Source organism: Scophthalmus maximus, chromosome 1 (assembly GCF_022379125.1).
Source record: "Scophthalmus maximus strain ysfricsl-2021 chromosome 1, ASM2237912v1, whole genome shotgun sequence".
NCBI lineage: Eukaryota > Metazoa > Chordata > Actinopteri > Pleuronectiformes > Scophthalmidae > Scophthalmus > Scophthalmus maximus.
The window spans coordinates 17,376,975-17,437,922 of NC_061515.1; the positions used below are offsets into that span (position 1 = coordinate 17,376,975).

At 42.2% G+C, this 60,948-nt stretch overlaps 2 protein-coding genes and 1 long non-coding RNA gene across 4 annotated transcripts in view; 1 reads left to right on the plus strand and 2 right to left on the minus strand.

The window, feature by feature from the left end:
* The window catches only part of fam110d (family with sequence similarity 110 member D), a 17,345-nt gene extending 609 nt beyond the window's left edge, over positions 1-16,736 (plus strand). For both annotated transcript variants that reach the window (XM_035635058.2, XM_035635067.2), the window contains exon 2: positions 12,702-16,736. In XM_035635058.2, coding sequence (XP_035490951.2) covers positions 13,427-14,785 — 1,359 coding nt within the window. In that variant the 5' untranslated portion in view covers positions 12,702-13,426 and the 3' untranslated portion in view covers positions 14,786-16,736. The remainder of the gene's footprint in view (positions 1-12,701) is intronic.
* Positions 16,737-33,650: 16,914 nt separating this feature from the next.
* Positions 33,651-37,155, minus strand: LOC118307088 (uncharacterized protein C1orf232). Its single transcript, XM_035629874.2, has 4 exons — positions 36,829-37,155; positions 35,550-35,627; positions 35,299-35,405; positions 33,651-34,893 (listed from the first exon to the last, which is right to left on the minus strand). The coding sequence occupies exons 1-4, from the start codon at positions 36,907-36,909 to the stop codon at positions 34,521-34,523; spliced, it is 639 nt and encodes a 212-aa protein (XP_035485767.1). The 5' UTR covers positions 36,910-37,155; the 3' UTR covers positions 33,651-34,520.
* A 14,288-nt stretch (positions 37,156-51,443) lies between these two features.
* On the minus strand, positions 51,444-60,716 carry LOC118314264. The gene is made up of 3 exons (XR_004794626.2): positions 60,605-60,716; positions 54,076-54,187; positions 51,444-52,615 (listed from the first exon to the last, which is right to left on the minus strand). It is a non-coding gene; the product is annotated as an uncharacterized LOC118314264 (long non-coding RNA).
* Positions 60,717-60,948: the final 232 nt, after the last annotated feature.

The following is a 60,948-nucleotide window of genomic DNA, read 5'->3' on the forward strand; positions in this document are numbered from 1 at the left end:
ATCTTTTGTGGTCTGTTTATGGTCGGTGCCGCTATAAGGCGAAAGCTCCTGGGCAGCATGTCTGTGATGGATGTCATGCCGTTTTCAACATACCAGGCTGTTGGATCCCAAAACGGTTTCTTTTTTGGGGGGGGGGGGGAGTGCAGCAACTCATCGCCGGCTGTGTAAACCTAAATGTCAGCCTCGAAGTGGACTCAGTAAAACGCTGCATGGTATATGGAGAGAGTGCATGAGCGAGGGAGAGAGAGGACCGACCTCTGTGCTCTGGTTGAAGCTTACACTGTCGACCTGGGGATTGCATTGTCCATCCCTTCTCAGCTCTGGCCCACACTGAATGTTTACATCTGGATGAAATCAGGGGAAGGGCACAAATGAGGCTCTGGCCTCTAAACATCTCATGGGGGGGGCAGAACTGTTACATAATCTTACATTAAACCAAGTCGTTTCCGATACCAATCAGTTAGTTTGCGAACCGACACACGTCTGGTTTTGGAATCACACTCATGAAAACGAATATTCTCCTTGTGATTGACTTAAAGAGTGTGTTACCTGAGAACCCTGAAAAGAACAAAAGTCAGTTGGGGAGGGTCATTATGCAATCCGCCCACTTCCAAGGAGGCGCTCACATGCCCTCAGGGTCAACTCCACCTTGACCCACCCCCTCCCCCCCTCCACTAACTCTACACTGCTATATTTTAAGGCCGAGCTGGTGTGATCAGTGTGGGGTCACGAGCATAAACAACTCTGCAGCAAGACTAAACAGACCACACAGGTCTTCTAAACATGTTCACCCTCAGATTCATAGGTGAGCATGTGTTGGTTTGGCTGGTGTGCAGCAGGTTTAATTCATGCTTTTTCGATGCAGACCATGAGCTGACGGTGATGCTGCTCTACCCTGAACTTTCCAGGGGGAGAGATGATCTCACAGGCCACTGTATAAGCAAGGAGGTTAAAAGGATTTTTAGTAAAATGTCAGTTTAATCGCTGTAGTAGAGCTCGGTGTGATTCAGTTTCCCTTGCAAGCTGAGTTCACCCATTGTCTCAGCACTTTAGGGACTTAGGCGTTAATTCACAAGATAAACTATTGCAATATGAAGTAATTGTTTTCTCGCATAGTTTTGGGTGTAATCATCCTCGAGGCATTTATTAAAATGAATGGAGGATACGCACGACGTGTTATGAATTGCTAGAGGGTAGATACGGGCCCATCTCCTCCCTGCCGTTCCTCAATTCAGTTTTTGGGGTTTTCTTTCGAGCTGAATCCCTCAGATACGACCTGGCTTGCATCCTCGTCTATTAGCTCAAATGAGTCATACATCATAAAAACACCAAGAGCCAACATCAATTTTTCATATTGCACATGTTCAAACACAGGACACAAACGTCTCTCTCCAACCGAAAACCCACCTGCAAAATTACAGTGCGAAGCAGTCGTAAACAGCCCCCCCCCCCTCTGATTCATGCAAATTTTCCAGCTGTAATACGGCTACACCGGTGTTTGATGCTGATCCCGGCAGAGCAGACGTCAGAAGACCTCCTCCTGTTGCAGAGCAGGGCCCGGGGGGGACGCGGAGCTGCTCGCCGCGGTCGCTGTCTGAGGTGTTGACAGGAGGCCTGACATCATTAACAGGACTAAACGAAATGTAATTTAAGTCTTTGCCTTCCTGCATGGCTAATAGTACCAGCAGGGATATTGTTGATGATGATGGTGATGGAGTATCACTGTACGCTAAAAGCAGTTTGCGGACAGTGGCCCGCAGAATCACGTCGACTTCACAGCTTCTTGCACAGTTTGGTTTGATGTACTAGACGTGCTCATACATATTTGTGCACTTGCCACATTGTGGCCATCTAAACAGAATCCAATGTGCATGATGGAGCACAAGGATAAAATAGTGCACCAGGATTTCTCTTTGTCATTTATTTTCAAGTTTTCTCCACTTTTTTTTGTCTTCTCTTTACACAGTTTTTCTTTTGAGGCTCCAAAATACATATAATCTGATTGGTTCTAACCACATCACTGCCGGCTGTGGCGACCCAGCGGAAGCCACAGGATATTTAATGGTTTGTGTTCACAATGGGCCGCTCATGTGTTTCTTATCGCTCAAAGTTCAGCAGGACCACAGTCACATTCAAGGTGTGGTTTTGCTTTCCTGCGAGGCGCGGTCTTAAAAACAAAACGTTACAAGCGGGACGTCAAACATTAGTTCTGTTTAATCCCGTTTTGTTGCATGTGAAGACCCTCAAGTTATGGCAGGAAGCTCGAGTTTCTAATTAGAGGGGAAAATATACCTTGCTAATGACATCATCTTCCCCCTGGCACTGTGTTAAAGGGGCGTGTGTGTGTGTGTGTGTGTGTCTGTGTCTGTGTCTGTGTGTGTGTGTGTCTGTGTGTGTGTGTTGCTGAACAGCAGCTGGTTTTAGACATTTGACGTTCACAACAGTTTGAGACTTCAAAGAATCTCAGACGAACCGTTGGTCTTATAATTTAGCTTTATTGCTCCTTATTGCCTCGTTTGGGCCATCGTGCCCACCGACTCTGGGAACTTCCTCACTGACGGTTTTCAGGAAGAGTGGTTTTGAAAAAGAGGAAGAACTTGTCAAAAAGTCGCATCGTCTCAGTTACATCGAGCACCAAAACAACATATTCACACAGGCACCCTGTGATGAAGTAATAGCCACTCTTGTAAAGGACTGCTGACTGAAACCAGACGTAAAAACTAACATTTATACACCAAGCCAGTATTTCTTCTGTTTTGTAAACACCACAGTGTGCGATCATATTCACTGGAGTGATAATTTGATGAGCAAACACATATTTTTCAAAATGGATCAGCCTGCGTATACAGTAGCTTCCTTGAGTGAAACCTTTACTTATCTTTCCTTTGAGAATTTACATTGCTGCTCTCTCGACGATCCAAAATCTTCACCAAATGTTCTTATGTTACTTTGGAACGACGACTGATATTATCATCAATACGATCAGTTTGTCATTCTCTGACTCTCTCCGAGTCCGATTCTGATTTTACATCACTGTCATCTCCGTAGGCTCATAACTCAATCCGTAATTCATCGTGGGCCATGAAATCATGAAACATGATCTGACAGATCTCCATCTCCTGACAGTTCCCTGTGTGTGTGTGTGTGTGTGTGTGTGTGTGTGTGTGTGTGTGTGTGTGTGTGTGTGTGTGTGTGTGTGTGTGTGTGTGTGTGTGTGTGTGTGTGTGTGTGTGTGTGTGGCAGCTGTGAGAGCAGCCCTTCTCCCCGTCGCTCTCACATCCCCGTAATTGTTCACAGTCCGACCGGGCGCCTCTGTAGCGTTGCCACATTTCATCATACTCAACCACGCCACGCTGTGTCCGCTCTACCGAGAGGAAGGCGACACGGGCCTGGACATTCCCTTCGACGCAGGAGGAGACCATCAGTGCAGCTCCACAGAGTCTCCGGGCTGCTACAGATGTTTTCTGATTCTGACAGCGGCCAGAGAGGAAAGGATGAGGGACAAACGAAGGGGTCTCTTTCTGTGGGGGGGGGGGGGGGCGGTCGAGCCGTAATGAGATGAGACAGCTGGCAGGTTCAGTGGCGGTTAACAACTTAGCTCAGATGGCATTGAGAAAAACAGAAGATCTCAGTCGAGGGTCTTTGTGTGAGAGATTTTTTTGGGGGGTTTGAGATTTTCTTTTTATGTAGTTTGTTTTTGCGAGAAGTCAGGATATATTTGAGGATATCTTTTGGGAGGTTCTGTGTTGGGTCTTGAGTTGTGGCCTCCCACATTGAACATTCAGGAATAATCTGACATTTTTTGGGTAATCTTAAATTATTGTATTTCAGTTGTTTTGTTTTTTTGGTCCTGCATTAACAAGAACAGAACCTGGTCAAAGGTGACAAAGCCCATTTGGTAAAAAGGTGACGACGTCACATGGATGGACATCAGACTCTGATTAGCTGATTAGGTGAGTTTGTTTCTGATAAATCTGAAGACATTTTAGTTAATTTCCCCCCAAATTTGAACTTTGGGAATTATTTAAGCATGCATATTTATTATGGTAGAGAAATGATGAAGATCTGCCTACAAACTTTCGAGGGATTTGCTACTTGGCCTGTTGCTGAAAGCTACCATAAACAGAATTTTCCAATTGCGGCAATATTTCTTAAAACGTTCCATGAGTAGAGTGTGTGGAGCATTTTATTTAATCAGGGAACTGCGCTCTATGAACTCTGTGGAGCTCACAGCCGTGCTCAGCTTTGCCGAGGGCAAATGAATGTTGGCGCGTTCATGGTGGTGGAGAGTGTGCGTGGCGACACGGGGGTCGGATGCAGTTTGGTGCCACACGCACAGGTGACCCAGTGTTTGGGGACACGGCACAGCTGGAGCGGCTTTAAGCCCCAGCCGACTCCAAACAGCCCAGTGACAAGGCCTTACGAGTTAGTGCGAACCGTTTACTGCTAGCGTCAGCAATGTGTGTTTAGAATAGTGTATTAATTGTCTCAGTGAGAGGGTGAAGGGCGCTAACGCTGATCTTACACTAGTTCTCTGCCTTTTTAGCCTTTGTGGGTGTTTTTTTCATTGTGTCTGCTCACATGTATCACCCAGCTCCCACTCTGATAGATATACAGCTTCTCCCTCATTTTATTCATTAATCTCAGTCTTTAAACTAGATCTGTAAGTCGTGGATTCCCCCTCTCTACTTCCTCAGTCCATCAGTGTCAAGTGCCTTTTTACTGCTGTGTTTTTAGGATATTGCCGTCTCCTTAAATGCAGGTATGCAAGTGTATGATTTAACACCACCGACTCTGTTTTGACATTTTTAGTGACTCGGTGCAAGTCTAACCGGCACCGCCATCCACTGAAGCGTCTTCTCTCACTTTGTCGGTGCAGATATGTGCCTGGCTGAGTTGAAAAATGCGCCGACTTGGTGAAATAAAACATCTGGCTCCTGGCCACACCAGCCGAGAGCTTAATGAGGGTTCACAGTGTGAGAGCAGGCCTTCCTGATTTAAGACTCTGGGAGACTGAGGGATGTGCCCAGATTCATGCCTTTGTGTCACACTGTATTAAAAGCCGATGAAAAAAAAAAGCAGCAGTGTTCATGATTTTCAAAAATATGCTGTCCAAAACTCGGGGTGTCTGCTTGATGTTGCCCAGATCTGGACACTTTCTGTACAAACTTAATGCTCTTTTTGCTGCATAATTTCACTACACTGTCTCCTCCCACACACACACACGTCCAAATGACACACTGCACACTATGACTTCAGTCTTGATTGATCTTGTTTTTTCTGTTGTCTTCTGGCACACAGTCCAAGCGACAGCACCTGAAGTACCAAATTTTAAATTCGAACAATCCCAAGTTTGAAACCTAAACAGAACTGTATGAAGTACATTTTATTTTCAGTTTCAGGAAATAGTAAAAAAATTAATTTAGATGTCCGTCAGAATTTCCCAGGGCTCAAGCTGATGCTTCCAAATGTCTTGTTTTTTCCGACCTGAAGCAAACAGCTTCAGCTGCACTGGAAGTCAGAACCTTCTGAATTTTTGAATTAATGATCTATCTATTATCAAAAAGTTGCTGGTAGATTTTCTGTTTATTAAGTGAGTCGTGTCAAAACATTATCTTTGCATCAGTTATATGTGCAGAAAGCCAGGAAGGTTCCACCAGAGGAGACACATTGGGGTCAGAACTGTGATGGCACATCCACTGAGGGAGCATCTTTCATTGGATTGGATGGGGTAGCCATTTTAGGCCACATTTTTTTATTTGTGTAATAGATTCATTCTGGGCAAGAGAGTGCAGTTGTTCTTCATAATGAAGTAACATGTTCACAGAATAAACATTAAGAAAACCAATGAAAAACAATGGCTGGACAAATTGAGTAAGAAAAGAAGCAGTCCTACTGGACACCCCCCCCCCCCCCCCCCCCCCCCCCCTTTGTCTCATTGGACCCTTGGCTGCATTGTCTGCTTTTGTCTTTCCTTATACATTTTCCTTGCAGTTCTAATATGAGGATCCAGGTATTTGTCATCTCCTTATAAGTGGATGACTTCACCCGCCAACAGTTCACTCATCGACAGTGAGGTATTGCAGACGGGCTCAACATTCCTGGACGAAGTGGCGGGTTCAGGTGTCGCTGTGTTACAGTTTGAAATGGAGCAGTGCACCTGGTGGAAATTTGATTATTTTTTTTAGACTTGAAGAGTTTTCGAGTTTATTGAAAGAGTTTGGGCTGTTTGAGTCGAGCCTTGCATAGGCAAAGGTTGTATGGCTTTTTTGCTTAAAAAACAAACAAAACTGTAGCTGAAAAAGTAAATAGTTTCTGATAAAACTTTATAGGTCAGAGCTGTTCAGTTATCCGTTTTAACAGACTTCTTCCTGAGCACTTAGTTGAGGAGAGAAAGGAACTTGCCTGGCCTGTTGATAGAAGCAAGAATAAATGTGAGCGTGTTATCACAGCAGACTTTATCTGCTAGCGCTGCCTGGGTGTTACGATGTTGATAAAGACCTGACCTACAGTAGAGGTGGACTAAATCACACGGTAAAGCAGCTGCTAAAATCTCATGACAGTAATTGTTTTGATTATAAAAAAAATTGTTACCAATGAAGTTGGTTGTTTCAAAATGAAAGAATATGACTATTTCTACATATCAACTGGCTTCAGTGTTTCTGCTTAGAACGTACGTCCGGCCTGTGTAGACGTCACTCATTTCACTCTTGACCTTCATCTTTTGCTAATATTGACATGCACTTGTACATACACCCACCAGTGTTACAGTACAGTTCGCATCTTATCACGGTCATCTCACAGTCTGCACAGACTTGGCCTGTTTTGGTCTGTGACTTGAGTCCTCAGCTGTCCCTGCAATGATTCGCTTTTGAATGACAAAAGAGCGCCAGCAGAGAGTAAGGAGCCCATCTTGTCCATTTTACAAGCAGCCGACGGCCTCACAATGGTGATAGGATTTACAATTCGCTATAGACTCAGCCTTTGAGGGGACAGTACGTGTCCCGAGGCTCCAGCCTTTACATTTTATTGTCATCGCGTTATTTGTCCTTTTCCCCTCCCTGACTAATGAGCCGGAGCAACCAGGTCAAGATTTATCTGTAGACCTGGAGGAGGACCCATTGTTGTCACCCATTAATAATGCAAAGAAAGACCAGTTCTTCTTTGTTCTTGGTATAGAAGACGACACCTCCTTGTCATCAGCCCAGCCCCCTCGACAGACCTCCTGAGGGCCGTGTCTGTGTTGGAACCGGACAGAGTCATGAATCGTGGCTCATTAGTGGCAGATGCTTTGCATTCACACTGTATAGAGTCAGAGTGTACAGATGCTTCGCAATGACATCTCTGAATGAGCTTTGGGTTAATGTTTGAGCATTCTGAAGTTTCCGTCCATTAGTGATGATTGTTAGTCGATGTCGTCCTTCACAGTGGAGCCAGATGTGAGCTCGTAGAAAGTGAGAAATGCAAAGAGGGAAAGACATGAAAGGTGGCCAGTTGTCGGCAGCAGATGCCTCTCATCTGCCCAAAGATTAATTTGACATGTAAGCGTGCTGAAGACGTTCCCAGCAGCTTCAAAGGTGGTCCTCGTGAATTTATTAACCTCTTATCTTGTGTAGGTTCCAGTGTGCGTCCTTCACACTGGAACCTACTTTAACCTTCTGATAGAGGCGAGCTGGATTTTTCTTTAGATATTCCCTGCAATCTGAAGATATTCTTCTGTGAGCTGTATTAAAGCAAACAAACAGTTCCTGGATTCTTTTTCTTCTGTGTGTGTGTGTTTAGCTTTTTTTCACTTCTGGAAAATAAGCATGACTGCCTTTTTTGTTTACTGTCAGATACGTGAACATGACATCATAATGGCAAAACTTGCACATGACCCGCTTGTTCTCACAGGGTCAAATGCAACTAGCCACTAATGACGCTGTTGATTAAAAGAGCAATTGAGATACACTGTCCCTTTCCCATGACAGGTCGGTGTCAGGGCCGTCTGAGCATCTTGATGTAGCATGACGCAAAACATCTGGTTGGTCTTTAGCTGTATGGGGGCGCCTTGTTAAGCCTCCCCTGCAGGCCGGGCTCTCTGCTCCACAGAGAGGACCCAAGGGAGGGAGGGAGAGAGGGCCGAGAGACAGGCAGAGGAGTTTTATTAAAAGAACAGAGATGGAAGTTCTGTAAGAGGGGTCAGACACTTTGCACAGTAATCTAATCTAATCCTAGAATTGTTTTTTCTTTGCATTTTGTTGATGTTTTTGTTGTTTTTGCGCAGTATGTCCCAGAGACTGACCCCCCACGTCTGACCAAGCTGTACTTCGGTAAAAAAGTAGGTTACTAACAGCATCAGTTGATTTTGATAAGTGAGGCATTTATTGGAAAAGTAACACTTATGTGTGCTGTTCCCAGCTAGACAAAACCTTTGGAAGATTGCTCTCAGATATATGTAAATATATATGTATATATAAATGTAAATAGAGCAAAAATGGAGAAAGATACAGATGGATAGAGAGAGGGTATATATGCAGGGTGCACACAGGAAGAGCGTGATAGAGTGGGGAGGGAAGAGGGAGGGTGAGGAGGCCCTGTGGCATATACAGGAGATGTAGAGCGATGAAGAGTGGGAAGGGGAGTACAAGGCAATGAGACATAAATTTAGGCCCCGTCCAAACCACAAGATATTTCGAAAACGACCCCCCCCCCCCTTTTCCTCAGCAGGGGGGCCTGAAACTTCTCCGTAATGATGGATTCATTGGAAAGACACATCTAGCTGTAGAAAAACTGTAGTACCTGTTCTCGGCCTATATGTGGCGCTGTTTTCTGCTACAGAACTCCACCAAAAAAGAAGCAAAAACAACAACAACAGTACGAAGACGAAGATTTAAAAGGATGTGGCGTATGACTCTGTCCGTTCTCCTTTTTAGCGCATGGTAGTGAGCGAGCAAAAGTATATATTGCCCTAGCGACCCAAGAAGAGTCAGCATCCGATGCAGCAACGTCACAAGCCTGTAGTCCGCCATTGTTGTTGTTGGAGATGCCGCGGGCGAGGGTCGAAGGGTGGGGTGGGACGATGACGTCATCGTATGCGTATATGGCATTCACACAAACTCAAATACACAAACGCAGGGGGGAGATTTATCTTCTCCACCCTGGGACCTGGATTCAAAAGAGTGCGTTTTCAGGCAGCGAAAACTCCGGGTGCGTCTGGACGGGAGGCCCATACGTGCAAGACTTCCGCGTATTTACAACAAATTTGCATTCGTGTAGACAGGGCCTTAGGTAGCGACCATGCATGCGTGGGTTCACTATAGAGAAGAGAAGGCAGAGAAGAGTTTAGAGGTTAATGACAACCTGCGGTGAGAGACGAGGGAGGCCAGGGAAAAAAACAAGAAAGACTCTTCAGCCATTTCGCACTTTTCACAAGCCTCACGATCACAGGAGAAGGTGCTGGGTACTAATTTGGCTCATTATGCACAATGGACCTAATGGTGGCTATTGTTCTCACGCGAGAATCCCTGTTGAGTCACTGGTTGTGTGTGTGTGTGTGTGTGTGTGTGTGTGTGTGTGTGTGTGTGTGTGTGTGTGTGTGTGTGTGTGTGTGTGTGTGTGTGTGTGACCTCTCTGAGATAGCACCCGGAGCAAGAGATAACCCCGGAGAGTGGCTGGTTTCCTTCAAGCATTAAGAACAGAATTTATTGAAATACATTAGGTGGTCACATATGTATAGTTCCTATTTGTTATGGATTTCAAGGTTATGACTGTGGGTGAGTGGGGTATTAATATTTGCTGCATCCATGTATCACCCCCCTCCCCTGTATTCTTCTTATGATTTTTTTCGCAGACTTTACCCTCACCCTCCTCACTGGGAAGCCAATATCAGGATTAATGCATTTTTTAGGCTCCCATGGCGATCATCTCCTTAAACGCTTCAATAGCATTAGCCTGCCACTTTTCCATGTTGAACCCAGATTGGGAACAGATTGTTCCGGAAGAAAGGTGTATGATAAATACCCTATAATCCCAGACTATGCACCGTAACCCCCCGTTCCAGATTCCTCCTCATTTTCTACCCATTTTTCTTGTTTTATTCCCACTCCGTGTCCTTTCTCTCCCCCCTACACACCTGTTGTGAGAGGTTTTCCCGAAACTTTACCCAAACGATGGTCGACTTGCCTAAACTCTGACAGTCCCGACATCTGGAAAAACTAACTAGCTGGCTGTTGCCCCCATTCCTTAGTTAATTTATGGTTGTATGATCTTTGACAGGCCTGGTCTTTGAGGGGTGTGGAGGCTAAATGAAAGGAGAGAGTGAAGTGAAATCAGGTCATCTTCCATTGTTTAGTATTTATGTCAAACCGAACCAACATTTTTTAGGAATTGATCAGTGTTGTAATTTCTGTATTGCTGTATTTTAAGTACTGTAATAATTAAATAATAATAATAATAATAATAATAATAATAATAAATATGCTGAAACATTAAACTTTAATATGTTATAAATGGTCATTTTTATAAATAAGTAAATTCATTTAGTTTGGTTTGGTTTAACTTTGTTTAGTTTGGTTTAACTTTGTCTTCACAATCACAACAAACCCCAAAAAAGGAGAAATATCTTAGTGGCAGAATATTTCTAGTTATAAGAAAATCCCACTTTAGACGTGAAAATATTTAAGGATTTGTTTCCTATGCTATAGTTTCATTTTGTTTAATTCGCCCTGTGACTGTCAGTTGGATAAAATTTGAATGTTTTCTTTGCTTTAAATGTGGCTGATGACCTTTATTGCATGTGATCCAGCCTTTTGTTTTTCTATCTTCTAAATCAAGAGCATGTCAATGTATAAGACGGAAGACGTGTACACAAGGGCGTAAGTCTTCTTGTGTTTTTTCTGGTTGTGATTTTTGGTTTGTCCCAACTGATGACACACGGATCCTTTTTCCTGTCAAATGAGGTTGTTCATTTTTTTTACCCAGTGTGGAGGAAAAGCCAAAATAGCATTAGACAACACTTGAAGCAGACCTGGGGGAACTATAAGCACAACAATATAACGCCCTCCTGCTGTGTAACAGAATAAGGAGCATTTGTCTCTCCAGACGGACCCTTTATACATTTCGAAAGGTGGGTGAATGAAAAACAGGCTCCACCTGTGCCTCTGGGTATTTATGACAGCTTTAAGTTTTAAAGATGTCCTCTTTTGTCTGCACATGGTAGACACTCAGCTTTTTTCTGCAAAGGAAAAAGGTGCAGAAAAGCAGAAAGGCTTGAAAATCTGAAGTCAAACTATCTTACATCTACAGCCTCTTATTGCCTCGTGCTGCACACACACACACACACACACACACACACACACACACACACACACACACACACACACACACACACACACACACACACACACACACACACACACACACACACACACACACACACACACACACACACACACACACACACACACACACACACACACACACGCGCACACGCACACACGCACACACGAGCAGATATACAGATATATCCATGACGACTTGCACATACATGCGCACACATACGTAGACACATGATAACTGTGCTGGGATGTTTTCAAGCTATAAATACTCCTCGGGTCAAGCCAATCCTGCTAAAAGCACATGTAGCCCCCCATCCCCTCCCAAATCTTCATATAGACTGAAAACTAACTATATATATGAAACTCCTCGCTTCATATATGAAGACAACAGTCACTGTCGCAGCCTTGTCTGGTCTAAAGGGTCATTTTAACATTTGTTGTTGCTTGTTAATTTGAAGAACAAGCTGTTTAAGTGTGACTATGAAAGAGTTATTACTGTAGATGAGTATTGGTTTACTCAAGCAGCACATGAAGCCGTTTAAATTACAAGAGCCTCAGTCTAGTTTTCAGGCGAGTCATGAGCTCAGATTTATGCCTGTCAAGATATTGCAGTTTCATTGCCGACAATACATGACCCAGGCTTTCTCTGCTTGCCAGGTTTTCTCAATAATCAGCCATACACGTCATATTTTATGCCAGTTTTTAAAAAGCTAACATGACACTGACAGACATGATATCTGTTCGTGTCCTGGAAGAAAAAAAAAAAGAATTCATTACAACTTCTTGTGCAGAAAAAGGATGAAGGCAGAAAATTCTTTCGTCCACCACTCACAGGATGCTGTAACATTGGCTAGACAACATTTAAAATGAATGGAAATGATTGCACGTGGACAGGCACAAAAATTCTTGCGTAGGAAGGTGCTTGTTTATTTGTACATATGATTACTGCGTTTGCATATATGCAGCAGCTCAGAATAATGTGTTCACTGTTGAAGGAGAATCACATTTTGTGGAAGTTTGTCTTAAAAACATTTAGCTGGTTCTGCAGAAACGTGCTAACATGTATTTGAACTCATTGAACTACATCTACACTCTTAACTTTTTGCTCCTAAGACTGTTGAGCAAAGTAAGTGTCAGCTATGTCTCTAAACGTATTATCCATATTGTATTTAATATACACATAAGGTTGAGGGTCATTACAAGTGCTTACATGTCAGCTTTACCTACTGCAGACATGCAACTCCCTCCAGCTTTAAATAAGCACAGTCTGAGCTGAGCTTCAGGGACCACGGCTCTTCCTGCCATCTGCTCTCTTCTGTTTGCCCAGGAGAAAAGCCCTTCCAACTAAAACCACGTTTTTCTGCCTCTCTGTCTTTCTCTCAGGCATCCAGCCAGGTGAGGTGAGGACAAGGACAAGATCGGCATCTCCCCTATTTGTCCATCAACAAAACCAAATGCCTCGGTGCCGGCCACCCACAGGCCACCTCAACCACGACGGGCGCCAAACAATAAAAGTCTTGGCCCAGTGTCCCTCAGACAGCCTGCACAAAGCAAATATTTGAGGCCATTATATCTAATTTCTCCGTGCAGCTGTCACTGAAAGGATCAACAGTGAAGGGTGTTGTTGGGAGATAAAAAGGAGAGAAGAAAAAGTGGGGGAGGAAAAAAGTAACCCTTTCAAAGTGCACCCTGCATGCTATTTCTGCTGGGCTGTGGGCAGAGAGCGTCTCATTTGGGAGTGCTTTTGGCTGACAAAAAAAGCACGTCCCTGTGCCCTGCCTTCCTATCCAAATGCCTGTGTAAATACTGGATAGAGATATCAATTTGTCTTGGCTCTGACAAGAGACTGTTTGCTATCTATAGAAAAAGGTTAAAACAAACTTGGACTCTGTGGTCTCCTGAATTGCTACTTGTCTATTACCCTTCAAGGAAGATTCAAGAGCTGCGAGGAGCGGGATGAGAGCCGCCCCAGTTTTCTACACTTAAAAACCTGTAAACAGCCTCACGAGTATTGAAATCTTCACAGGGCCAACAAGATCTAACTTGGGGAAACTGTGATTCTTTGAGCGGCTGCAGTTTTGATGTCTTTTCCAGCTTGGTGAGTCAACATGAAACCCCTAACACCGATTGGATCGCCGTCTCCTCTGAGGCTGCTCAACAAGGGTCCAGACTACCTGCGCAGGCAGATTGATGGCGGGGGCCATGGCCGCACAATCAGCGCAGTGGAGAGGCTGGAGGCGGACAAAGCCAAATATGTGAAAAGCCAGCAGGTGATTAACACCAAACAGGAGCCTGTTCTGGTGCCCTGTGCCACACCACCACCGCAACACCGGCGTGGTGTTGCCATCTCGGGTAGCCTGACCCCTAATCTTCCTCCATGTAGTTCGTCCAACACCCCCTTCACCACGCTGTCGGGCTCCTTCACTTCACGAGATCAATATGAAAATGATGACTCCAGAAAGGAGAACAGGCGGACTTCTGTTGACACCGAGACACGTAACAGGAGCAATGTGAACAATGCACTGCCTCCAAGCCCCAGGACACCTGGAATTAACGCCTTTGTAGCGCCGCACAGTGCTCCTGTACTCAGGAGAAACACAGGCAAACGCATGCTGAGGCCAGACTCCCTCGTCATCTACCGGCAAAAGAAAGAGTGCAAAAGCCCCAGTGGCGCAGCGTTGGGCGATAACAACATGGAAGTTAAGGGATACAGTTTTGTCCGCCGCCTCTTTCAGGGCTCCATGAGGGAGAAGAGCAGTGGAGGTGAAGGCAGAATTCAGAAGATGGTGATCAGTGAAGAGAAAGCACCATCACGGGATGGGGACTCCCGCATGTCTTGGACCAATGACAAAGAAACTGTTAATGGTGGACCAGGGAGCAGGAGGTCGAGTAAAACGGACCAAGAACGTAGCCCGGGCTCCATCCCTAGTCCTGGGTTAAGCTGCACACTTGAATGGACTAAGAGTGGATTTACAGATAGTACCAGTGAAGAAGTTAACAATGGCATCACCAATGGAAACTACTCAAGTAACCATGATGACGAGAATGACCCATGGAAGCGGGCATCCCCTCCACCAGCACCCAGAAGGCAGTTTGGGGAGTTGCGTCGCTCCAAGTCAGACCTGCGTCTGCGCTGCTCTGTAGCATTATCAGAGCAGGAGCATTTCTTTGATTTCTGCGGACTGGATGTGGACTTGATCAAGCGCCTGGGCCGTGAGAATTTCCTTTCTGGGGCCAGCTCCATAGACACACTCTCGTTGGCCCTCCGCAGTGTGGGTGGGGACGGCTGCGGTGGCTCAGAGCCCAGTGAGTTCTCCCGCCACTCAGGAGACGGCCTGTTTCAAGAGGAGGTGGCTGAGCAGCTTCCCACTGGGGTGTCAATCATCGAGAGGAACGCCCGTGTCATAAAGTGGCTTTATGGTTGTAAGAACGCTGCTAAAGAGGGACCCAAAGAGTCTACTGTTTAATATGAAGAAAAGGAACCATGTGCCATGGAGTGCTGAGAAACTGAAGTTGTTATTTCTTGTGAAACTCTCGGTTCTGCAGACTTCTGCCCTTTGTGCAGACATTTGCCACCGAAATTCACCAAAAGCCAAAAGTAAAGGCATTTCACTTGAACTTAAAAATCAACATTCAGAATGGGCTGTGATTAGCAGGCCACACACAAGGGAAAAGAAGGATCTGGTTCTATTTTTGAGCTGCAAGGAGAAATGCAAGTCAAGGCGACTGAGCTTTGCTGGGCGAAGCTGCCGGCAAAGTGTGATTTTTCTTTTACATTTCAAATGTGAATCAGGGACCATTGGTTTTGTTTCAGCTGCTCATATCTGTGTTAGCATTCCATGGCACATAGTTACCTTTGCTCCTTTTGTTCTTCCCGACTCCAAAGAGGCTGTTTCTTCAAATAAGAGGACTGCTTCTAGTTATCATGTGTCAAATTGATATGTTGTATTTATAGATCCTGTGGAAGTATTGTTTGGGTGAAGACTGACCTAACTGGCTAATGGAAGATTTTCTCCGGGCAAAATGTTTTTTTATATCTGTATGTGCGCGCAAGTGTGTGGGTATGTTTGTGGAGTGGACATTGCCGTCTTCTTCATTCAGTTATTGACACAACCATATTCAGAACTGATCTGAAATCAGCCTCCGTGACCCCTGACAAGGCACATAAATCTGTCATGACAAAGTGGACACAGTTTCGTGTCCTTGACTCCCTACTCTCTCCCTTAATGACTAATTTAAAATGGAAAACCAACCAAGCTGTGTTTTTTCTGAACTGGAAAACTGTTGTGTGAGTGTGAAATGAACCATGAGTACCTCATTCGGATCTGTCCCAGTTTAGTTTGTGTGTTGGCTTCTTTTTTTTTTTTTTTTTTTTTACTTAAACGCAGGCGTTGGAACAAACATGCAAGGCACCCCTGTGGGGTTGTTAATGCACTGAACTGGACAGGGGGCGAGAGGAAATGAAAGATACAGCTGTGAGTCTTTTCAGAGATTCATCACGTATAATGTTAAACACTGAGCTGGATTCAAAGGAGCACCTGCATCATGGGAGACGAGGAGCCATGCCTCACCAGTAGATCTCATAATTCTCATCTCATTATTTTTTAAAGAGGGTCAATTCACACACATTGTCCAATAATCACTTGTGACACAGTTATTGATTAACACAGCTAATGCTTCATGCCTGTTCTCTGCTCACTGCTGTGTAAGCTGCAGAGCTGCTGCAGAGTCAAATTAAACTTTGGAAAGCAAATATTTACACATTTAGAATTCAAATCTCACAAAAGAAGTTCCAAAAACTTAAAATAATATAATAAAAATAATATATTGACTCTCCAATAGTAAAGTTCAAGTCGTCAGACACTTTATGCTTGAGGACGTTACTTTCACCAACAGTTTACAGATGTTTAACCTCCACAGCTGGCCCAGTCAGCCTGTTTCCCATCAAAACAAGCAGGAGAGGCTGAAGCCGCCCTCCTCTCTCTGATAACTACAGATCCAACCTCACTTCATCCATCTTCCAGTGATGGTCACGTTATCTCCACAAAAGGTCATTTCCATTGCTTGGCCTGGAGGATGCCACTGAAATATGAACGTAGGGGTCTGCAGTGGTATGTGGAGGTTAACACAGAGTAATACTGAACACAAGGGCACGATATATTTGCGTATGTGATAAATTAAGAACAATGTTTTTTTCTGTATTCATCTTGACCATGGCACACCCCCCTGAAACTCCTTCAAACTGGACTTTTGCTTTATATCTCCCTGTTGAAAAGCGTTTGGTTGCATGTTTACAAAGTGGCTCCGTAACTTATGAATCTTTTTTTCATTTCGTATATTTTAAGAGAGATTTTGATTTTATTCCAAAGAGACGTGTGTATGATAAACACAAACAAATAAATATTTGTGTGAAGGTCATTTCTTTTATCGTCTTTCTTTTGTTTTTGGTTGATTTTGGAGCTATTACAGTAGTGTCTAAACCCGTGTGAATCTTTTATGGTACATTGTATTTTGATTAAAAATGGACCGAGGAGCCTGTCAAAAGGCATGAAGAAAAGGTAGTGGTTGTGATATGTTGTCTAATCTCAGTGTCGACTTAGTCAGCGGTGTCTCGTCCTTGACTCTTTGTTGCCTGTCTTGACCACATCGAGTCTCATTTTTCACATTATCTCAAGTGGCTGCCCGTTAATCCTTTTAGCATTCCCTGCATAGCATGCTCTTGAGTGAGTCGCACCAGGCTGTGTTTATAGACAACGAGGCCTGTGTGCGGCTTGATGCTATGTCTACACCGTCTAGGAGCAGACCCTCTGCTGTCTGCAGACACCTCCCGACACTCTTTGGCCTTTTTTTTTTCTCCTTCTCAGCCCTGAGTCAGCTTTTGTTTCCACATGCACCAGTTCACATTTGGGGAAAGTCTGAGCAAAAATTTTTTTTTCAGTGGTGACAAATGTTTGCCTATAGGCTTGAAGTCAGAGCATGAATCAGAAAATATCGCCAGGTGAAATTTATTTGCGGTTGGTCCATTGACAGATCATTGGTGCCTGAAAAAAGACAATATGAACATTTTCGGAACATCTTGCCAAAAGTTGGATGATAAAATCGATGCCACTCTAATGTTTGCACATCAAGTATAGAGCTCGAGCCAGTTGGCAATAAGCTAAAATGCAACAATGAAACTCTGGAAGCTTAAGGAAATAGACCAGAAATGTCCAGTGGCTCTGTCCAAAAGAAACAAATATACCTATCAGCAGGTTTTAACCTCATTAATCAAAAAATATTTGATTTAGTTTGTTTAAAAATAAACTTCTGCTGCAGGACATCAAAAACCCTTAAGCTTTTTAAATGAGCTATATTTCGACCTAAAAGGGCGTTGAATCAGGAGAAACCGAACTTGGTCGTAGATTCCTGAAGACTTTTCCCCTCTCATCCAGGATACTTCATCAGTTCTAACAGACTTCTTCACCCCTTCAACACTCTTCAACCAAATCCAGTTGCTCCTGATGCAACTTTAAGGAGAACGGTATCTCCACAGACAACGATGTGAGTCACAAAATATATCCATATCCCTGTTAAAGCTTCACTCGTGGTGTCCGGCTACGAGTTGTTCCATTATTCACTGTCCACAGAGCAGCTACAAGATTTGTCTTATTTAGCTGTTCAGAGGAAAGATGAGTTAAAACTAACAATGGAGAAAAACCAGCTGTGTCTTCTTCGGATAGCCCTCAAGTCTGTTAGTTTTAAATAGCAACACATACAGTCTATAATAACTCCACACAAAATACACACACACACATCCGGGTTTTTTCTCCCATGCCACATCTTTTTTTCCCTTTCTGTCTTTCCCAAAGCAGAATAAAACAATAGCCCTCCTGTGTGCCTGGGTCTATGTCGGTTACTCTGACCGGAGGGCCTGCTGTGACATCCTGTTTTGGGTTCATAGGACAAGGTTAAAACATATGGTCGTGTTTTGGGTTCAGCCATTTCTTCCTTACAGTCTGCATGGACATAGTCAGACTACAGCTGGTAGAAGACAATTCACGTCTTATTACAGGGCTGACAAATCAGCTTGAGGTGCGTCTAATGCTGAGCAAGCAGTTTTTTCAGAGGAAAAGTCAAGCTGGTGTACCTGTTTAAGACTTCAGTGTGCTTGCAGAAAATGCCTGCTGCATGATCAACTGGCAGGGATTCCACCATGCGGGCTTTGATGCTGCTGATGTGGTTTTTCACCCACATTAAAGTAAAACCCCACGGGGGGTCTGAAGACCTCCTGTTTTACACGTTTGCCCACCGGCAAATCCTGTCCAGCAGAGTTTTGTCCCAGTTAAGGCTTCACAAACTAGCGTCTCTTCAAACTTCACAACTATTCTTTGGCATATAATAAACCACAAATGTGATAAATGAGGCTGTTTACTATTTGGAAAAGCAGTTGCGGGTTTACTTAACATAGTATGGCAGCCCCTTCGGGGCGAGAAATCACAATCTCATTCCCATTTTCCCTGGAGTTTTAACCTCATTTCGGTCTTGAACATTTGCGGCAACTTTCACATCCAAACTGTTTCAGTCTTACTTATTTTATTGGGGGATAAAAACCTCCAGTCCAGCTGTTTGATAACAAATCATCACAAATGTTATCATTGTTCTTGTGTGGCTTCAAACCATGTTGCATTTGTAGCTGGGATTGTTCCTCCGTGCTTTTGAGAAGCAATAATGTGTCAGGGTTAGCATGGGTTGTGAAGTGTGTCAAATCTGGCCTACTTCTTCTGCGCCAGCAGCCTCAGCAGACTGCGGATGTCTATACGCTTGAGAGGAGCTCAGTCCAAGACTCAGGGACAGAGAGGCTGAACACAAACACATACTGTATAACACAAGAGTAAAAACATGGCAGCTGGAGCTGTTGCCAAGGCACACTTTCAGAAATATGCTATATACGTCAAAAAGCCACAAGCACAGGGGACTTTGTAGCTGCAGTTGTGGCCTGAAATTTATAATACTGGTGCAGCACAAGAGCTGTGTCACAGTTCCATACTACATTCAGATTCTGACAGGGGTTTGGGGGCTTGGGATTCTCTCTCAGTGGCTACATGGAGCAGTGGAAACATTCAATATTCAACAAACTGTATAAGACATTCTACACAGACAAACAGATTCACACTATCACATCAACTGTGCAATAATTTTACAATTATTCAACCTTGTTTTGCATATTTCTTATGTCTTCATACTGAGTATTCTAATCTTTTTATTTAAAAAAAAAAAGATCCTTACCAAAAGACATTCAGAGTATTTGAAGATAAGCTGCACTTAATTTTGTATATACTATATATTGTTAAAGTTAATGCTAAAGTAGTAAAATCAAACTATTTTAAAATGCTGTCAGCTTGTCACTCAGGTATGTTAGCTTGCACTATCCCTGGTATATAATACAGGGAATATTGGACAAGGTCTTGTGCCAAGAGCCAGAGGTCAATGGGACTTAACCCAACAATTTGATTTCATACAGACACAGAACGACTCACTTCTGTCAGACTAAAATAAAATCTTCTCAACTGAGTCCAAGGAATGAAAGGAACGCTCCAACACAGCAGCAACCAAAATCAGTTATGTAATGCTGTTCCAAAATCCAACAGCTGGCCTACATCTGGGAATGCAACCTAGTTGAGAATTATCCAAAATGTAATGATAACTGTTGTCGTAGCTACTTGTTGCAGCAGTTTTGTTTCACCTCTCAGCTTCTGCCTTTCCATTCAGACTCAGCCAAACTTCTCCCCCAAAACAGCTGAAATATTAAACCAACGTTGGCAGGGGGCGGTGGGGGAATCTGCTTTGGTGTACCTTCACCTCCGTAACAAAAACCATCCCTGAGCTGAAGGTATCCTATAGCTACGTGGGGTTGTAAATCAGAGGAGTGGCCCCTTCTCATTCCCCTCTCTCATGCGTGACCTTTTGCTTCCCAGGCGGTCAGGGAGATGGGCTGGGTCTTGGCCCTGTGGGAAACCTGACCAGGAGCCATGGACCCTCTTCAAATAACCATCTGACGTCAGGAAAGACTGCTGCAGAACAACGGGAGGACTGCCGCAGGGGCTCTGGGTTAACCCCAACTGAAACTTACAGGAAGAGGACACGGGAGTTTTATGTTTTCTTTACAGTGAGCAGAAAGGTCGGGTGACCCTCACTGTAGAACCAGGGAAGACCCAAATGCAGCTGTGCTCAACCGAAACTGTTTATTGAACAGTCATTGTTCTCTTTTCATTCAGGGAGTAATTGGCAATTTCCTGGATACGCTGTTATTAAGTGAGGTTTCTTGATAATTTGGTGCTTTGTCAAAGTGCCAGTGTTGGTCTGAATACACTAATGAAAAAGATACATTTTTTATATCCAGATTGAGTGTTCCAGACCATAAGTTTCATTTTGACCAGAGGAAATACGTTTTGCATATCTAACCCTGTTTCCTAGTTACATTATGTTCAAATTTAAATGACTTTAGTGCTACATTTATTAACGGCAGCAGATTCACTCCATTTCTCATCATCATCTTTTGGAAACCCACTTTTGAATATAGCTTCCTGGCATAGCAAATTACTTAAAGTCTTTTATTTGTTTTGGCAGGGCGGAGAGAAATTTTATGTCCTTTGTTGTCACAAGTGTTGTGCAAGAGTTTTCCATAGAGGTTGTGTGGTCAAGAGTGCAACCGAGCTTGGCCTAACATGAGCAGCAAACAGTCCTCAGTGTTTGTTTTTAGCTACCAAGAGCGCAGATTAGCAGGGATTTGCTGCGAGTTTTGTTGCGAGGAGGAAACTTCTCACTCTTTGTTAAAAGTATGTCAAAAACAACATTCACACAGGGAAGATTTCTGCAAAATGTACAGTCCTTCCCATCTGGTACTAGAGAAGAAAAATTATAAGAATTTAGCAAACAAACAACGACAAAATGTTGCGGTGAATGGTTTAGTTCATGAATGTTAGAGGTCAGACGAGCTGTACCAGAATCTTCAGGAATAACATGAGCACCATGTGCTTCTCTGCAAAAATTGCCAGGTGATTATTGAAAAGGTATATTAGGGCGTAGTAGCTGATATCAACAGAACTGCTAATCATAGCTGCTAAAAGACAATCAGAATCATCTGCTTTTTGTCTCATTATTACTGAATTAACTACAAATGCAATCATACTACTTCGATTAAAAAGGTGATAGCCATATGAGAATAATAATTTTGGAAGAACACCACACATTTTAGCACTGTGAGTGTTAGCATACTCTTAGTGGTTCCAGCTTTTTTTAATTAAATGCAGCAAGATAGCTAAAGTTGTTGATAGATAGTATGCCAGACACTTTGAGAGCAGATGTTCCTCTAAACAAGAAGTAAACAGATCTATAGTAAAACCTTGGATGTAAATCAAAACTCTACAGTGAGCCACATGAAGTGTTTGAACGATGATGATGCTCGTGAAATGAGTGGGACGACTTCAGTGATCAAAGCCAGCTTCATTCTTCTTTCAAACTGAAATTTTGGCTCTAAGAACATGGTAAATGTACTTACTTCTGATCCATTTTTAAGTTTGTGTAATGTTAAAAGAAAGAATCTGTCTTGTATTCCCAAAATCCAAAAAAATCTCCCATTGTATTTTCTACAAATTGAGGATCAAACAGCTGTTTTGGGGCAAATAACTACTCAGGATTCAAATTTGCGAACTTGCTGTTTGAAAGGAGACAGACTTTCTGATTACCACCCTGACATGCCAACCTAAGAGTCCTAAAACATGGGTGTGTGCAGTTTTGCAAAAATGATTCGTTTTCTACTCGTCAAAAAATTCAGCTGAAAAAAAATAAAGACATTTTGTGTGAGAATCTATCCTACCTCAGTTATTCTACAATGTGATCTTCACTGTAAATGCATTTTATGCCATTGAGTAGTGAGAAAGCAACCTGACCACATAGTCAGATCTATTCCCAGTCATGTGAGAACAAGAAAACCTCAAGTCGACCGCTGGCCCTCCCTCCTCTTCTGCATCCTCTAAACATTTATCTACATTTCTCGTGCTCCGATATCTGACTCCAGTGGGGGCGCAGAGTTCAAACTTCCCTGATAGTGTTTTTATTGGTCACTTTGTTGCACCCTTATGGTTTTTCGTTAGCTCGCTTTCACTTTCGGTTCTTGATGTTTTCACCAAACAGGTTGGAAACGTGTCCTTGGACCACATGTTCACAATATGGCCCAAGCAGAACCAACAAAAGGACTTTTTTAGCTGCTGACTTTGATGTGCTCCATAGTCAGTTCAATTTTGTCTGGGAAAAAGTGAGTTTAAGAACACAGATCGCAACTTCAAACAGTCTGAATTCTGCTCTTGTCCTCTTCAAACAAGACTTTTTGCTGCTTGTTTATTTAAAACACGTGGAAATAAAACTTTAATTAGTTTGAGTAGTTTTTGGGTTGAACAATTACTTAAGTCCCATCCTCAATCAACTGCTGGAAAAGTGACACTATGTTTTGAATAGCAACATAGAAAGTCTAGGTCAGTCCCTTATGTCATGTCATAGCAGCCACGGGCGTAGCAGGGGGAGCTAAAACAGTGACAGTAAACTGACGTATCGAAAATAAAAATTGGCACTGAAAAATGTTCAACTGAAAAATAAAAAAAACAATCTCACAATCATACAATTTTATTTTATTTTGATATTTTTAGGCATTATGATGTGCTTTTCAATTTTAATATTACATTTTTTTGGGATGTCTGTCTTTTCAATGACAGTTCTTTTTATGCTGTCATGATTTTTACAATGTCACTGGTTTTCAGTTTTAGCTCTCTGTCAACGGCCTTGAGGGGAAGGAGGAGGGTGCGATTTACAGATAATTGCAGGGGGCGTGGCCGGCACCTCTCCCATCACGCATGCGGAGCCACGGGGCCGACAGTGTGGAGCCCACGGGCTACGGAGCTCTGCGCCTGGGGGTGTGTGATGGGCGAGGTGCCGGCAGTGTGGTGAAGTCTTTCATACGGGCCCAAATTGGTCTGCTGATAAACCATGTTGATTAATTTGATCTGCTAAGGATAGCATGCTATCCCGGAGCACAACACATGAAACAAACTGAGACCTGATGTAATACCACGGAAGGTGACTGTACGATCTGGCTGAGTGAAAGAATGAGCCGGTCTTAAATACTGCAGACTGAAGGTAAGATGATGGCAGGATTGGCAGCAGCACCATGGCGACGCCCAGCTCCAGACACACACACATAGTACAGACTGGGGACAAAGGTAAGAGGGTAGGGAAGGCAGGAGAACAAGGGGAAAGAGGTGGATCCTAACACAAACTCACAGCTGTGAAAGCTGTGAGAGCATGTCACACACATATAAGAGGTGGTTTGGTGTCAATAAATTCATAAATGACGTTGTTCCAGTGTTACTTACCACATGTAACGTTGGGTTTGACGACTGGTACCAGAGCGCACGTTACCGCAGTCAGTACCGACCCGGTGCAGCCTCAGGGCCGCAGCGCTAGCTGGCTAGCACTTAGTCTAGCTTATTAGCTTAGCTTCTTAGCCTCAGCTAACTGGAAAGCTCGGACGTAGGTGTGCGTGTTTCAGCGACCGGTCTGCATTCGGCCCACCTCTATGTCCATATCTGGATTAGCCGTGTAAAGGAGGAGTCAGGCCCTGCCAAGATGGCGACGGCTGAGCCGCTACGGAACCGCCCCCTTTGGGCTTCAAAAGCGGCCTGCAGAAACCAATGGGTGACATCACGGACGCTATGTCCATGTTTATATACAGTCTATGGTTGCCACTGACATAAGATGTGGTTTGATGTCATTAAATTCGTAAATGACAGGGCTATTGAAAATACAATCCTTAAAATATGAATATTAAGGCAAAATGCTCACTGATATGAATGCTATGGGATTTCCTTTTGCTTTTTTCACAAATGAACAGCTGTGAAAGGTGTGAGAGGATGCCACTGACATATAAGAGGTGGTTTGATGTCAATACATGCATAAATGACTGAGCTATTGAAAATGCAAACCTTAAAATATGCATATTAAAGCAAAATGCTTACTGATATGGATGCTATAGAATTTCCTACCAACGGAGGATGTGTTGATCTGCCCGCCGACTGGAGACAAGGAGCAGGGGTCGGCCCGACCACCAACGAAGCATGTGTTGTGGCCGGCAAGGCCCAATGCTAGCCGACGTGGATCCTGGCTGGACACTAGCAGGCCCGATGCTAGCCGACACGAAGACCAGCTGGAGACTAGCAGATCCGACGCTAGCCGACTGGGAGGCTGGTTGGAGGGAGAATGGCTGGGAGTCCTAGGTGTTCAAAAAGTCCATCAGCCAGTCTCAGGGAACTTCCCCGTGTGCCATGTGCAGAGCAGCCTCCTTGTATTCCACCCCAATGTCTCTTTAAAATTCTCCATGAATATAAATCAAAGTGTAAATCAATTTATGATGCTCAAAATAAAATACAGCTCCTGCTGGGTCCATTCTGGTCAGTTAGTACTTTAAAGGTTTGAGGAGTAGCAGGATCCAACTGCAAGGTGCAAAGAAAAACTATTTTTAATTCACATAACAGAGACATAATAGTCTTTCAGGTTGAACTAACAAAAAATAATGGAAGGGAAAAAGCAAACCGAACAAGGCACAGGAGAACAGACTGGGGGGGAAATAACAGTTAACAGGCTGGGGCAAAATTCACAGGGCAGGAATCACAGACGAACTGACAAACACAAAGAGAAGCAGAGCGACTAAATAGAGTGAAGAAGGCCCAGATAATGGGAAACAGGTGAGACACATTAGGAACAGGTGCAGACAATCACAAGGGCAAGAGACACAGGAAAAGTAAAGTGAACAGACAACAGAAAGGGAAACAGGAAGTGCAGAGCACAAGTAACATGACTTCAAAATAATACAGGGAACAACGAACTCGAGAAACCAACACAGGGTATAACAAAGGTAACGTAACAGAGATACACAAGGAATGCAAAAATCCACAAGAGGCTGTGGCGGACTCAGGCTGTTTGAGGGGCAGGGGCGAAAAAAATAAAAAGGACTCCTACTGCACGACGGCTCCACCAATGGTGGGGGGTGAACTTCAGACCCTCTTGGGGGATCCGGGGGCCATGTCAATAAATTCATAAATGACTGAGCACTGATATGGCTACTATGGAAAACTATGGCTTTTTTACACAAACTAACAGCTGTCTAAGTTGTGAGAGGATGTCACAGACATGTAATAGGTGGATTGATGTCAATAAATTCATAAATGACTGAGCTATTGAAAATGCAAAACTTGAAATATGCATATTAATATGCATCTAATGTTTCCTTTTTCAGTAGCTCACTTTTTTTGTATCAGATGTAATCTCCGTCCATAGACCTGAAGACACATCATGTGACCATTCACATACTCATCATGGGCATGTGCCTGTCAGTGTTAACAGGAAGCAGATTGTCTACTCTGCAGTCAGTTGCTTAGTTAAAGACAATGCTAAAAACAAGATACAGCAATGGTAAAAAGTAAAAGCAGGGATTTCTTTGCTTGGACAATAAGGTGGAACTGTAATGGTGCGTTCAAACCAAATGAAAAGCAATTTTTTTGCGCCATGAGATTACATATTAAGTCAATGCAAAGCAACCTTTTCATATATCACGCACAATGTCAAGCTTTCCCTTTAACTCCCCTGCCGATCTGGCCACTTACCAGCTGTTTTCAGACATGAATTCCAGGAAAATGTCCGAAAAATTGTGTCCAGACCTTTTCTGGAGTTTGCTGTTCACATAAGAAGAACAAGCGTTCACAGCCAAAAATACATTTTTCCTGCTGTGTTCTCAAATGGGCACACTGATATTTAACATAATTCTTACAAGGGGGCAGGCAGGAAAAGTTCTATAAAATGCCTTAAGCAACATTTGCGTATTCACACACAACCCCTTTGGAAAAGGTCAGAAAAATGTCCGGATTTCAGTGTCTGAAAGCAGCTACTGAGTAAATAAAATAGTGAAACAATGTTGTTTCAGTAACATGTTGTTTTCAGCTCATTGGGGCCTTCAGTGATAAATTTGAAACTTACTAATAAGAAGACAGGCTATTATTTTTCACTAAATCCTTCTTATATCACCCATGCTCACACTTTTATTGTGCGAGTGACCACAACAACAAACAGTCCAGCTTTGAGAGGCAACATGATTGATGAAGAACTGCAACCCTTAAAAATAACTTCACAAACTGTAATTTTGGAGTTAGAAACATCTCAGGTGCGCAATTAAATTTTCTATGTCATGTATGGAAAATACCAGGCTCGTGTTCTACAGGCCCAGTGCTCCCCTTAGTAGATGGCCCCCGTTCTGAGGAAATAATCAATGCAACTGACAAATACCAACATGAATTGAGCGGAAAAAGAAACACACATATTGAACTGAAAATGTATTGACTTGTGCTCATGGGACAATCCTTTAATCCCTGAGCTCTTGTTAGAAAGTGTCATTGACTATAGAAAAATCTATTTTCAGCTGACAGACCTACATTTGAAAATAGATGACCAGATTTCAACAGAGATGGAGATAGATGATGGGTGGCAGGGAGTGTGTGTGTGTGTGTGTGTGTGTGTGTGTGTGTGTGTGTGTGTGTGTGTTTGTTTGTTTGAGTGCCTGTACTGTGGGTATTTCTGTTTTTTTGGTGTGGTTGTGGTGTGGCCAGGGGGGTAGTCAGGTTTTCTTTTCTAGAGCGGATCCAAAATCCAACCCGTAAAGAGCCATGAGATTACAAAAATGAGATTGTGCCTGCAGTTTACAGGGATGAAACTTACTGTGAGAACCTCCATAATGCGACGTGAGGGACGAAGGATTGTGGTTCTCCTAATGATTCACCTTTCTGCTTCCATTTTCTCCAATAAAAAACTATGAAACCTTTCAGAGTGGCGCAATGGTGCCATGTCAGTTAAAACCTGACGACTTTGAAAAGCGAAGGAGAACATGAGAATAAATACTGTGGTGAATTATACAAAATGTTATGGTCATCGCAATCATTCGTCTTAGGGAATTTAATCATGCAATTTACGTCCACATAAGGACATTTCAAAGGATTCATTATCTTGTGTCTGATTATTAAGTGACAAGCATTTAGGTCAAAATGAAAAAGAAAAAGGTTTCAATCCAACTAACGTTAACAGGCAGCCACACGTTATCACTTGAGGATTAACAAGGCTAAAGGTTGCGAGACAGGGGTCATAATAATCCTGTAGAGTGAGACTTGGGACCTCAGAAATGAAGTCGCCTCCTTATCTCTGCAGAGTTACTGCAAACAGTAACAGATTAACACCGCTTGGGTTGTTTGTTTTGGGGATCTCCTGCTTTTAGCAGAGTGCTGTCTAGAGGCAAAGTAACAGCGAAACTCTCTCACTCCCCTGCCTGAAAATGACCTCTGTGCAGTAATTCTGAAATGTCCGATCAGTTAACTGCGACCAAACGACCAAGAAGGACCATTACAGAGAAATTTATATAGTGTGCGCCTGAGTCAGATTTCATGTAAATTATACTAGAAGTAATGTATTTGAATGAAAAATATCAAGTGATATAATAAACTTTGTTAAAGATGTTAAAGGTGCTCTGTTCAGTTTTTTTAAAGGTTGTGTTTGTCTTTTCTCATCAAACACGTATACAAATGTGTGTATTTCTTCCTGCTGGCACATTGCTACATGTCTTCTCCTTTGTGCAATTAATAGTCAAAAACTCCACAAGATGCCTCTAAAAGAGTTTCTGTTTTTTGCGGTGGCAATGTGTTTACAGGACAAAATGTCAGTATAGACAAGGGACATCTCAGGCCTCTATCTGCTGGAACATGTATGAGATCACATGTACATTGTTTGTATCTCAAGTTCAGTCAGTTAGGAAAAGAAAAGTGGTGTAATTTGCAGTGTTGACTCTGTAGTCCAGCAAATTTAACTTCAAATGATGATTCTTAACACTTTAAACTGAGACTATTGATAGCCACAGAAAAATGTGATAAAGTTATATAATTTGACGTCAAATCCTTTGCAGTCGATAACCTCTTGACAACTGTTGAAGATTTGGTGCCATGTACTGTAGTCATTTTTACACCATGCGTTTCCCTTTAAGCTGGCCGTTAGCAGCTGAATCAGTCAGGGTTAGCAATGCAGGACCCAAAATGCAGACTCAGCGCAGGGTAGAGGGACATGAATTCAATGAAACAACCAAAACAGCTTACAGACTTTAAACGCAGTCAGAACTCGAGACAACAAAGGGAATTATTAAAAACTCAAACCCTGGGAAACACCAGGGAACAGAGCGACACAATGCAGCGCTGTCACATAACTGAACAGCCAAACCAAAAGGATGCACACAGACTATATAGACAGGAAGGCCGAGATAATTGGACACAGGTGAGACACATTAGGAACAGGTGCAGACAATAGCAGGGAAACTCAAGAAATTGTAAAGTTACTGAAAAGATACTGGGGAACAGGAAGTGCAGAGACGCTAGGAAACTGACTTCAAAATAAAACAGGAAATAACAAACTCAGGATAAGACAGACACAGGGAAGGTAAATCAAAGCATGAATAAACAAACACATCCACAAGGAAAACACAAAGTCTTTTAAAGAACTCTGACAGTTCACCCAGCGCTCATAATCTTGGTGGCTCATGACAGAAACACAGGCTCAACTGACTTACTCGGCCAATTAAGAACATTCAACCTATAAGCGCCTAAAAAAACTCCTTGGTTGATTTATGAAGAGGCTGTGCCCTGGTGCATTGTTTTAACTAGAAGGGGCACTCGGAGAGCACACCCCCCCCACCAATGCTGGTTATTTCTTGGCCCATGTCCCATCCCTTCACCAAGTTTCGTTGAAATCCATTCAGTAGTTTTTGTGTTATCCTGCTGACAAACAAACAAATGTACAGGGGTGAAAACATTTCCTCCTTGGCGGATTTAAGTAACAAAAAAACAAAAAAGAGGAGGCCATGTATGACATGTCAAGGCCTGGATGTTGGTAAGGATGGTACTGATGGTGCTGAATGGGAGACAAAACAACAATAGGTTCAGTCTGGAAACTATGTGTGTTTGTGTGTATTCATGCTTTTCCCGCAGTAGTTTCCAAATCCTCACCTTAAGCAGGTGTGGCAGCTGTAGGTAAGTATCACAGAGTGCATTTATGTACTGCATGTGTGTGTTTGTGTGTGTGTGTGTGTGTGTGTGTTTGTGTGTGTGTGTGTGTGTGTGTGTGTGTGTGTATACATCTTTACTCCCGCAGGTCGGTTTTCCTGATGGGACTGCTGCTGCGGGAGAATGTGAGTCACCGCGTCTGTTGAGACGTCCACCGCAGCGTCGTCATACCTGGGTGCTGCCAGACATGTCTGTCTGCCTGCGACGGCTTTCATGTGAGAAATGTGTGTTTGAGGGGAAAGTCAAATATCACCATTTATTTTCTTTTTCCTTTACAGCCCCTCTTCCGCGATTTCTCCTGTAAATCTTCTCTCAGACTAACTTCTGATCTCAGACAAAACAAACGAGTGTCCAAAAGTTAGGACAAGACACTATTATTTTATATATTATACTATTATTTAGATAGTTTTAAGTGACTAGCACCATTTTCATAGATTAAAACAACCTTGAGCTGAAAACTTAAAGACAAACCCCCCACCCCAAATACGTCCACTCTCTTTGGTTGCGTAATTAATGACTTGTGTTGGCCGAGAGGAGTCACAAAAGGACAAACGCTGGAAACGCAATGTGAGCTTACAAGATAATCACACGGTTGCTTGACCCAAAGTCATCCTTCTGCACCGTGTCCTCGAAATAGTCCCACTGACCTCATGTAATGTTTTCTTCTTTCGTTTCTTCAGCGTACCAAACGACAATGTGGATAACCAAATTTCTCTCAGGGTATTGAGACAGCATCTAGGTGTGATACGGATCTAATTCAAATTTTCTCTTTGTTTCTCAACATTAAGTCTAAACTACTCTTTAAGCTTGTACTGAATGTGAAAACGTGATATATATATAAACTCAATTCTTAACCCGTCAGCGCATCAATGTGATCGTAATTACCGTGCATTATTTCCATTATTCATCATAATTACTAGGGCTAATCCCGCCACAAAGGACAATGTTGGATATAAACAGAAATAGCACTGTGGCCCATTGTACAACGACTAATGCAGTCTCACACAACTTGTTTGCGCCTCGTTAGGCTGAAGTAATTACAGTGTGTGGAACAGAGCCCAGGGCAAGGTGTGAAGCAGTTTGGTCACCATCGCTCATCGGGATCTCTGAATGACGTCTTCGTGTTCGAGGCAGGGGGGGAAACATTTTGGGTGCATCGTCCGAGCATTATGTGCGCCAGAGAGAATGATTTACTTAAGGACTCTCATACTAAATCAAGAGGGGAGTCTACACTAGGTATGTGCGGTTTGATCCCGAGCTTTACCTGACATATATCTAAAAAAAAATTTAAAAAATTCCTTGACACTGAATCCTTGAAATTGCTCCTGATGTGTGTGTGTGTGTGTGTGTCTGTGTGTGCAAAGAGTTGCCTTTGATTCTGCCAAATGAGTGGAATGTAACAGGAGAGTAAGTGAGACGTCAAACAAGCACAGTGTGTACTCTCTCACACACACACACACACACACACACACACACACACAGTCCTGAGACGAGGTCTAATAAGGCAGATTAAGTGGCAACACATGTAGGGATGTACCATGCACGTTGGGGGTCTCCAGGCTGCAGACAGGGTTTTTTTTAGAAGATGGTGGAGATGGTGACGTTTCTGACGTTTCAATTCCTTAACGTTGGAGTTAAGTAATATTACATACATATCAGCTCTTTGCACGACGTGCAATTCACTAAGCTAAACATGATCACTAAAAGTGATATAACTACGCTAAACGGACTGTATTTATGTGGCGCTTCTCTGGTCTTGCCGACCACTCAAAGCACTTTAGATCATAGTTGTTATCAACCCATTCACTAACGCACTTTATTTAGCGCTCTGTATCATCATGTCAAAGTTTTGTCATGCATTTCATTCACACACACTGCAGGCAGAGTCGTTAGGGGGCAATTTGGGAATTCAGAGTCTAACCCAAGGACACTTCAGCGCGTGGAGTGGATGAGCAAAGGAATCAAACCACTGACCCTCCAATTAGTGGCAAAACCTGCTTGTCTCCTGAGCCACGGCAGCCCATGAATACATGGTTGGGTAAATGTATCTATTTTTAGATTACTTTAAACATGTATCACCCCTTTTATGTGTGCTATCACAGCGTAACTGTTCAAGCTACTTCTGCACTAATCAGAATTTTCATCTCTACAATGGATCAAATACCGAGACGTCTTTTGAAAGTGGTTTCCTGTTGAGCCAATAGAAGATCATTATCTGGCTCTGTGGTTCCCCTCTGCACTATGGAGCATTTTATTGTCTTTCAGCTCATTTTATGACACCCCCCCCCCCCCCCCCCCCCCCCCCCCCCCCTCTCTCTCTCACTCAACAACGAGGCAGTTTTCAGGATTTAGCAGCTAAAGAGCCAGATATTTTCCTCAGGAGCTAGTGGAGACCAAAAAGAGAGTAAAGTTATCAGTTGCACTGAAACACAATTTGTAATGAAAGCTAAGGATGCTCCGTGGCTGATGTGTGTGGCCAAAAATAATGATGATTGAACTCAATACATGAGACTTCTCATGCACTCTCCGTTTTTCCCTCTCTGCAGTTCAGTCTCCTCTGACACAAACCGCCAGCCGTCACTGTTCAGTTACTGATGCTGTCATCCCCTACAAACCGCGTTTCCACTGAGTGCTGCTCATTTGGTGTCCTAAAACTGCAATGTGGACCTCAGAGCTGCACACAAGCATCACATAGTCACCATCCTTCATCAGCTCTCACACAGACAAACCACTCTCTGGATTATTATGTCTTTCTGGGCTCTCTCCCATTTTGTTTTAAACCGTCCCTGACACAGAAATTGGGGCGAGTTGCATAAATATGTCCAAAAAGCTGAAAATGCCGCTTTGATCCATTCTGAGTCAAACTGAGGCTGACAACTGTGGAAGTTGGGACAAGACTACAGAGACTTACCGAGTTTCACAGGATCCACGATGACAGCCAGAAATCTCACTGATGCTGGAAACACGCAGATACACAGGAGACTGGTCAGCTAAAAAAAGAACGAAGTTGAACTTTGGGTGCATTTTCTCACATAGTTTTCCACCTTTTATTAGGGAATAAAACAGAAATAGCACTGTGGCCCTTAGAGAAAACTGGAAATAAAAGAGATGAAGGAAAAGACAGATCAGAGGGAAACTGAGGTTTTAATGACAGGGAATATGATATGATATTCTGATAATATATATTATCATATATAATATATGATAATATGATCAGATCTGTGGCCCCATTATAAAACATGTGTTTAGTGTGAATGTTATGCAATTGTGGAGAAAAGGTATAGATACATATTCTTAATTTGGAGGTAAGGGGAGCCACCTGCTGGTTGCATGACAATGCATACCAATGGACTTCATGCTATAGAGATACACTTCAAAAAGTCAAATAAACGTTTTGCAACAAAACTTTTAACATAGTTTTTCTGTTGATAAAAAGTAAAATCAGTTCGTTATTGTACTGTTTATATATTCACTTGAAACAAACCAGCATTACTGTTTTTTTGTCTTGTTTTGTTTTGTTTTACTAATTTTTTAAAACTATTTCTTTCTTTTAACCTGTTGACTGGACAGTTTTATTTATAAGAAAACTATCCCTCTACAGCCATTATGGGGACCATGTATTTGCTTATCTTTTCTTGATTATATGTGAAAAACAGCAAAACAACATTAATGACATCTGGTGTGTAAAACAGATGTCTTCTGGGAAACGTTCTGTAGCACAGTGCTTCTGGTCAGATCTCGGATGTCTGAGAAAAGTGGTGCATGTTTCTTAATGAAATTGTTTGCCAATACGCTTTTCCACCTTTTAGTCAGACATAGGAATCACATTTTCACTGAGCTAACAGAAAGTCCTCATTCCTCATACTTAAAGCATAAATAATATTTCAATATCTATTTCACCTTGCCTGCTTTGCCTCTAACAGATTGAAGATGTGAAGAGAGTTGCATGTATGCGTATAATAGTTTTTTTAGTTCCATCAAAGAGTCTTGGATGAAAAAAACATTCATGTTTTTAGTCCAATAGTCTTTATTGTAGCATACCATAAAACAAAACAACAGCATTAAACATACAACAAAGCAAAATCAAAATCTGAGAGAAAATGATATCAATATTAAATATATTAAAACAAAGTGTCACAAAATTCAGAAATGTCGAAAACTCACACTTTGCACATTTTCAATTTCAGCCACAATCAGAAAATTCAAGTCATGTCATGCTTAACCGACAGCACACATTCATATTTTGCAGGTTTTACAGCCGTGCGTCACATTTTCCATGCCTGATGTCTGAGGAAAACAAATGTTGTAAATGCTTACAGAATATTATGCATGTTTCACCGACAAATCTCTCGACTGTAATCACCCATGCCCTCGGAACAGGTTTAGTGAGATTATCCTCGACTAATCCTGGTATCACCACCTTTAATCACATAATCCATTATTTTCTAAACTACAGATTAGATCAAGTTTGCTGACAGGTGTGAAGGCCCCTTGTTGTGGTATAAGAATTGGTATTAGACAGATATCACCATATAATCTGGGGGGAAAAAATTGATTACATGCTGTGTTTCAAAACGTATATAGATTAGCTGTGTTTTGCGTTGTACACCCATGGCCTAATGAAATATTTTGTATTCTGAAATATCAGTAGTATGTTTAAATTATTTGTCCAAGACCAAACTTTGAGTCTTTCAGTATGAATACAGAGTCATTGATCATTTTCATTGATCAAGACAAATGCCACCGTGACTCTTTTTCTGTAAAATTGAATACAAAAACATATTTCAGCACTACGTTCAATTTGTGTAATGACAATATTTGGAATCAAACAACAGCGTTCGGGAAGTAAAGAAAGTCCAAGCAGTTCAGACTGCAATCGTAATGGACGTGTACAACAGTTGTGCAGTTCCGTTACAGGACACGTTGTGTAAAATATACCCTGATCTTAAACTTCCTCCACAATCCTTCATCTGACCTCCCCACCAGTCTCATATGGTTTTTATTCTCCTGATTCCCTCTTCACGAGCAGCTAGTTGGTCTTGGTCATGCCCTTGGTCTTCAGCTCTGCCAGCTTGCTGGTGACAAAGTTCCACTTGAAGGATGTGTCCTGGCTGCCTTCTCCGAGCGAGACATATTTGGAGAAGCTGTTGTTGCCCCTTCCTCCTCCTCCTCCTTCACACTCCTCTCCCTCAGTGATCTGCCCGTCCTGGTTCTCCTGGCCTCCTGCTTCTGTCACCTCTGCCGCCTCACCTTGGTCCGCCGCCGCTTCATTCGCTGCAGCGTCAGCGGTTGCTGCTGCGGCTTCAGCCTGCTTCTTGGCAGCCCAGTTGGCTGCAAAGCTGTCCCAGAATCCTGTGCGTCTGGTGGATCGAGGAGGCTCCTCAGGCTTGACTGCAAGTGGACTGAGGGGTCAGAGGAAGTAGAGGGGTGAGCGCTATGTGACACAAAACAAACATTTATCACAGCAGGACTTTAAAAATGTGATATGCGCTTCCAAAAATTAGATGGGAAGATTGGCATCTCTCATGTCTGGGAGATAAATATGAAACTAGGCCCAGCTGCCATTTAGCATAGCTTAGCATACAGACTGGAAACAGATGAGAACAGCTAGCCTGGCTCCGTAAAAGGTAGCAGATAAAGCTGTTTACCCATGTTTCATAAAAAAAGTTTTCTTAACTTCTCCAGAGAATGTTGCCAATGCTGTGTGACTTAGAATCCAAAACTCCACAAGGTGTGAGAATGAGCACTCAACCAGGAAGAGAAAAGAAGAGAAGAGACGTAAACAATAGAGGGAGATTTCCACTCACTGGTCAGGGACCGGTGGGCTCTCAGTCTCCTCCAGAAGCTGGTGTTCATCATCTTTGTTGAAGAGAGCTGATAGTCTGTTCCAGCTTTTGGTCCCAGCCCCCTGCATCTGGACACACAAGCAACCACACACAAAGGGTCAAAGGTCGAAATAGCCATGATTTTGGTTATTTCCAAAGACTGATCGCTGATCCTGTCTGATACTTAAAACTTTAACTGATTTCACATCTACTTATTATTCCTCATCACATACTTTCTTGGCCAACTGGGAGACAGCGTTGGGCCCCTCATCCTCCTGCACTGGACTCATATCATTCTCCACCTCTGTGACCTGCAAAAGCAGAATACAAAAAAACAAACAAAAAAAAAGTCCTCCGTCAAACAATTAATGCACAGGATTTGTGCACATTAGTCGCCATCTAGTGCATATAGTGGATATTAAAATAGAAAATTGTAATGATTTTTGTCATGTTTTTTTTTTTAATGATTTTACAATCGAGGTACACTTACAGGAATAATATTAGAAACCTTATTATTTCCACATTAGTACATGTTTTGACATTAGGAAAGATCATGGAAAAACATGCCAATTGTACCATTTTTCATAAGTACACATGACAACCCTGCATATTCATCTAAATGGAAACGATCTCTCCAAACGCACTTGGTATTGCCTGTCGTCCCTGTGGAGGTCCTGGCAGTGTGACAGACCACAGTCTGGTGCTGTCCACTGGCTCATTCAAATAAAACCCGAGGCCCTGGCTATCTGTCTCACCCCCTATCAGTCAGGCAGTGGAAACGCGAACCATTCAAAATACTATAGGTGGAGTATTTAACCACTCGTTGGCCCCCTCCATTGAGTCACAAGATAAATCTGAGGGGTCGGAAGATGACCCGTGGGAGACGAAATTTTTTTCATTAGTATTTCCTTTTTTGGGGAGTGAAATGTTGGTATTATTATTCAAATGAAACCATCTGAGAAGTTAAGAGGGAAAAATTCACTTCAGACATCCAAATTACGACAAAAGGTCCCAAAAAGACATTAGCCAGAAGGTTGAGAAGCATCGTCAAATCTTGATCTAATGATTAACTAGGAACTAAAGGATTTAGATTTTTTTTAAAGTGGAGGAAATAGTTTATTATTCTCTTCTGAAATATTGTAGATTAGAGGCATAAAATTGCACCTAATGGAAATACACAAGTATTGAACAGTACTTGAACAAAGGCAGTGTACATTTCGTCTTTCCATCACTGATGAAAACATTGACCAACACACTGGAAATATCTACAATAACAGGAACATATTTATCAGTCATTGTGTCGGTCTTAATTCTCCCTTAAAGTTCACCTTGCACAAAAAATGGGGCAGCTTAGCGAGCTCGTCTGACCATGTGATGAATAAAAAATGATCGGCAAAACAAAACCTGGCGACTTGTGACTTGACCTTGTGATGGCGCCAGCAACTTTGTCAACCTTCTCATACTTCACCAGAATGAATCACTAAGACGGAGAAAGGCGTGTAAATTCTGTACCTCTTCAGCAGTGTCCTCCTCATACTCTGGGTTTAGAGTCTTCAGCACTTTGCTCTTATAAACCTTCCACATAGGATTCATTCTTGCACAAATGATGCTCAACACTCAGGGCAAGCCCTGCGAAGACCTGTCTCTGCCTCTGGCGTCCAATCCTCCACCAAGTCCCCGCTTACAGCTGCAGCACGTCTTAGTTGGGCCGACTTTAACCTGTCTCCATGCATAAAGTTCTCAGTAGTTCAGTGGCGCAGGGGGAACGTGTTCAGCACAGAGGCCCGCACTGTTTCATCGCGTCTCTCCTGCTCTTGTCAAGCCAACTGGGTTGACAGATGCTGTCCCACAGAGTGACTGGACAGGTGAAGCCAGGAAGCGGGGAAGCTCATCTATGCGCCCACGCAGGTGTACACACACGCACACACACACACACACACTCGTTCTTCAGAAACAGGTGTGGATTTCCTCATTCATATTTTAGAGGGTCTCTATTCCAGAGCCAGAGGTCCATTGTCAGCCAGCGTAGGTGCACTGGCTCCTGTAACCCTGACACACACACACACACACACACACACACACACACACACACACACAGTGGCTTATTTCTCTGTGCTTGACCAACTGCATGTCCTGTGACACCTGAAGAGTTCGCAGTTGGATCTTCACTCTTCCTGAGCAAATAGAAAATGACAAAGCTGGAATGCCTTTGTAAAAGAAAGAATGCATGAATCACTTGTAAACCAATCTGTATTTCCCTATGGATTAATCAAACACACTCATGCCCGTTGTTTATTTATGGAAACACAACTTTACACCATCTCACCAAGCAAACCCACTTCTCTTCCACTGTTACCTGGCCACTCCCTCGCCCTCATCCCCTCTATTCTCATCGGTGGCTTCAGCATATCTGTCAAACACCAATCAGATTTCAGGTACACTTACAGGTTTTTTTTTTTGTAACTAGTCACTTGGCAACCTGAGAGGGCCGGCGAGTGTAGATAAAAAGAGATGTATAAAGCTTTGATGACTGATTGGGTTTCACCAGCCACCCACAGCAATACGGAAAAACAAAGTGTTTTGCAGTGTCCTGCTAGTATCTGAGAAACATCTGAATGGAATGTTGACATGCTAAGAGGATATGTCTCAATTACCTCCTTTATTGCATCAGAATTCTCTTGAACCAACAATAGTAATACACGACTCGTTCACTTGCTCTCCATTTATGGAAAACCAATCTAGTGTAGATTTGATATAAGCTTGATTATACACCAGAGAAATTAGACATAGCCTTTCCCATAGCTCGCCTGCTGCTGGTCTTGATCACCACACAGAATTGGACAGTAATGAGGCTGTAAGGTCGGGCATAGCCATAAGATCAACATGCATAATGGATGCAGTTCTATGGACGACAGGTCTATGCACACAGACTGACGGACGTTGGTTATTTGAAGAGCAGGCAGTTTGGTTGCGCCTCGGGTGGCTCATGTTTCAGACTGAAAGAGACACACCCAAGTATTTAACACACCAGGTTCTGCAGGCTGCACAACTTCTTTGATGACCTATATAATGTTTTTAAGCTGCATACCAATGGATATTTGAGAATAAAAGTGATCACAATCTGTGAATAGTTAATACACTTTAACATTTAGATGAGGTTGATTCAACATGGTCTCAGTCCGTATTTAATGTGCATATGTATATATATATATATATATATATATATATATATATATATATATATATATATATATATATATATATAATGATCACACCATGATATTATGATGAGTTTATACAATACAAAGTTATAGTTAGAACTACGCAATAGTAAAATAAATAAGCTAAAATACACACCAGTTTGCCCAGCTGTAAGTAGCTGCTTGCACATTAATGCATTAACAATACTATTCCAATAAAATATAACAAAAAACACTTTCAGGGGTCCAACTAAATAATGAGTAATTTTAATCATTCTTTTATTTATTTTGATGGTATATGTATTCACTTGAGTACAATTTTACGTATACAACTTTTACCTATACCTAAGTTGTGTTATACCAGTACTTTTACTGAAGATCTGAATACTGTTTTCAACAGTGATTTTGAATTTTTGTTTATACAATATATTGCAATACATGGTGCAGAAAATGTTCAAACCCAAACCCATGTTTGTTCATAGTTTCATGTTCCTGACCACATAAAAGGGTTTGAAACATTGACATCTTGAATTATTAACTAAAAGCCAAAAAAAGCTTTATTAAGATATTTTGGTGTTTTTTTTCTCTCTTGATAATTATTAACTAATATTTCATGTATCCGTGAGTCATCTCATCTCCTTGATTTAATCAGAGGACCTTGCATTCAGACCAATTGTCTTCCAATCGCACACTGTCTTCCAACCATGAGGCTGCCACCACATCTCTCCCAGTTGTGCCTGATATGAAGTGATTGTAACAGAGATGCATTGCACTTCTACATTTCTACCATCACTGGAAATTTGAAAATGAATTGATCAATGATTAGATGTTTTAAAGATAAAAGCAAACACTCAAGAGAAACATAGGGTTACAGGTCACAGCCTCAGCTCACCACCAGGTGGCTCAACAGTCCATTACAGTGTTCAACATCTGTTTGCGGTGATTAGATTTGTGCATTGCATGAAAATGTGCTCATGCTGGCACAGACTTCAAAGATATGTTTAAATAATTTGACCAATTAAAGACTAAATATAACAATTCATACACACAAAAACACAAGCGTAATGATGGAAGTGTCACAGTAGTTGTAAAAACCAGTGCAAAGTTGTAAAGGTCATCTAAACTAAAGGTCACCTGGTTCAGTTTGGTTTGAAATGATCTTGCCAAGACAAGATGTGATTGTCATTTGTATTCTTCCAGTCCAAAGGCTCGTGTGAATGTGGGACAATACATTTGTCAGAAAGCATGCTATAGTATGTCTGGATGTTGCTGTGCATTAGAATATGATTCGAATTTGGGTACAATCGCCCTTCTTGATTGCCCCTCTAATCAAGAGGCATCCCCAGAAACCTCAGGGGAGGGTTTAACTGAAATAGTTCACGATCCACAATGGATAAAAAGAAAAGAAAAGGATTAAAAAATCAAATCTGTCTTTAAGTTCATAATAACCAATATAGGTTCCACTTTGGTGCTTATTCTATGGGGAGCTTCCTGCCTTCCAACTTTTCACACTCATCTATATACAGTATGCATGTGCATCATATGGCTGCTATGCATCCTTTTATGGTATTGTTTTATCTCCCCTTTGTTGACCACTGGGGGGAGACAGTGATACAATCCCGTGCTCCAGAGGTATGGATGGAACAGACTGTCCAGAACATTGTGTACGAACACACAAGCTGGAGTCATTCCAGTGTGAAGGCACGTGAGCTGAGCAGATTCCGTTTTCCTTTGTGGAAATGTGCCCACTCCCAGCAGAATTAAAGAAGATACTGTTTTGGAGAAAGAAAACCCCGTGGACAGCTGTGGCAAACCAACTGAACCTCTGTTGAAGAAGCAGTTCCCACCAGCATGGTAGGGAGCATGAGGATGGAGGGAGAGGACAGTTGTCTTCTATGATCCGTCACATGGTCAGATTTGTCTTGCCACTAAATCTAGACCAGCAGCCTGAAATATTACTAGAGGAATATCAGTGGGACTTTATACTGGTGTCTAGAAATTAATGTATTTATTTAAAAATAATATATATATATATAATAATGTATATATATTTACCTCTGAAATACAGCAAGGCTGAGTACAAGTAGCTCACTGTATTTAATTGTACCAACACTGCCTATTGTCGCTCAGAATGCCAAAAAATATTGGTGTCAAAATACGACTTAAACATGCGGCAGCTCTATTAACACTCAGGTCAGTGCAGGTGAACCTCGCCCATGACACACTCACTGCTACTCTGAGACCTTTCGCACAAGGCGACAACTTACATCTGTGCTCGTCCTTCATCTCAGATCCCCATCGACAGCACCCCGTCACCTCTGGTGACTCTGCTTGCTGTCCAAGCCACATCATGTTTCCATGCCGAAATAGACCTGAATGTAAATACTGAGCCCTGGGAAGATGAAATATCTGGCTGGTGTTCAAACACAGTACGAGATGCGTTGCTATGGGTGCGACGTGGCTCCTGCCGCCCTTTGCTCTATTTACCCTGCAATGTGCACTGTCAGGAATACCTGAATTCAAGACAAATATGAGTCAAAATATCAGCTTTAAAGCATCTGACATCCAATTTCCAGTATGTAGGTCAGTAGGTCAGATATTAGGACAGCTGCTTGTCCTACAGTGCATGAATTGTTGTTATGTTTTCCAGCAGAATACTCTAATAGTTTGACAATGACTGAGACACACGCTTGCAATTTTCTTCCTGAGAGTTGGATGAGCTGTGTCTGTACGCTACATGTGTAGCTTTACAGCCTGCAGTTGGTTAGTTTAGCTTATACACTACTATATATGTAATTTAATCTGTAAAAAGAACAATTCCTCAAGTTTCAACTCATTTCCTGACATCTGTATAAGATAAAATCTCCTGACACAAACAGATTGTTGTTTTTCACCATGGTTTTTGTAAATTAGAGTAAATAAGTTAGCTTTAGAGGCTAAACTTTGGTTACATAGACCTAAGAGTGGTTCTGGTTTTACAGGGAGTTGTATTCAACATGAAATTAATAATATAATTCCTTGGCTTTTTTTAATCGTTGGCCAGATGTAGCTTGATTCATCCTCCTGTTGTACTGTATACGAATACTCATGTACATGCACATGTGTTTCAGTCTCAGAGTCTCATGTGTTTTCCCTCTTTGTTTGTGCACATGCATGTTTAAAAAGAAGTTGTTGTATAATTCAGTGCCGTGCACATTGCTTGCACATACTCTTCTATGTTCTTCTCATGTTTTACGAGGTCCTGCAAACGTGTGAGTTTCGGCACTGTGGATTCCTGTCGTGCCAACTGTTGTGCAATTTCCAATAAAATCCACATTCACAGCCCCTCTCACTTCCCAAAAAAGGCTTTTGCTGTTGGTATTTGCTTCACCACCTGGGCTTCAGACTAACATAGTTTTCTAACTGACCAAGTTTTATCTTCTTGTTTTCCAGATTCCCAGATTTCTGTGGTTATCATCTCCTCATAAACGACGGAATGCATACAGCTTAGGAAACAGAGGACACCTCTGAAGATAATGCACTTCTTCTATAAAATTTAGCAGCGTGTTCACATTAATTCATAATAGCTAAATGAATATCAGTATCGCAAATGTGAAAACGTCGGCAATGTACAGAACATAACAACACCTCTCACAATGTAGGAAAACAAATAAAACCAGACGTTTGTCCTCTCCCCCGTTGATGACTTTGTTTCATTTGACGTGCTAAGGATCCCAGTGGCTGACATATCAGCAAATCCTCAACATGATTTCAAGAGTTCTAATGCTGCAATTGTTATCTATGACAATCCAATCTCAACCTAAATGAACCTAGTTATCATTTCACTAGTGTTTACGTGCACACAGTACTCCTCTTTCTGTGCATCCACCAGCATCACTAAGTATTGGTTGTGAGCCACGGGTTCGCAGAGTTCATTAGCTACTGCACATGTTGTGTGCATGTGTGTGCATGTGTGTGTGTGTGTGTGCAAACAAAACTCTTCCTCACAGCTCCTACCAAAACAGACTGTGCTGAAAGGTTGATATCTGAGTAAATAGTGAAACATTCCAGTGACTGACCGGAGACACTTGGGACCCTTTAGGTGAGGAATCGACGAGTCCTGCGACCAGTTCAAATCAGCTCAAGTAAACATTTACCATGCTGCAGTTTGTAGTTATTTCATGAGGCTCCAAAAAGTGGTCGAACGTGTTACAGAAAAGTCTCTTCAGTCTTTGACTTGCTTGTGAATTGATAATCATTCAAAACAGAAAACACACAATTAAAAAAATTTGTTTGAGATTCAGCTTTTAGCCATCCCAGGGGGTCAAAAAGGTTTGTCTTGAGGCTGACTAGGTATTATTAGACAGCTCTCCATCTGAAAAACTGAATTTTGACACTAGCATACCAATAAATAACAGACATAACAAAGTGGCAACGCACCGTGACGCCCATTGGTTTGTGAGCTGCCGTTTTGAAGCCTCGAGTTTAGGGTTTTTGGCCAGCGCCACTTTTTTTTTTTTAAAACCAGAAGTTACTATGTTTGGAGCCTGACTGAGAGCTCGTCAACCTACACCCGCGACCATGCACGTGTTGGACGGCACTAGCTGTCAATCACGCTCCAATGCATACTGTGCTTTATCGTTTATTTTCCTCTAAATTGGACCATAATTAATAAAATGGACATTGTTATCTATGTCAATCCAATCTCAACCTAAATGAACCTAGCTATCATTTCGCTAGTGTTTACACGCACACAACACTCCTCTTAAAGATTGAGACTATTTCGACAAAATGTTTACTGACATTAATCAAGTGAGAAGGCCTTTTCTAATCGACTTCTATAGAAACTGATTTCTTTTTGCAACCAGTGGAGTCGCCCTCTGCTGGTCATTCCGTTTTGTCTATGGTCATGACTCAAGAGCCATTCTGAAAGTGTTTGAGAGGGTCCCAGGATATGACCTGCAGACTTAGTCTATACTGGGCCTAAGGGTGATATATAATATATACAGACCTGCTGTTGGTGGTCTGTGTCTGTGAAGTCATTGACACTGTTCCCACAATCCTAAGGAATGCAGTAACATCACCACAAAGAGGTGGTTTTATATCTTTTGGGTCCATGAACAACAAATCCAAAGATTACCAAATGTTTAATGCAGCGCTTAGCTTCATTGATTTGTGTAGTTGTGCCACATAGGCTATAGCAGCCTATGAGTAAATGTCTTATGAAGCTTTTCAGCTAGGCGAGCCTTGCGGCTCCAGGAATGGCAATGCCATTCGGTTGGTCCACCACTTTGGAACTAATGGATGGTCAACCATCATTTACAGACATTTCGGTCACGACCAAAATATTGACCAAATATCTTTAACACCAGGGACTCTGGCTTTAGTGCTAATTACCAATGCTAACAGTTAACCTGCTCAACTCACAGAGGAGCCTCGTGACATTTGCTGGAGAATAAAGACAAATATTGCTTTTGCAATTTACCCGTGTTTCCGTGCCTGTGTTTGGTTTTCATGTAAACGAGTCGCAAGATATGTGGAACACACCATAGCTCTTTTCTTGATTTTCACTTATCAAATACAGCTTACAACTGTTTGTCAGTGCACTACAGGTCATCACCGGTGGAAAACTGGCTGTGAAGTGGTTGCAACCAGGTAGTTTTACCATAAGGCTGGACGCGGTTCCCCAAAAGTAGGTGTGCGCTCGACAGGAATTTACAGCTCACACAGACATGAGCATATGACACGTGCACTTGTGCTTGAACATGACTGCTACACAGTCAGATAGACTGAGATACTCAAAGATTTCATGCAGATTTGAACCTCTGGTTCAAATGCAAATACACATGCACATGGCTCCATATAGACAGACTGCCCCAAAAAGAAAGCAGAAAGAAGCATACAGTATGTGTGCAGTCAACATACACAGGTACATTTCACGGTACCTGCGTTTTGGTTTTGTGCAAAGCTGGAGAAAGAAGTGTGAATGATGGACACGCACGAACGTTTGTCCTTCTTATTTCATTAACAAGATAGACCTTGTGATGTTGATTTTGACTCTGTGACAACTGACTCTCTAAATACACTGGAGCAACATGACATGCTCAGTAACAGTAACCAAAACAGAGACAAAGTACATCAGAGAATTGAGTGTAGTGTAACACAAAATCTGCATAGGCCTATGTGTCAATACGGACACGAGCATATAACACGTGCACTTGTGCTTGAACATGAGTGTGAACATGTAAGCGAGTGGACACGACCAGTATACATGACCGAGCTGTTATGCAACAGAGCCAAATGACCTCAGTGGCGGCCACACGCAACCTCCCATTCTGCATTACAGCATCAACTGTTGCTGCCACGATGGAGCACGTACAACTGCTCCCTTCGCCCACAAAAATCCTGGCAGGGCTTTGACCTAAATGTATCCTAACTGACAGCTGTTCTGACCAATGAGAACCAGCATTGGTCAAGAACAAAGTTTACGAGCTTGCAGCGGCAATACATTTTCTGATGCTGAGTACTGGATGCAGCTGCAAACATTTACAATCATCATTAATATGAAGCGCTGTGTTCCCCGGCAGCCTCTCAGATTTCTGTGCACACCTGTCCTCAAAAGTTTGCTCTAAAATGAACCTGACCCATGGGCTAATTTTTTATCAGTGAAGAAAACAAGTGGTTATTGCCAATAGAATATTAGATGGAGGGATTTGGTGTGATCAAATGAGGGGATTAGAAAGTAACAGCTATCATTCAACCCTGCATTCTCTCAGCCGTCTTGGTGGTGGAGCTCCGGAACGGCTACTTGTGTAACTGGAACTTTATTAGCTGTCAGATGAGATGACAGCGGTGACAGAGGAGAAAAATAGGGGAAAAGGTGTAGATAGAGTTAGCGGTAAATAGAGAGGTGGGTGTCTTATCTGGACACAAGCCACCTGTCCTGCAGCAAACAAGACATGTTTAATGTAAGCCAAGTTTCCACGTTTTGGGTTTTATATTGTAAATATGCAAGTGCATACACAAAAGCCCATAAACATGCAGAAAAAAAAGCAGGCCAACGAACATTCTGACACGGAGACAAAACACATCAGACGTCTGTATATTTCTTGTTTTTGAATCTATGGGGAACTCTGGAGGACCAAAACAAGTCAAAAGTGTGAACAAGTTTACTTAAGCTCGGAAACTATATGTGATATATATACGTGGTTGGTTTCGAATTCTTGAACATCAGCATAACAACAGTAATTGCCTGTTTTGGGAGGAGCATTTCATTCGATGTTACACAACAGTTGGCACGATAGGAAGTCACAGTGCAAAAACCTACACGTCTGCAGAGTCTCGTAAAAACCCGAGAATAACAAAGAAGGATGTGTGCAAGCAACGTGCATGGCACTGCATTGTCTCACAACTTGCTCTGTGTGGTACAAACATGCACACAGACATGCAACGCGTGCTAAAATAAATGTGCGTGTGTCTGCCAAGGAGGCAACATCCTGCATCATCCTTCAAGCTGTATTTCAACAGTGAAGGTGACTGATACACAATATGCCATATATGTGTTGACGCAAATCCATATATGTAATGTCTGATAATTTTTTGAGGAAAAAAATATGGCAACATATAGGAAATTAAATGCATTTCTTTGTCTTGCCAACTGTTTGTGTAACATCCGATAAAATGCTCATTGAAAGCTCCTCCCAAAATGGGAATTTTTGCTGTTGTTACATTGATGTTGGAGAATTCTGAACCAGCAACAATGTATAAATATCACATATAGTCACGCTGTGACTCTTAATTAATCTCTGTTCATTTTCTTTTTGGGTGGCCGTGTGTGTGTTTGCGCATGGCTGCAGGTGCAGCAGTGGGCGTGGTTTCCCCTCTGCGCACGTGGCTAACTGACAGCCTGCTCGTCATTTTCTCGTCACCAGGCTGCTTATAAGCTGCGGCTTTCCAGAATCGCCCAGTTGTTCTGAAGTCTGTTTGTTTTTATATGAACTCTGATTCAGTCTCCTGTGCCTTGGGATTCACCTGGAAGAATTGGTTGTTCTCCTGGGACCTTGCCTCAACTCAGCTCCGCCAACCTGCCATCCACCTTTGTTGCATTTAATTTTGTGAATGTTTAATTAAACCCCCTTTAAACTGCTTTCCTGGTTCTTGGTCTGCCATTGAGTCCAAACTAGTGCAAACTGTCACAGACTGAGTCCTAAAAGAGTAAAAAGTATAACCTTTGTTTCATTTTCAAGTCAACAGATATACACAAAAAGAATCATTAAGCCTGTCAGCGAGTGCAAGTGAGTACAGTGCCATGTCGCAACTTATATAAGAGCCTGTTGATAAAAATCAAAGTAGGTCACTGTATGTAAAATACCTGACAATGACATAGCTGAGAAAGGTGAGCCATTCCTGAGAAGACATTTCTCTGCACAAATATAAAAAACATTTTTGTCTGCTAACCATTAATGAGACATTAACTAAACTAACTTCCTTCTCATACTTTTGTCTATGCAAATACATTGAATGTCAACACTAAAAGCTCAAGTCAGGATGTCAACCTTAATAACTAAAATCTGTGAAAACATCTTATATGCAACCAGTTTGCCCATAGAAACTGTTTCTGAAAACAATCTCTGAGACTTCGTGACAGAAACAACTCTCAGAAGGCCACAATAATGAGAGGATTCAGCATTTAAAGGGGAGGGAGTGAGCTTCGATCATTCCCAAACCACCGCCTATTTCCAGCCTTGACTCCCGCAGCCACTGTTGTACTCGTGAGCGTTCCCACCGATGTAGACAGGAAATCAGCGGCTCAACGTTCCTGCTCCTCTCGTATGGCGGCTCAGTCAAAAATGTGCCCATCAAAACCATGTGGGGAGCTAAAACAACATTCTCAGGCTGTGGATTGTGATTAACAAAAGGGAACAGGCTATGCAGAGACTGAATGACTTTCATAGGGGATGAAATGCAGGAAATACGGAGACAGTTTTTGACTGTATTGTTTTTTGTGCCCAACAGCGCGATACTATTTTCCTAGCACCATATAAGTTCGATTACATTGAAAACTGTCCAAAAAACTGAAAAGGTTTGTTCAATTATTGTCAGACAACTCAACAAGTTGGCTGTTGGCTGCAATTTTTTTTTTTAAATCCCTTAGTATTAGTTGCAAGGCTTGACATCTCGCAGTTAAGTTACTGAACATTTACACTGCTGAGGGACTAAAGTGTTGGATCATCATTTTTATTTTTATTTTCACCGTGCGAACACTTATTGTGTGACAGTGCCAGTAGTTTACCAAGTCACTCCTTCCTTCTTTGTGATTTCCTTTTCAGTTACACAACAGGCTCTGCAAATGTGTGTCTCTCATGTGCCTCTTTTTAAATGTCTGAAAAAGCTGTGCATTTGAAGAAGAAAAAACACCCATCTAAATAATGTTTTAATAAATAATGTAATAATAAAAAACCACATCCTCTTAATGATATTTAAAGACGATTAAGTGCCGGCATGTTTGCACCTCTGTGCTATGTTTATAATATTCACCAATTAAGTGTAGCAAGAGCCAAGGCATGAACGTTAGTTTAGTCATTAGTAGTGGATCAACAGGCAAAAACACCATCCTTAAAGTCGCACCGCTAATGTTGCTAAAGGATCCTTTGGAAACACTTGGGAGAAAGGTTTCAAACGTTTAATAAATCAGTACAATATGTAAAACTTTGCTTCAAGTTGTCAAATTGTACCTGAACATCTTTATGGCATTTATTAAAATCATGCATGATAGTCATTTTGTTGGTGTTGGAGTGATAATTTTGTTGCTTTATGTGAAAGTTATGAGAAAGAAATAAGTGACCTTACATTATTCTTACATTTAATAGTTTGTTACAATTGATAGTAATTAATAACTAGAGACCTAGTCCAAGTGAAAAAGCCACTGGTTCAAAAATAATTTGATTGATTAGTGCGATATTTATAGCTGCAAACATTGCTTTTCTTTGTGCCAAAGAGATGACATCATCTGATAACCGTCATAAAGAAAAATAAACCCAGTGGGGGGAGAGAAAAAAACACAGCTGAGCCCATAAATAGAGAAACAAGCAGCCTTCCAGTCAAGAGATAAGCCGCTTTTCAGTAAATCCTAATGAAAAGGACTCATGGGGACATAAAGGGAAAAAATCAGAGTGAGATTAGGATGCAGAACGTGGCGTCCTACATCACTGACCTGGGAGTGTAAAGGCTGAGATATAGGGGCAAACATCTGTAGTAAACCTATAAACTACAGATTTAGCACTTTGCATTTGAATCATATTTCTTTATCAGGCAGGTTGTGCTTTTTTATTTATTGAAACTATAAATGACTCAGTGAAATAAACTTCCATAATCAGGGAAAAATCAAATTTTAACTGCAAGAACAAATTTGTATAAGTAAAAGTCTATCAGTTGAAGATTGAAGGTTTTTATGGAGCAGCAAGATACAGGGTGGGTGGTGAACTGGATCTGAGAGACAGGCCGTTCTCTGCCCTCTGCACGTTGGACGCCAGTCACAACAGTGGCTTCCCAGGCAGAGGCCACCCATGAACCTCCATGCAGCACATGCCCCAGCCATGCACATGCACGTGCACGCTGCCATCGCCATGGCCAGACTCTGCGGAAGCTGAGACGTAACCTGATGTGGTCTATGCATATAAGTAATATCACAATCTGCTTGTGCTTTTACACTTTGTGTTCAATAAATCTGTGCGGGAAATTTGAGGACAGCAGAGGTTTACATTGTTTTTCATTTTTGCCTTGTAATAAAGGATCACTGCTTACTTTAAGTTGACAATATGTATCTTTCAATATATTAAGGGATATAATGCTGCAAGTATACTTCATCCAAACCACTTTGTGAATAATAGCATTGGGAAACACTCTTTCTCTCTCCACAACTTTCTGATTTTGGGAAATTTTGGAGGGCAATGTCTGGTGAAAACCAAAAACCAAAACTCCAACATAGGCATGGCCACAATGGTCTGTGATCAGTCAGCTGGGTAGAGGTGAAGGGAGCCAAGGTTTAAAGTAGACTATCCTCTACATTTTAAAATATCATCACATAATGCCCGAGCACTTTCAGCAGCTTAACACTTCAAACAAGACAATAACTAACAAATTAGTCACAAAGCAAATATTTTATTTGAATGTTTTTATTTAACATAAAACAATAATATTGTTTTCAATATTTTCACAGGAATGAGTTTTGGAACTGTATCTTTACTAGAGAACTTCACAAGGCCACAAGGGATGTACTGTGGAGAGGTATGTACAGTTATTTTTGATTGAAAATAAAGCTATATCATAATCTGCACAGCCCACATAACTGTATTCTTATCATGGAGATTTAATCAGTGCAAGCGACATCCAAAACATTATTAAAACCATAATTTATTATTTCTATACAGCCCGCCCACAATAAGGTACAAACGGGAGTAACTACTCGCCCACTGCCATACAGTACAAAGATTGTTCATGCATAGACAAGTTGAACATTTTTAGGATACATTTGAACCCAGCAACTGGAAAATTAAAGGTGACTCTCATCTGAAAATTACTTTCAGTCCCATTTGTGTCTCTTGTTCACACCTGCAGCTCCCAACCATTCCTGACATTTCTTAAATAGCCAGCTTCGGGGCCTTCCACAAACATCCACAGAGCCATCACATTTACAAAACTTTACTTGATTGTTTTAGAGGATCTATCTCCGAGTGTATTGAAAAGCCCCTTGGTGAAAATTGATTTGATGTTGAAACAAAATAAAGGGAGTGGAGCCCAGATCCTTGTCCAAAATAATGACCCTCTCATCCACATTCCCCACCAACGGCCTTATCTGCAGCCTTTTGTCTCTGCAGCTTAGAACCAGGCTGATTTTGGTGACGCATCACTGGTCAGCCAACAGGCGCTCTCTTCGTCGAGGGCTGCATCCTGTTTCCAGCACCACGGAGACACCAAAGTGATTTCTTTCACCCAATGATGTGCACGGGGGAGGCGATGTGGAGGGCGGGAGGGGAGGAGCTTGTGGCGTGGGCAGAGGGGCACGTGGCGCCCAACGAGGTCTCAGCCTGTCACAGAGCATCACATCAGCCTGAGCAGAAATGCGCACCGTCGAAACTCCGGACCTTACAAGAGCATGAGGAGAGCGTGCCGAGAAACAACCGCTTATCTGCCTCAAACCCATCTGATCTTCACCTGCTGAATAAAGTGCCATAACAAAGAAATCTGTTTTGCTCAACCAACATATTACGCTTCTGCCACACCGTCGGATGTACCCCGTTAGTGGGGAATATAAATCCATAAACAGTATGAATGTTCCATGACTATTGTGAGATGACAAAAAAAGGCTGCCATGTAATCAACAGAGAGGACAATAAGCTGTATTTGCCCTTTAATTTACCACCCAGAAACATCACATTAAGGCATATTCACAGGCCAGGCACCAAAATTGTCCCAAATCATATCATATTTCTTTGAAATGTTGAACTTCTGGGGCATTTTGGATACACCTAAAAACAGTCTTCAATAACCCTTCGATCTTTGCTTTCCTCAATGCATAAAGTGGGTAATACGAGATGCGGACAGAAATTATGTCTTAGGTCTACTTGATGAACATGTCCTCCTTATCCCTTTATTGCCATTTTTACTCAAATGCATAGTGCATGAGCTTCGCATTCATTGGCACGCAAACAAGTGAGTCAACATGTGCAACAGCCTGAAAACTTCCTGTTGCGTACAGATGACAACACAGACTCGGATACAGGAAATACTGAGGATCTGCAGCTTCTCACGCCAACCTCGGGACAACTCAGACTCTTCTCAGTTTCTTTGCAAAAATAAAAAACAACAAACACAAGCTAAATGGACTAATACGAGAGAGTATTGTCCGAGCTATAGCAAACTATTAAACATCCAGTGTACGTCTCTTTTAAGAAATTCACAGCTTTATTAAATCATTACAAAATAAAGTAATACATTCATTCATCAATAAAAACAAGAGAGACTGATGAATTTTGCTTTGATTTAAAGTCTGCACACCCATGCGATGTTTAGTTTAGATAAATGTTTGCATTGACATGTAGTCGATACTGCAGGAAGGGTTCTTAACACACTACTTAATTCACAGGACCTAATCAATTCATGTTAAACTGTGTGAAATGCAGAGAAAAACACGTAAAAAGGTAGTGCTTTTAAGTCCCTTTGCAGATCTATTGTAGTATTTAAAAACATTTCAAAACAAGTTTTGTGCAAATAATCTCTCAACCTGACACGTGGCAGATACATTTCACAAGTATATATATATTGACAGTGTGCGAGTACAGCTTCTGATCTGTTCACGGGCTGTAGGTTCTCTTGTGAAGGGAAAGGACAAATAGATAAAATCTAAAAGGGTTAGGTAACCTCAAATTTTCATCCCCTTTAACCGTGTTCTCCACCTGCCAACATTTAAACACAAAGGTACATCTCAATTGCAGCCAGCTTTCCCTTTAAAAGCCTGACTGTTCATATTATTCTACCTTTTCTGGCCAGGCTTTGAGCACTGGCAAAAATTTACACTTACATAAGGGCCCTCTCCTCCCCCCGGACAGCATCTTGCAGGCGTGTACCCTTGTGACGACTAATTGTTAGACCCAGTTGGCAGGCAGCTGCTTTTTGATCACCCACCCAAACCAGTCCATGAAATCAGTCTCACCCACGACCCCATGTGAGCCACAGATCCCTCAAAAGGTCCTGACCACAGAAAATATAGAAAACACTTAGCAGAAGCCCTGAAGTCTCTGCGCATGGTTAGTGAGGGATACCAGAAATTCAGTGTCCGAGTGTGACTATGACTGAGGTGAGAAAAAAGTGCGGTCCCTGAAGACACTGCTGTGGTTCCCGCTTCCTCGCTCCATCTCCTTCACTTCTCATTGGCTCATCCATCTCTTTCAACAATCGAGAGTAGTCAAGTCTCTTCAGGGCGCGGGCCGGACCTGGACCTTCTCCATCATCTGTTTGGCACTGTAGTAGGACAAACCCAGGCCCATGATGGCCAGCATCATGGCGATCTGGTTTACAGCACGGTCTTGTGGCTGCATCTGCACCTCACCAGCAACTTGCCTCTGCGGAGACAATAGAAAAAAACAGGGCAAAGGTCAGGGGTCAGCCAACAGAGCAAACCGTGAGCGATCCAGAACATTGTTCTGAAGAAGATCTTTGTTCCACCGCAATGGCCAAAACAGTTAAAAGCTTAACATTCACCAAATACTTGGTCCCAAGGGGCTTCTTCCTTAAAAGACCACGCAGCCCTCTGCTATGTGATTAAACATTCAGGAGGGGGTGCGGTTGCAGCAAGAGGAGAACGCGAATGTTCTTCAAAGTGAAGTATGGAGAGCAAACCATACGCCCAGAATCAAACAGCACGGACTGTAACATCAGATCATGTCTATACTGTATGTGGAGTCTGAATGTACAGCTCCTCCTCGCTCTCCAGGACTCTATGCAGGGCCTGAAACACCGAGATAGTAATATCAGCACTCAGGTCAGACAGCTGCCCATACATCCCCCCCCTTCATGTAAAGAAAGTATACGATAAACACAATGTCAGATAAGACTTCTGGTGATACTGGTGGGACAAGCTACACTTGTTAACAACATGCTAAAGGAACCCATGGTTATTATTAATGTTTTTAGAACCAAGAGTCAATAAAGAAGCAGATTTAGAAAATAGGTATTTTTCTTTTGCAGTGGTTTAGCTCATTTATCTTGTTGAACTGAAATGCAAATGTACAACAACATACAAGGTAGCTACCTAACTTCGGAATCTGTTCTCAGCATTAAAAAAAAACTGTCAATGTGTTGCGCTGATGTCTCAACCTTTGTCTCCTTACCAAGCCAGCAATTACCTGATTTTAACTTGAGACCTATGTCACACAAACGTTGAAATGTGTCACTTCAAACATCAGAGCTACATTTAAATCAACTCTAAAGTTGCCCATGGTAGTACAAACTCCACCACAATTACTCGGCATTAGCAAATCTAATATCCCTTCGCACCAGTGTGTTTAATCTTTCATAACATCCAGTCAACTTTTCTACGGTCTGTTGAGCAATTGAGTCACTGTAAATCCATACAAAGGGACAGCCATTGTTTTCAAATTAAAAGTAAATATGCGAACAAAAACTTTACACAATGGACGGGGCATATGGAGGATCACTTCTAATTAATGGATTATGATGACAGCAAACGGGAACAAAAGAAACCGAGGGGAAAGTATATCACAATGATTAGTGTCACTCATAATTATACTGGTGATGAAAGCGGATTGTGGGACGTAACAGCACTGGGCCCCAGTTCAGATTAGAACCAGTGTAGAAAGGACGAGTGGACGTTAAAAATACAATTTACAAAAGGAGTAAATTACTTGGCGGTTGAAGAATGAGATAATTTGCTTTTACAAAGCATCCTTCACAGTTAAAAATCAAACCGTGTATGCATCTCATCCATTTTACTGGTACAAACTGAAATTAAGAATTTGATCAATTTAGAGATCATATGTAAAAAGCAGGTGAATCTTTTTACCTGGAGGAGGCGGAAGTATCCAGGAGTCAGTCGGCCCAGTCTGATTATCATTTTTCCTGATGTGGTGTGGTGTGTTGCGGGGTCTGTGGGAAGATCTGGAGGGGCTCAAGACCTGCAAAGCAGAAAATGGGAGAATTCAGTTGGCATCTGCAATGCAATCCAACAGGAAAGTGAATCAATTTTAAAGTTTTCAACACAGACATACATTTGGAAACCTAAAATTTGAAGTGACTGGAAGTTTTCGTCAAACACAGGAAATCTAATATATCTAGCCCAGTCTTGAGGGAGACGGGTCTAGATCCTTCTTATGGTTATTATTATCATCATCAGATACGATCAAGGCCTGTCCAACTTTTAATGAAATTATTGTTGCCAAAGGGGGAAGAACACTGCCGTTGGCTTGCACACAAACAAAAACCCATTTCATCCATGCACGAGGAAGGAACATCTCTTGCCTGAAGCTATGGCACATAACTTCACTGTGTGCAAATCCAATATGATCGCACTGCATAGAAACACAGACACAGTAAGTTCCTATATCATTAACATCTGGAATTACGTTAGATCCGAACCACTTGGCAGATTTTCTCGTTTCTGCTCAGATTTTCCCCTAAACCCCGCACCTGTTATTAAATGATCATGTTTGAACCAGATCTTGAGCAGAGCAACAGAGCCTCTATTCCTGCAGTGTCACAGCCTGACGCAGCAAAGAAAAGGACAATTTCATTAATTCACACATGGACAATTCCATATGTAATTGATCGAGAAAGTGGAGTTTCACATGATTTTTCTTATGGATGGATAGATATCGAACCATGAGTTAAGAACAACACGTACCCAACAAGCAAAGCCCAAAAATCTTACAGTAAAAAAATATATAAATATATATATATATATATATTGGACACAACTGGACTGTCTTTTCTGGTGCAAGGATGGGGAAAAGGCATCCCAGTGGGACTCTGTGCAATACAAGACACAAAACCCTAGGCGTCCGCTTCATCATAAACAACCACAGAAGTCATTTTAAGCAGGGGCATTGATCATTGCATCTGAGATTAGGAGTCCAGGGAAGGTGAGGTGAAGGAACGACAAATGTGAAGCATTAATGTGCCCACCTGGTTGGAGTTACACCCCCCTTGCGAGAAAAAGAAACGCTATCCGAGTCGCTCCTCGTTTAACAAGTCGGACTAACCCATAAAACCAACCCGTGGCTCGGGATTCCTCACCTTCCGAAAAGCCAGCCCCAACTGGCCAACAGGACCCTGACTTCACGGCCACGCCGAAAATCCGAACAGAGGAACTTGAACTACTGAGAGCGTTTCTGCACTGTGCTCCGACTTCTTATACAACCCATGCGCTGATCCAACCAGATCTGCGGTCTTGCCTACAAAGCACACGCCCACTTTCAAACACATACACAATGCTGTCAAAAAGCATTACTCTCAGTGGGTCGGGTTCCCAAACACACCCCTCCCCGGCTCCTTCCAAAACAAGAAATGCCCTTTGTGAACTGTCAGCTATGATCCGCTCATTTGGACAAGACAAGGATAATAGTAATAATACAATAAGATGATTCGCTCTCAAGACAGCATGCATGTCATGTTGTAGGATTACATAACCAGCCTGATGTTTCCTTTTAATCTCAAACTGGGGCAGAAATGAAATGTCATAGACCCCGAGACAAATATCCATGATTAGAAACATGGGACAGTAGGTTCCCCTTTTAATAACATCCATTTATTTCAGTAGAGTGTTGCAATCACCCCAGTCGCTGGATGTGTTATATAAGTAGTTTCCATTTCACTGAACAAATGGTTGCAGTTAGCCAGTGTCTACAACATACAAGTTGCAAGATGGGAAATGCGTAAAAACAACAATAATTTTGCTCAAATTCAATAAAAGTAACTGCAAATCTGGGTCCGATCCGGGCATCTAGTTTCATCGTCAAACAGGAGCCACATAACTCTCATTAACAACAATGAAAGCTCATTATAAGTCTTTTTCGCCACCATGATTATTGATATTGATATTTAAATTGCTTTCGGCCCATTTTATGCAGGTAAAATTAAGAGTTTACAGTGGTTACCTGAGGCCCTTGTGAAACCACTTTCCAGGGATCCATTGGCAATGTAACTGTAGACTTTCCAACAGGCTGGATACCAGCAATGTGCCACGCTGCCAGATGCTATGATTAGATTTAGAACCAGTGCTGTGGGCTTGTTTTCAACCAAGTTATTATATGACAACACAGCAAATGGTTTTGATTCATCCACACAACAACAGACACCCGTTTTCTCCTAATCCCCATTGTGGAATGTACGTGGTGCCATCCTTTGGATATTTGTTTTACTTGTTTCATGGACTTTATTACAACTCGAGATCAGAACAACATTTGGGTTCTTTTAGACAACTATTTGCTCAATTGTAAGTAGAATGCATTGCAGCAGGAGATTTAAAACAAATATTAAAATCTTTTACTTAAAAAGACATTGACTCTGCCATCATCTTCTTATCAGCCAAATGGTTGTCTGTGCAACTTCTACAGATAGTATAAATGGCTTGGCCCTGATGGCAAACAGAGCTCACTCACTGCATGTCAGCTCAGGTATCCGCTGCTAAGAACTAGTACAGCAGGGATTGGGAAACTTTGGAAAGGATGGCAATGCCCCCATCTATGGGTCATGGGGGTTCATTGAATAGTTTGACGAGTATGGAAATAATGTGAATCATATGCTGTGGCATTCACAGTCACTTGATCTCAACACAGTTGAAAACCTACAGGAGATTTTGGACTGAAGTGTCAGAGATTGCTTTCCTCCACCATCAAAACACAAATGATGGAATCTCTTCTGGAAGAATTGTGTTTCATCCACTCCATACTTGTTTTTTTCCCCCTTTAATTTGTCACCCGTCTGTGTCACACTGACTTATCTACTGTGATAGTTGGCACAGCTTCTCTTCGGCAAGGTGTCTGCTTGCCTTTTTAGTTTGGCCCACGTCTCATCTGCTAACATGTACGAGGCAGGTTTTATTACCCATACTGCAGCCAGCCAGTGGGGGCCAATCAAAATATTCAGGATGCACTTTTGGGGAGCCTTCTTGTCCATCTTAATATACAGTCTGTAGGCCTTGCTGATCATCACTGGCGAAACAGCTACACAGCTTGTACATAAAGTACCAGATTTGGAAGTGTTAAAATGTGTTCTTCCAAATACATAAACTTGCATAGAAACTGTTGAATCAGTATTGTCACAACTGTAGCAATCTCATATTCATTTTGTTGGAAAAATTTGGAGACTTAATCACTAATTTTGTTGAAGTGAAACAAAGCTGACGACCTTTAATAGTCTGCCAATCTCAAGTGTTTAAGAGTATATCACAGATACAATCTCAGCGGCTGCTCAAAAGATGTGAACAGTTCAGGGAGCATAGCAGAAAATACTGGCAGGTTATTGAGGAGTGGTTCACTTCATGCTTCGGCGTGAGTCCAGGTGAATCACCTGCGTACTACTCAGGTTTATCTGAGGGCTTAAAAAGCAAGTGGGCGTTTTCCACATTTGTGTGTCACTTTTGGCCACGTTTCATAATACTGTCTGCATACAGGTTCAATGAGTTGAATGTGGCAGAAAGCAGGTGGAATCTAGGACTCGTGCCAAAATAATGGCATAATGCGAGAAACAGCATCCTTCAGATTTTTTTGCCAAATATAAACTTTCCTTCATTTTCAGAAACACAAAACTGATCTTGATCTGACTTGAAGGTTTAAAAAAAAAAGCAGGAGAAACCCCCCCCAAAAAATGCCATTTCATCACATGGGCACTAAGCAGAATGCAATGAAAACAAAAAGAGAGTGGGAGGTCTGAAATAATTAATCTCTCCCACACAGTTATTTTAAAAAAGAAAAAAAATCATTGATGAATGTCAATCAGAATCAACGTAAAGTGTGGATGGGACTTGTAAACATTGCTGGGTACACCGTGTACTTTACACTCAACAGCCAATGAAATCCAGTCAGCGCTCCCTTCCTCTCTCGGTCCTGCCTTCCCATGTCACTTCGCTCCCCCTCCGCAGTCCGTCTGCCTCCAGCAGAGGATCTCATGCGAGAGGCAGCAGCACGCATAGTAAAAATCTCCAGCCGGCCAACAGTAGCTCAGGATTACATTATCATCAACCTCAGTGTCGTCATGCAGACACGCCACTCCTCCTTCTGGGCATTCTCCATGACTGTGGCATACACGGCTGTTGCCATGGCTGCTCTGTGTCACCAGAGTGGTTTGCTATGCTCTCTATCTGTACAAGCTTGTATTGCAACGTTGCAACTGGCGACTACTGAACAGGATCAGAGACTGTTTATAAAATGGAAGAAGTCGCGGGGTCAGGAAAATGCAGCCAATGTAGAAGTGCCTGAGACCTGTGTTCTCTGGAATGACCAGCAGAGGGCGACTCCACTGGAGTGAAAGAAGTCTGTCTGAATATGACCATCTGTCTCACTTGATTTATAACATCAGTAAACATTTTCCTGAGGAGTTTATGGTCCCGATCTCTAGTTTCATGTCTTCTCCATTACCGCATGATGTCAATTTCGTAAAATGTGGTCTTATTTGGAGTAAATTAGACGATTAAGCACTGTTTGCATTGCAGCATGGATACATTATGATTGACAGCTGGTACCATCCAATCAGTGCATGGTTGCAGGTGTAGGTGGGCGCGCAGTGGACAAATTCTCAGTCTGGTTGCAAAAACCACTTGAACAGAACCCGATTTAATGTCTATTTATAATGAACTGATTTCTGAACAAATGTCCATCACTGCACAAACATAGTATAAATACATGTATGGATCCAAAGAAACCCCCGACAATTGGTGCCAATATAATTCTGCTATTCGTGATTATCTTCCAAGATTATTTTCAAGAGCCCAAAGTGACATCTTCTTATTGCCTATCTCTGAAACACTATGCATTTCCATTTTGGGTCAGCCATGTGAAAAGGCACTTTGAGGTTCAATATCTAGGTTCAGGCAGACATACAGTAGTCAAGGTGAACACGACAGTCGCACTCAAGATGTGACCTCCCTTTTTTATCCCCAGCTGTGAAAGAGCTGACATGGCTGAAGCACAGAAACAATAGGAAAAACTTTTTTGGGGGCGAGTCACAGATTGAGGGAGGATTTGTCCATTGACACAGAGCCACCACATCTCAAGCTTGTTAATTAGCATTATGCTAAACGGTTTTCCCACCTATTGTTACAAAGCCACTGACCTACTGGGTGTAAATCTAATCAAGGAGGAAAAAGCCCCCACCCCCCAAAAAAAGAACAATCCTGACTCTAAAGTCAACATTGCAATATACAGTTGACAAAAGAAAAGAAGCTGGAAAGTTCTCATTCTTGACTTTGCGTCTCCAAAAATGCCTTTGTGTTGATTAAAAAAGGCTTGAGATATCCCCAAAAAAATGAATTTGCCAGGGTTAGAAATTAAAATTGAATCTGCTTTGAACTGTATCTTTTCACCTTGATTCTCGTTGGCTCACTTGCGAGAAAAACCCGAGAGTTGGGCAATGTATTTCCCCCAGAGCGTGCCAGGGGACACAATGTACAGATGACATGCCATGCACAAGAGGACAACGTATTTAGGTCAAATGTGCACCAACTGGCAGCAGGGTTGAACTGCACTCACACTTAAAAAAATATATAAAGCCCCTTAATCTCCAGTGAAATTATTAAAAAGAAAGTACACAAAGGCCAAGAGCCTGTCCTGGTATATCACCACTGAATGAACAGCAACAATGGGGAGAAACACTCCCTGCCTGATAGCTGCCAGGCTCATTTCTTTACATGGACAAGAGAGAAAAAAAAACATATATGTATCTCTATCATCTCAAAATGCAATTTGATCACATCCAAAAAGCCTAAATGGCACATTTCTAATCTTAATTAGTCCGCTGCGTTATGTGCTACAAATTAAATATGAATATATACTTTTAGGACATATTTTGAGCTTTAATTGTGCAAATTGAAAAGCCAAATCGTCTGACATCGTTATTTATTTATTCATTCATTCATTAATCAATAATTCGATTACGCCCCAAAACGTGTTGAATCCCGACAGTTTCAATGACTTCTTTTCTATTTTTAAAACCTCCGACTAAAACGATTTTCTCTCACAACCAACAATCTAGAACACAAACATTTTGAGCTTGAATTTTTCCCTATAAAAGACAGCATTTACTATTTGTTTCGTAAAAAAAACAACACAAAATCAAGTGTCTGTGTACACGTGGAGAAAAAAAATGTAATAACATTTTGGGTCTAATCTCAGCTTCAAAATTTAGAAAGTAAAGTTGTCCACCAGCATCAGCTTCCTTTCTTTTCTCTTTTTTTCTTTTACACACCGGAGGTTTTTTTCTTCCTCGCAGGATTACTTCCCGTTGTTTGTTTGTTTCAGGCCCAACTGTTTCAGTACAGAGTAAAACAAAAATGAAAAAATGAAAAGAAGAAGAAGAAGAAGAAGAAGCTGTGGTCTCACCTGCAGCTGCTCTGGTGTCGGGAGTCCTGTTCCTTCTTGGAGGAAGCGCTGGGAGAAGCTTCAGCCCAACGCCGCCTGTGAAGTCCTCACAGGACGCCGGGACATGTTCTATAGGGGAGGGGGCGGGGCCCGGGGGGCGGGGGCGGGGCCCGGGGGGTGGGAGGCTGGGCCCGGGGCCCGGGTGGGGCCCGTCAGAGTCCTGCAGCACACAAAGCATGGCCTGTGCTCGCGTCTCGAGTGTTGCTGTATGTGTTTCAGCCACGAAACATCTGAACACGTGTAGGTCACCTGTATGTGCCACTCGTCGCTGTGAACGTGTCGTTTCAAATTAGAATCGAGCATGA

Coding starts and splice junctions, on each gene's coding strand:
- LOC118307088 (XM_035629874.2), bottom strand. CDS start 36,909: ATGAATCCTATGTGGAAGGTTTATAAGAGCAAAGTGCTGAAGACTCTA. Junction 35,628..36,828: donor AGGAGGACACTGCTGAAGAG/GTACAGAATTTA, acceptor CTGCTTTTGCAG/GTCACAGAGGTGGAGAATGA. Junction 34,894..35,298: donor AGCCCACCGGTCCCTGACCA/GTGAGTGGAAAT, acceptor CTGACCCCTCAG/TCCACTTGCAGTCAAGCCTG.